General features: G+C 39.2%; 2 protein-coding genes across 2 annotated transcripts; both read left to right on the forward strand.

Moving 5' to 3' along the window:
- Positions 1–38946: 38946 nt before the first annotated feature.
- LOC140241582 (uncharacterized) lies at positions 38947–39705 on the forward strand. The gene has a single exon (XM_072321316.1). The coding sequence runs from the start codon at positions 38947–38949 to the stop codon at positions 39703–39705; it is 759 nt and encodes a 252-aa protein (XP_072177417.1).
- A 23929-nt stretch (positions 39706–63634) lies between these two features.
- Positions 63635–64393, forward strand: LOC140241581 (uncharacterized). The gene has a single exon (XM_072321315.1). It carries the CDS (start codon positions 63635–63637, stop codon positions 64391–64393), a length of 759 nt encoding a protein of 252 aa, XP_072177416.1.
- The last annotated feature ends 7696 nt before the right edge of the window (positions 64394–72089 follow it).

Genomic DNA, 72089 nt, shown 5'->3' on the forward strand with positions numbered 1-72089 from the left:
CAGATGCCGATTAGACAGTCTGATTCAAAATGCCTTGAAAAATCAGTGGTGAAAGCTGAGCCCTCTACCATGTAGAAGATGTCATTTTATTATCTGTCAACAAGCTCGCAAAGAGACGCATGAGACATCAGAAGGCATACATATTACATGGATGCAATATACAAAAGATCATAATGATAATGTTTACATAGAGACATTAAACACTTGATCACTTTTCACTCTTACAATATCTTTATGCAGGTAAGACAAATATAACTCTTGATACAAACAGTAAAGTTTTCACACTGACTGATACATAAGTACAAATTTATATTATACAAAAGAAACAAATTCATGGGAACAAATGAGGTGTTTGTTCGCAAAAACCGATAAGTCCATATTTGCCAAATAGACATATTTGCGATTAAAGGTCAAGAAAAATAAAGAAAATAATAAGAATTTTTTGCTTCTTTTGACCATAACTCTTTTGACCATAACTCTTTTGGTCTGGTACTCAACTATAGTTGTCGAGATTTATACAGTATAAAACAGCTTGCAAAAGCTATCTCGCTTCAGAAACGAGCCTATTAAAGACGTGCGCAGTATTAAATTGGTATGAGATACTGAATCGAACCCTGACGGACATCAGAAAAAATCCATTCTAGCTTCGGGGAAAATGTGCCAAGGGCCTATACGGCAAGCATATCAAATTATTAACACAATTCAAGGGAATCATCATCTTGTTTTGCCGAGAGGTAAATATTCATTCTGAATCATGACCTTATATACTCGACCAAAAGTTGAAAACTAAATTGTCTACGGCAGAGCAGCCGTGGACAATTTGAGAGCTCAGACAACTACTGTCCTAGGCAGAGCAAGCGAACAAGTTTAGATGTTAAACGCATCCTCTTACTAAGCTAGTTCCGTCTCGCCAATCTTCTTCGAGAAGACGACTTGGATAGAATTCGGTTCCAAGTGACAACAATACTGTTCCAGCTATACATCACTAATCAAAATCGGAAAAAAAGATGGACTCTGGCTTCGGAAAACAAGAATGCTATGGAAGCATACTTAATCATATCCACAATTCCAGTCAACCAACGTTTGATAAACTGTCAATTTCCTACGCTACCGAAAAACGATCATCCATACTAAATACTGAACTTAACTCAACTCGACCAAAAGTTGAAAGAATTGTTTACGGCACAGCAGTCGCACAAATGGCAGGAAACGCAAACTGTAAGAGATTCCATACTCTTGTCAAAGACAATCTGTTTCACACAGACGACCGAGGTGTTTTACGGTTTAATACAAAAGACAGCACTAAGAACGGAAGAATGAACGCTGGCTTCGGAGAAAAAAAAATCCTACAAAAGCATAATTATCACCAAACATTCATACTGAATTGTATCAAAAGTCGTCTAGGTCAGAGCGGCCGTACAAACCCACGCACAAATGACAATGAACAAACACCACTGTAGAAGTCGAAATCCCCACACAGACGGTGAAAAGAAAACTCCATGTATACAGGACTGGATGTCGCCCTGGCAGTTGTTGCTGTTCTGGACTCTTGTGTCTACTCGCAATGGTGATTCGGTGTACTTGACAAGCCGTACGAGGGCGTGACACTGGAGGATTGCGGTGTGCCCAGAACTGCAATACACGAAACTTTTCGCGTTGGCCCCGCAGTCTCACAATTAGCGTCATCAGAAAATTTCCGCCCTGTCTTCGTTTGTCGCAATTGGCCAAATATCGCACCAAGAAAACAAAAAAGGACGGAGCCCAGATTACTGTTGCTGATGTTAAGTTTGGGATTGCCCCACTTTACTATTCACGGAAGCAGATCTCGATTTGAAGTGGGACATGGACTCGGCAGCCTTCAGCCGCTCTAAATGTAATACAAACAGATATTTATAGCTCACTCATGGCTAGATATCGCAGCAGTGCCTTTCGACTGCTTTTCGGCTCTTCTTTAACATGTACACTATTTGTCTCATTTGAAATAGGTCATATACGCTTGAGTCAAGAAAACAAGCTATACCTAGGGCCTACATGATCGAACCTGACTACGATTTGGGAAAACTTTGACCCAGTATGCAATAATGTTAAACTATTTCAACGTGAATTATATTTCAAATGAGTATATTGTCATTAACCATTAAAAAGAATTATCTCAGTAACTTCCTTACTTCATGAATAGAAGTCAACTCCAAATTTGATTGAAATTGTTGTATTAATTGAATTAACAGTTTCTGAATGAAACCGCGGGCATGCTGCCGTTGGTTTTGAAACGCCTTTGTACATTGAGCTCTTGAGTTGTGTAATGTCGGTATATTTGCAAATGTTTCATCGTGTAACAATGCTGCATTTGGCGATTAAATTCATGTAAATGTTACAAAAACCTTGAGCATTACTGATTGCGTTTTTGTTCTGTTTGTTCCTCACAATTACTTATTGCTGCATATCGCAGGGTTAGGTATATCCTGTTTGTCAATTACGTGTATACTATTCCTACTCAAGATGTACATGAATCCTACCTCATAGTCAACATTCTGGCATACTAACACTTAAATATGCAAACGCCTTCTGTGTTCATCAGGAGAGCACGAATTGTTATTCAAGAAAACTCAGTGAAAAAAAAAATCACGTTCAAGAGGTTTTCTTATTGGCCCGATTTTCTTGTGAGTCACAAAATGCAATCACTGACATGACTGACGTTAAACTGCCTAAAAGCGTTTCAGTCACTCTCTGATTTATTAGAATGGGGAAGGAAGAAACACACACTGCATTTCAGACACTTTCTACAAGGCATTCATTCAGTAGGGGCACTTTGAGATTATGTTGTCTGTACCTACTACTTTTTCATGTTAATGTTTGTTTAAAGGCATTATTTAATGGTAGATGATGAAACACAACCCTAGCTTTAGTGCTTCAAAATAGCCCTGGAATATTAGTTAAGGATAGAAACAACTAATGTAAATATTTGAATCAGTATAATCAATGTCCAGTATTGTTAAATATACAAAATGTCAATAATATTTATGATGAAAATGTTTCTGGACCAAAGGCATCTGCAGTTATATGGTTTAGTGAGAAAATAATGATATTCCTTATATCTTAGGCTTTATTGCTAAAGTTGTACAGGGTAGGTTGTTTTGTGATACGATTGAAGTACACATAATATGCATCAAATGTGATATTTAGAACATTTATAAATCACTGCACTCATTGAAAATATACCTTTAAAATTTGTACATGGTGTGGTCGAAAATATTTTATTTTTCCTTGTAGGAGAAATGAGGATATCTCGATATAAGCTCTGAGCTACTTGTGACACTCTCGGAAAAGACAGCTGAGGAGGGAGGATAGGGGGTGATAAGGCTACCATGAAAACTACTCTGATCTGGTACTCAGTACTCGACTCGAGTTGTCGAATTTTATTCAGTTCAGAAGCACAGTTCTAAAAGGCATGATATATCAGATACTGAATCGAACACTTGATGAAGTACATCACCATCGGGCCTGGCTCTCACACTAAGCTTGTCACACACCACCGGGTCTGGGATACATACGCGCTTGTCAAACACCACCGGGTCTGCCACTGATGAGAGAGGGTGGCGGATGAGGAGGCTACCACGACAACTACTCTGGTCTGGTACTCAACTATAGTTGTCGAGATTTATACAGTATAAAACAGCTTGCAAAAGCTATCTCGCTTCAGAAACGAGCCTATTAAAGACGTGCGCAGTATTAAATTGGTATGAGATACTGAATCGAACCCTGACGGACATCAGAAAAAATCCTTTCTAGCTTCTGGGAAAATGTGCCAAAGGCCTATACGGCAAGCATATCAAATTATTAACACAATTCAAGGGAATCATCATCTTGTTTTGCCGAGAGGTAAATATTCATTCTGAATCATGACCTTATATACTCGACCAAAAGTTGAAAACTAAATTGTCTACGGCAGAGCAGCCGTGGACAATTTGAGAGCTCAGACAACTACTGTCCTAGGCAGAGCAAGCGAACAAGTTTAGATGTTAAACACATCCTCTTACTAAGGTAGTTCCGTCTCGCCAATCTTCTTCGAGAAGACGACTTGGATAGAATTCGGTTCCAAGTGACAACAATACTGTTCCAGCTATATATCACTAATCAAGATCGGAAAAAAAAGATGGACTCTGGCTTCGGAAAACAAGAATGCTATGGAAGCATACTTAATCATATCCACAATTCCAGTCAACCAACGTTTGATAAACTGTCAATTTCATACGCTACCGAAAAACGATCATCCATACTAAATACTGAACTTAACTCAACTCGACCAAAAGTTGAAAGAATTGTTTACGGCACAGCAGTCGCACAAATGGCAGGAAACGCAAACTGTAAGAGATTCCATACTCTTGTCAAAGACAATCTGTTTCACACAGACGACCGAGGTGTTTTACGGTTTAATACAAAAGACAGCACTAAGAACGGAAGAATGGACGCTCTCTTCGGAGAAAAAAAAATCCTACAAAAAAATAATTATCACCAAACATTCATACTGAATTGTATCAAAAGTCTTCTAGGTCAGAGCGGCCGTACAAACCCACGCACAAATGACAATGAACAAACACCACTGTAGAAGAAGTCGAAATCGCCACACAGACGGTGAAAAGAAAACTCCATGTATACAGGACTGGATGTCGCCCTGGCAGTTGTTGCTGTTCTGGACTCTTGTGTCTACTCGCAATGGTGATTCGGTGTACTTGACAAGCCGTACGAGGGCGTGACACTGGAGGATTGCGGTGTGCCCAGAACTGCAATACACGAAACTTTTCGCGTTGGCCCCGCAGTCTCACAATTAGCGTCATCAGAAAATTTCCGCCCTGTCTTCGTTTGTCGCAATTGGCCAAATATCGCACCAAGAAAACAAAAAAGGACGGAGCCCAGATTACTGTTGCTGATGTTAAGTTTGGGATTGCCCCACTTTACTATTCACGGAAGCAGATCTCGATTTGAAGTGGGACATGGACTCGGCAGCCTTCAGCCGCTCTAAATGTAATACAAACAGAAATTTATAGCTCACTCTCGGCTAGATATCGCAGCAGTACCTTTTGACTGCTTTTCGGCTCTTCTTTAACATGTACACTATTTGTCTCATTTGAAATAGGTCATATACGCTTGAGTCAAGAAAACAAGCTATACATAGGGCCTACATGATCGAACCTGACTACGATTTGGGAAAACTTTGACCCAGTATGCAATAATGTTAAACTATTTCAACGTGAATTATATTTCAAATGAGTATATTGTCATTAACCATTAAAAAGAATTATCTCAGTAACTTCCTGACTTCATGAATAGAAATCAACTCCAAATTTGATTGAAATTGTTGTATTAATTGAAATAACAGTTTCTGAATGAAACCGCGGGCATGCTGCCGTTGGTTTTGAAACGCCTTTGTACATTGAGCTCTTGAGTTGTGTAATGTCGGTATATTTGCAAATGTTTCATCGTGTAACAATGCTGCATTTGGCGATTAAATTCATGTAAATGTTACAAAAACCTTGAGCATTACTGATTGCGTTTTTGTTCTGTTTGTTCCTCACAATTACTTTCTGCTGCATATCGCAGGGTTAGGTAAATCCTGTTTGTCAATTACGTGTATACTATTCCTACTCAAGATGTACATGAATCATACCTCATAGTCAACATTCTGGCATACTAACACTTAAATATGCAAACGCCTTCTGTGTTCATCAGGAGAGCACGAATTCGAGAAAACTCAGTGAAAAAAAAAATCACGTTCAAGAGGTTTTCTTATTGGCCCGATTTTCTTGTGAGTCACAAAATGCAATCACTGACATGACTGACGTTAAACTGCCTAAGAGCGTTTCAGTCACTCTCTGATTTATTAGAATGGGGAAGGAAGAAACACACACTGCATTTCAGACACTTTCTACAAGGTATTCATTCAGTAGGGGCACTTTTGAGATTATGTTGTCTGTACCTACTACTTTTTCATGTTAATGTTTCTGTTTAAAGGCATTATTTAATGGTAGATGATGAAACACAACCCTAGCTTTAGTGCTTCAAAATAGCTCTGGAATATTAGTTAAGGATAGAAACAACTAATTTAAATATTTGAATCAGTATAATCAATGTCCAGTATTGTTAAATATACAAAATGTCAACAACATTTGTGATGAAAATGTTTCTGGACCAAAGCCATCTGCAGTTATATGGTTTAGTGAGAAAATAGTGATATTCCTTATATCTTAGGCTTTATTGCTAAAGTTGTACAGGGTAGGTTGTTTTGTGATACGATTGAAGTACACATAATATGCATCAAATGTGATATTTAGAACATTTATAAATCACTGCACTCATTGAAAATATACCTTTAAAATTTGTACATGGTGTGGTCAAAAATATTTTATTTTTCCTTGTAGGAGAAATGAGGATATCTCGATATAAGCTCTGAGCTACTTGTGACACTCTCTGAAAAGACAGCTGAGGAGGGAGGATAGGGGGTGATAAGGCTACCATGAAAACTACTCTGATCTGGTACTCAGTACTCGACTCGAGTTGTCGAATTTTATTCAGTTCAGAAGCACAGTTCTAAAAGGCATAATATATCAGATACTGAATCGAACACTTGATGAAGTACATCACCATCGGGCCTGGCTCTCACACTAAGCTTGTCACACACCACCGGGTCTGGGATACATACGCGCTTGTCAAACACCACCGGGTCTGCCACTGATGAGAGAGGGTGGCGGATGAGGAGGCTACCACGACAACTACTCTGGTCTGGTACTCAACTATAGTTGTCGAGATTTATACAGTATAAAACAGCTTGCAAAAGCTATCTCGCTTTAGAAACGAGCCTATTAAAGACGTGCGCAGTATTAAATTGGTATGAGATACTGAATCGAACCCTGACGGACATCAGAAAAAATCCGTTCTAGCTTCGGGGAAAATGTGCCAAAGGCCTATACGGCAAGCATATCAAATTATTAACACAATTCAAGGGAATCATCATCTTGTTTTGCCGAGAGGTAAATATTCATTCTGAATCATGACCTTATATACTCGACCAAAAGTTGAAAACTAAATTGTCTACGGCAGAGCAGCCGTGGACAATTTGAGAGCTCAGACAACTACTGTCGTAGGCAGAGCAAGCGAACAAGTTTAGATGTTAAACACATCCTCTTACTAAGGTAGTTCCGTCTCGTCAAACTTCTTCGAGCAGACGACTTGGATAGAATTCGGTTCCAAGTGACAACAATACTGTTCCAGCTATATATCACTAATCAAAATCGGAAAAAAAAAAGATGGACTCTGGCTTCGGAAAACAAGAATGCTATGCAAGCATACTTAATCATATCCACAATTCCAGTCAACCAACGTTTGATAAACTGTCAATTTCCTACGCTACCGAAAAACGATCATCCATACTAAATACTGAACTTAACTCAACTCGACCAAAAGTTGAAAGAATTGTTTACGGCACAGCAGTCGCACAAATGGCAGGAAATGCAAACTGTAAGAGATTCCATACTCTTGTCAAAGACAATCCGTTTCACACAGACGACAGAGGTGTTTTACGGTTTAATACAAAAGACAGCACTAAGAACTGAAGAATGAACGCTGGCTTTGGAGAAAAAAATCCTACAAAAGCATAATAATTATCACCAAACATTCATACTGAATTGTATCAAAAGTCTTCTAGGTCAGAGCGGCCGTACAAACCCACGCACAAATGACAATGAACAAACACCACTGTAGAAGAAGTCGAAATCGCCACACAGACGGTGAAAAGAAAACTCCATGTATACAGGACTGGATGTCGCCCTGGCAGTTGTTGCTGTTCTGGACTCTTGTGTCTACTCGCAATGGTGATTCGGTGTACCTGACAAGCCGTACGAGGGGGTGACAATGGAGGATTGCGGTGTGCCCAGAACTGCAATACACGAAACTTTTCGCGTTGGCCGCGCAGTCTAACAATTAGCGTCATCAGAAAATTTCCGCCCTGTCTTCGTTTGTCGCAATTGGCCAAATATCGCACCAAGAAAACAAAAAAGGACGGAGCCCAGATTACTGTTGCTGATGTTAAGTTTGGGATTGCCCCACTTTACTATTCACGGAAGCAGATCTCGATTTGAAGTGGGACATGGACTCGGCAGCCTTCAGCCGCTCTAAATGTAATACAAACAGAAATTTATAGCTCACTCTCGGCTAGATATCGCAGCAGTACCTTTTGACTGCTTTTCGGCTCTTCTTTAACATGTACACTATTTGTCTCATTTGAAATAGGTCATATACGCTTGAGTCAAGAAAACAAGCTATACCTAGGGCCTACATGATCGAACCTGACTACGATTTGGGAAAACTTTGACCCAGTATGCAATAATGTTAAACTATTTCAACGTGAATTATATTTCAAATGAGTATATTGTCATTAACCATTAAAAAGAATTATCTCAGTAACTTCCTTACTTCATGAATAGAAATCAACTCCAAATTTGATTGAAATTGTTGTATTAATTGAATTAACAGTTTCTGAATGAAACCGCGGGCATGCTGCCGTTGGTTTTGAAACGCCTTTGTACATTGAGCTCTTGAGTTGTGTAATGTCGGTATATTTGCAAATGTTTCATCGTGTAACAATGCTGCATTTGGCGATTAAATTCATGTAAATGTTACAAAAACCTTGAGCATTACTGATTGCGTTTTTGCTCTGTTTGTTCCTCACAATTACTTTCTGCTGCATATCGCAGGGTTAGGTAAATCCTGTTTGTCAATTACGTGTATACTATTCCTACTCAAGATGTACATGAATCATACCTTATAGTCAACATTCTGGCATACTAACACTTAAATATGCATACGCCTTCTGTGTTCATCAGGAGAGCACGAATTCGAGAAAACTCAGTGAAAAAAAAAATCACGTTCAAGAGGTTTTCTTATTGGCCCGATTTTCTTGTGAGTCACAAAATGCAATCACTGACATGACTGACGTTAAACTGCCTAAGAGCGTTTCAGTCACTCTCTGATTTATTAGAATGGGGAAGGAAGAAACACACACTGCATTTCAGACACTTTCTACAAGGTATTCATTCAGTAGGGGCACTTTTGAGATTATGTTGTCTGTACCTACTACTTTTTCATGTTAATGTTTCTGTTTAAAGGCATTATTTAATGGTAGATGATGAAACACAACCCTAGCTTTAGTGCTTCAAAATAGCTCTGGAATATTAGTTAAAGGTCCAGTTTACCTTTGGGAGCAGTGATTTCAAAAATGTTCAAGATATCACATTTGATGCATATGTGTAGGTCTATTGTATCACAAAACGACCTACCATATAAAATTTGTGCAATAAAGCCTAACGTATAAGGAGATATCAGTATTTTTCTCAGTAAACCGTAACTGTAGACGGTTTAATTTGGAAGTATTCTTATTATAACTATTGTTCACATTTTGTGTATTTAACAATACTTAACATCGATTATACGGATTCAGTTTTTTACAGTGGTTGTTTCTATCCCTAACTCGCATTTTAGAACTAGTTTAAACCACTTATGCTGGGTTTCTATTTCATCTGTAAATGGTAAACTATGCCTTTAAGGATAGAAACAACTAATGTAAATATTTGAATCAGTATAATCAATGTCCAGTATTGTTAAATATACAAAATGTCAATAATATTTATGATGAAAATGTTTCCGGACCAAAGCCATCTGCAGTTATATGGTTTAGTGAGAAAATAGTGATATTCCTTATATCTTAGGCTTTATTGCTAAAGTTGTACAGGGTAGGTTGTTTTGTGATACGATTGAAGTACACATAATATGCATCAAATGTGATATTTAGAACATTTATAAATCACTGCACTCAGTGAAAATATACCTTTAAAATTTGTACATGGCGTGGTCGAAAATATTTTATTTTTCCTTGTAGGAGAAATGAGGATATCTCGATGTTATCTCTGAGGTACTTGTGACACTCTCGGAAAAGACAGCTGAGGAGGGAGGATAGGGGGTGATAAGGCTACCATGAAAACTACTCTGATCTGGTACCCGACTCGAGTTGTCGAATTTTATTCAGTTCAGAAGCACAGTTCTAAAAGGCATGATATATCAGATACTGAATCGAACACTTGATGAAGTACATCACCATCGGGCCTGGCTCTCACACTAAGCTTGTCACACACCACCGGGTCTGGGATACATACGCGCTTGTCAAACACCACCGGGTCTGCCACTGATGAGAGAGGGTGGCGGATGAGGAGGCTACCACGACAACTACTCTGGTCTGGTACTCAACTATAGTTGTCGAGATTTATACAGTATAAAACAGCTTGCAAAAGCTATCTCGCTTCAGAAACGAGCCTATTAAAGACGTGCGCAGTATTAAATTGGTATGAGATACTGAATCGAACCCTGACGGACATCAGAAAAAATCCTTTCTAGCTTCTGGGAAAATGTGCCAAAGGCCTATACGGCAAGCATATCAAATTATTAACACAATTCAAGGGAATCATCATCCTGTTTTTGCCGAGAGGTAAATATTCATTCTGAATCATGACCTTATATACTCGACCAAAAGTTGAAAACTAAATTGTCTACGGCAGAGCAGCCGTGGACAATTTGAGAGCTCAGACAACTACTGTCGTAGGCAGAGCAAGCGAACAAGTTTAGATGTTAAACACATCCTCTTACTAAGCTAGTTCCGTCTCGTCAAACTTCTTCGAGAAGACGACTTGGATAGAATTCGGTTCCAAGTGACAACAATACTGTTCCAGCTATATATCACTAATCAAGATCGGAAAAAAAAGATGGACTCTGGCTTCGGAAAACAAGAATGCTATGGAAGCATACTTAATCATATCCACAATTCCAGTCAACCAACGTTTGATAAACTGTCAATTTCCTACGCTACCGAAAAACGATCATCCATACTAAATACTGAACTTAACTCAACTCGACCAAAAGTTGAAAGAATTGTTTACAGCACAGCAGCCGCACAAATGGCAGGAAACGCAAACTGTAAGAGATTCCATACTCTTGTCAAAGACAATCTGTTTCACACAGACGACCGAGGTGTTTTACGGTTTAATACAAAAGACAGCACTAAGAACGGAAGAATGGACGCTGGCTTCGGAGAAAAAAAAAATCCTACAAAAGAATAATTATCACCAAACATTCATACTGAATTGTATCAAAAGTCGTCTAGGTCAGAGCGGCCGTACAAACCCACGCACAAATGACAATGAACAAACACCACTGTAGAAGCAGTCGAAATCGCCACACAGACGGTGAAAAGAAAACTCCATGTATACAGGACTGGATGTCGCCCTGGCAGTTGTTGCTGTTCTGGACTCTTGTGTCTACTCGCAATGGTGATTCGGTGTACTTGACAAGCCGTACGAGGGCGTGACACTGGAGGATTGCGGTGTGCCCAGAACTGCAATACACGAAACTTTTCGCGTTGGCCGCGCAGTCTCACAATTAGCGTCATCAGAAAATTTCCGCCCTGTCTTCGTTTGTCGCAATTGGCCAAATATCGCACCAAGAAAACAAAAAAGGACGGAGCCCAGATTACTGTTGCTGATGTTAAGTTTGGGATTGCCCCACTTTACTATTCACGGAAGCAGATCTCGATTTGAAGTGGGACATGGACTCGGCAGCCTTCAGCCGCTCTAAATGTAATACAAACAGAAATTTATAGCTCACTCTCGGCCAGATATCGCAGCAGTACCTTTTGACTGCTTTTCGGCTCTTCTTTAACATGTACACTATTTGTCTCATTTGAAATAGGTCATATACGCTTGAGTCAAGAAAACAAGCTATACATAGGGCCTACATGATCGAACCTGACTACGATTTGAAAAAACTTTGACCCAGTATGCAATAATGTTAAACTATTTCAACGTGAATTATATTTCAAATGAGTATATTGTCATTAACCATTAAAAAGAATTTTCTCAGTAACTTCCTGACTTCATGAATAGAAATCAACTCCAAATTTGATTGAAATTGTTGTATTAATTGAAATAACAGTTTCTGAATGAAACCGCGGGCATGCTGCCGTTGGTTTTGAAACGCCTTTGTACATTGAGCTCTTGAGTTGTGTAATGTCGGTATATTTGCAAATGTTTCATCGTGTAACAATGCTGCATTTGGCGATTAAATTCATGTAAATGTTACAAAAACCTTGAGCATTACTGATTGCGTTTTTGTTCTGTTTGTTCCTCACAATTACTTTCTGCTGCATATCGCAGGGTTAGGTAAATCCTGTTTGTCAATTACGTGTATACTATTCCTACTCAAGATGTACATGAATCATACCTCATAGTCAACATTCTGGCATACTAACACTTAAATATGCAAACGCCTTCTGTGTTCATCAGGAGAGCACGAATTCGAGAAAACTCAGTGAAAAAAAAAATCACGTTCAAGAGGTTTTCTTATTGGCCCGATTTTCTTGTGAGTCACAAAATGCAATCACTGACATGACTGACGTTAAACTGCCTAAGAGCGTTTCAGTCACTCTCTGATTTATTAGAATGGGGAAGGAAGAAACACACACTGCATTTCAGACACTTTCTACAAGGTATTCATTCAGTAGGGGCACTTTTGAGATTATGTTGTCTGTACCTACTACTTTTTCATGTTAATGTTTCTGTTTAAAGGCATTATTTAATGGTAGATGATGAAACACAACCCTAGCTTTAGTGCTTCAAAATAGCTCTGGAATATTAGTTAAGGATAGAAACAACTAATGTAAATATTTGAATGAGTATAATCAATGTCCAGTATTGTTAAATATACAAAATGTCAATAATATTTATGATGAAAATGTTTCCGGACCAAAGCCATCTGCAGTTATATGGTTTAGTGAGAAAATAGTGATATTCCTTATATCTTAGGCTTTATTGCTAAAGTTGTACAGGGTAGGTTGTTTTGTGATACGATTGAAGTACACATAATATGCATCAAATGTGATATTTAGAACATTTATAAATCACTGCACTCATTGAAAATATACCTTTAAAATTTGTACATGGTGTGGTCGAAAATATTTTATTTTTCCTTGTAGGAGAAATGAGGATATCTCGATATAAGCTCTGAGCTACTTGTGACACTCTCGGAAAAGACAGCTGAGGAGGGAGGATAGGGGGTGATAAGGCTACCATGAAAACTACTCTGATCTGGTACTCAGTACTCGACTCGAGTTGTCGAATTTTATTCAGTTCAGAAGCACAGTTCTAAAAGGCATAATATATCAGATACTGAATCGAACACTTGATGAAGTACATCACCATCGGGCCTGGCTCTCACACTAAGCTTGTCACACACCACCGGGTCTGGGATACATACGCGCTTGTCAAACACCACCGGGTCTGCCACTGATGAGAGAGGGTGGCGGATGAGGAGGCTACCACGACAACTACTCTGGTCTGGTACTCAACTATAGTTGTCGAGATTTATACAGTATAAAACAGCTTGCAAAAGCTATCTCGCTTCAGAAACGAGCCTATTAAAGACGTGCGCAGTATTAAATTGGTATGAGATACTGAATCGAACCCTGACGGACATCAGAAAAAATCCTTTCTAGCTTCTGGGAAAATGTGCCAAAGGCCTATACGGCAAGCATATCAAATTATTAACACAATTCAAGGGAATCATCATCCTGTTTTTGCCGAGAGGTAAATATTCATTCTGAATCATGACCTTATATACTCGACCAAAAGTTGAAAACTAAATTGTCTACGGCAGAGCAGCCGTGGACAATTTGAGAGCTCAGACAACTACTGTCGTAGGCAGAGCAAGCGAACAAGTTTAGATGTTAAACACATCCTCTTACTAAGGTAGTTCCGTCTCGTCAAACTTCTTCGAGCAGACGACTTGGATAGAATTCGGTTCCAAGTGACAACAATACTGTTCCAGCTATATATCACTAATCAAGATCGGAAAAAAAAGATGGACTCTGGCTTCGGAAAACAAGAATGCTATGGAAGCATACTTAATCATATCCACAATTCCAGTCAACCAACGTTTGATAAACTGTCAATTTCCTACGCTACCGAAAAACGATCATCCATACTAAATACTGAACTTAACTCAACTCGACCAAAAGTTGAAAGAATTGTTTACAGCACAGCAGCCGCACAAATGGCAGGAAACGCAAACTGTAAGAGATTCCATACTCTTGTCAAAGACAATCTGTTTCACACAGACGACCGAGGTGTTTTACGGTTTAATACAAAAGACAGCACTAAGAACGGAAGAATGGACGCTGGCTTCGGAGAAAAAAAAAATCCTACAAAAGAATAATTATCACCAAACATTCATACTGAATTGTATCAAAAGTCGTCTAGGTCAGAGCGGCCGTACAAACCCACGCACAAATGACAATGAACAAACACCACTGTAGAAGAAGTCGAAATCGCCACACAGACGGTGAAAAGAAAACTCCATGTATACAGGACTGGATGTCGCCCTGGCAGTTGTTGCTGTTCTGGACTCTTGTGTCTACTCGCAATGGTGATTCGGTGTACTTGACAAGCCGTACGAGGGCGTGACACTGGAGGATTGCGGTGTGCCCAGAACTGCAATACACGAAACTTTTCGCGTTGGCCGCGCAGTCTCACAATTAGCGTCATCAGAAAATTTCCGCCCTGTCTTCGTTTGTCGCAATTGGCCAAATATCGCACCAAGAAAACAAAAAAGGACGGAGCCCAGATTACTGTTGCTGATGTTAAGTTTGGGATTGCCCCACTTTACTATTCACGGAAGCAGATCTCGATTTGAAGTGGGACATGGACTCGGCAGCCTTCAGCCGCTCTAAATGTAATACAAACAGAAATTTATAGCTCACTCTCGGCCAGATATCGCAGCAGTACCTTTTGACTGCTTTTCGGCTCTTCTTTAACATGTACACTATTTGTCTCATTTGAAATAGGTCATATACGCTTGAGTCAAGAAAACAAGCTATACATAGGGCCTACATGATCGAACCTGACTACGATTTGAAAAAACTTTGACCCAGTATGCAATAATGTTAAACTATTTCAACGTGAATTATATTTCAAATGAGTATATTGTCATTAACCATTAAAAAGAATTTTCTCAGTAACTTCCTGACTTCATGAATAGAAATCAACTCCAAATTTGATTGAAATTGTTGTATTAATTGAAATAACAGTTTCTGAATGAAACCGCGGGCATGCTGCCGTTGGTTTTGAAACGCCTTTGTACATTGAGCTCTTGAGTTGTGTAATGTCGGTATATTTGCAAATGTTTCATCGTGTAACAATGCTGCATTTGGCGATTAAATTCATGTAAATGTTACAAAAACCTTGAGCATTACTGATTGCGTTTTTGTTCTGTTTGTTCCTCACAATTACTTTCTGCTGCATATCGCAGGGTTAGGTAAATCCTGTTTGTCAATTACGTGTATACTATTCCTACTCAAGATGTACATGAATCATACCTCATAGTCAACATTCTGGCATACTAACACTTAAATATGCAAACGCCTTCTGTGTTCATCAGGAGAGCACGAATTCGAGAAAACTCAGTGAAAAAAAAAATCACGTTCAAGAGGTTTTCTTATTGGCCCGATTTTCTTGTGAGTCACAAAATGCAATCACTGACATGACTGACGTTAAACTGCCTAAGAGCGTTTCAGTCACTCTCTGATTTATTAGAATGGGGAAGGAAGAAACACACACTGCATTTCAGACACTTTCTACAAGGTATTCATTCAGTAGGGGCACTTTTGAGATTATGTTGTCTGTACCTACTACTTTTTCATGTTAATGTTTCTGTTTAAAGGCATTATTTAATGGTAGATGATGAAACACAACCCTAGCTTTAGTGCTTCAAAATAGCTCTGGAATATTAGTTAAGGATAGAAACAACTAATGTAAATATTTGAATGAGTATAATCAATGTCCAGTATTGTTAAATATACAAAATGTCAATAATATTTATGATGAAAATGTTTCCGGACCAAAGCCATCTGCAGTTATATGGTTTAGTGAGAAAATAGTGATATTCCTTATATCTTAGGCTTTATTGCTAAAGTTGTACAGGGTAGGTTGTTTTGTGATACGATTGAAGTACACATAATATGCATCAAATGTGATATTTAGAACATTTATAAATCACTGCACTCATTGAAAATATACCTTTAAAATTTGTACATGGTGTGGTCGAAAATATTTTATTTTTCCTTGTAGGAGAAATGAGGATATCTCGATATAAGCTCTGAGCTACTTGTGACACTCTCGGAAAAGACAGCTGAGGAGGGAGGATAGGGGGTGATAAGGCTACCATGAAAACTACTCTGATCTGGTACTCAGTACTCGACTCGAGTTGTCGAATTTTATTCAGTTCAGAAGCACAGTTCTAAAAGGCATAATATATCAGATACTGAATCGAACACTTGATGAAGTACATCACCATCGGGCCTGGCTCTCACACTAAGCTTGTCACACACCACCGGGTCTGGGATACATACGCGCTTGTCAAACACCACCGGGTCTGCCACTGATGAGAGAGGGTGGCGGATGAGGAGGCTACCACGACAACTACTCTGGTCTGGTACTCAACTATAGTTGTCGAGATTTATACAGTATAAAACAGCTTGCAAAAGCTATCTCGCTTCAGAAACGAGCCTATTAAAGACGTGCGCAGTATTAAATTGGTATGAGATACTGAATCGAACCCTGACGGACATCAGAAAAAATCCTTTCTAGCTTCTGGGAAAATGTGCCAAAGGCCTATACGGCAAGCATATCAAATTATTAACACAATTCAAGGGAATCATCATCCTGTTTTTGCCGAGAGGTAAATATTCATTCTGAATCATGACCTTATATACTCGACCAAAAGTTGAAAACTAAATTGTCTACGGCAGAGCAGCCGTGGACAATTTGAGAGCTCAGACAACTACTGTCGTAGGCAGAGCAAGCGAACAAGTTTAGATGTTAAACACATCCTCTTACTAAGCTAGTTCCGTCTCGTCAAACTTCTTCGAGCAGACGACTTGGATAGAATTCGGTTCCAAGTGACAACAATACTGTTCCAGCTATATATCACTAATCAAGATCGGAAAAAAAAGATGGACTCTGGCTTCGGAAAACAAGAATGCTATGGAAGCATACTTAATCATATCCACAATTCCAGTCAACCAACGTTTGATAAACTGTCAATTTCCTACGCTACCGAAAAACGATCATCCATACTAAATACTGAACTTAACTCAACTCGACCAAAAGTTGAAAGAATTGTTTACAGCACAGCAGCCGCACAAATGGCAGGAAACACAAACTGTAAGAGATTCCACACTCTTGTCAATGACCTGTTTCACACAGACGACCGAGGTGTTTTACGGTTTAATACAAAAGACAGCACTAAGAACGGAAGAATGGACGCTGGCTTCGGAGAAAAAAAAAATCCTACAAAAGAATAATTATCACCAAACATTCATACTGAATTGTATCAAAAGTCGTCTAGGTCAGAGCGGCCGTACAAACCCACGCACAAATGACAATGAACAAACACCACTGTAGAAGAAGTCGAAATCGCCACACAGACGGTGAAAAGAAAACTCCATGTATACAGGACTGGATGTCGCCCTGGCAGTTGTTGCTGTTCTGGACTCTTGTGTCTACTCGCAATGGTGATTCGGTGTACTTGACAAGCCGTACGAGGGCGTGACACTGGAGGATTGCGGTGTGCCCAGAACTGCAATACACGAAACTTTTCGCGTTGGCCGCGCAGTCTCACAATTAGCGTCATCAGAAAATTTCCGCCCTGTCTTCGTTTGTCGCAATTGGCCAAATATCGCACCAAGAAAACAAAAAAGGACGGAGCCCAGATTACTGTTGCTGATGTTAAGTTTGGGATTGCCCCACTTTACTATTCACGGAAGCAGATCTCGATTTGAAGTGGGACATGGACTCGGCAGCCTTCAGCCGCTCTAAATGTAATACAAACAGAAATTTATAGCTCACTCTCGGCCAGATATCGCAGCAGTACCTTTTGACTGCTTTTCGGCTCTTCTTTAACATGTACAGTATTTGTCTCATTTGAAATAGGTCATATACGCTTGAGTCAAGAAAACAAGCTATACATAGGGCCTACATGATCGAACCTGACTACGATTTGAAAAAACTTTGACCCAGTATGCAATAATGTTAAACTATTTCAACGTGAATTATATTTCAAATGAGTATATTGTCATTAACCATTAAAAAGAATTTTCTCAGTAACTTCCTTACTTCATGAATAGAAATCAACTCCAAATTTGATTGAAATTGTTGTATTATTTGAATTAACAGTTTCTGAATGAAACCGCGGGCATGCTGCCGTTGGTTTTGAAACGCCTTTGTACATTGAGCTCTTGAATTGTGTAATGTCGGTATATTTGCAAATGTTTCATTGTGTAACAATGCTGTATTTGGCGATTAAATTCATGTAAATGTTACAAAAACCTTCAGCATTCCTGATTGCGTTTTTGTTCTGTTTGTTCTTCACAATTACTTTCTGCTGCATATCGCAGGGTTAGGTAAATCCTGTTTGTCAATTACGTGTATACTATTCCTACTCAAGATGTACATGAATCCTACCTTATAGTCAACATTCTGGCATACTAACACTTAAATATGCAAACGCCTTCTGTGTTCATCAGGAGAGCACGAATTGTTATTCAAGAAAACTCAGTGAAAAAAAAAATCACGTTCAAGAGGTTTTCTTATTGGCCCGATTTTCTTGTGAGTCACAAGTTGCAATCACTGACATGACTGACGTTAAACTGCCTAAAAGCGTTTCAGTCACTCTCTGATTTATTAGAATGGGGAAGGAAGAAACACACACTGCATTTCAGACACTTTCTACAAGGCATTCATTCAGTAGGGGCACTTTGAGATTATGTTGTCTGTACCTACTACTTTTTCATGTTAATGTTTCTGTTTAAAGGCATTATTTAATGGTAGATGATGAAACACAACCCTAGCTTTAGTGCTTCAAAATAGCTCTGGAATATTAGTTAAGGATAGAAACAACTAATGTAAATATTTGAATCAGTATAATCAATGTCCAGTATTGTTAAATATACAAAATGTCAACAATATTTATGATGAAAATGTTTCTGGACCAAAGCCATCTGCAGTTATATGGTTTAGTGAGAAAATAGTGATATTCCTTATATCTTAGGCTTTATTGCTAAAGTTGTACAGGGTAGGTTGTTTTGTGATACGATTGAAGTACACATAACATGCATCAAATGTGATATTTAGAACATTTATAAATCACTGCACTCAGTGAAAATATACCTTTAAAATTTGTACATGGTGTGGTCGAAAATATTTTATTTTTCCTTGTAGGAGAAATGAGGATGTCTCGATGTTAGCTCTGAGCTACTTGTGACACTCTCGGAAAAGACAGCTGAGGAGGGAGGATAGGGGGTGATAAGGCTGCCATGAAAACTACTCTGATCTGGTACTCGACTCGAGTTGTCGAATTTTATTCAGTTCAGAAGCACAGTTCTAAAAGGCATAATATATCAGATACTGAATCGAACACTTGATGAAGTACATCACCATCGGGCCTGGCTCTCACACTAAGCTTGTCACACACCACCGGGTCTGGGATACATACGCGCTTGTCAAACACCACCGGGTCTGCCACTGATGAGAGAGGGTGGCGGATGAGGAGGCTACCACGACAACTACTCTGGTCTGGTACTCAACTATAGTTGTCGAGATTTATACAGTATAAAACAGCTTGCAAAAGCTATCTCGCTTCAGAAACGAGCCTATTAAAGACGTGCGCAGTATTAAATTGGTATGAGATACTGAATCGAACCCTGACGGACATCAGGAAAAAATCCTTTCTAGCTTAAGGGAAAATGTGCCAAAGGCCTATACGGCAAGCATATCAAATTATTAACACAATTCAAGGGAATCATCATCGTGTTTTGCCGAGAGGTAAATATTCATTCTGAATCATGACCTTATATACTCGACCAAAAGTTGAAAACTAAATTGTCTACGGCAGAGCAGCCGTGGACAATTTGAGAGCTCAGACAACTACTGTCCTAGGCAGAGCAAGCGAACAAGTTTAGATGTTAAACACATCCTCTTACTAAGCTAGTTCCGTCTTGTCAATCTTCTTCGAGCAGACGACTTGGATAGAATTCGGTTCCAAGTGACAACAATACTGTTCCAGCTATATATCACTAATCAAAATCGGAAAAAAAGATGGACTCTGGCTTCGGAAAACAAGAATGCTATGGAAGCATACTTAATCATATCCACAATTCCAGTCAACCAACGTTTGATAAACTGTCAATTTCCTACGCTATCGAAAAACAATCATCCATACTAAATACTGACCTTAACTCAACTCGACCAAAAGTTGAAAGAATTGTTTACGGCACAGCAGTCGCACAAATGGCAGGAAACGCAAACTGTAAGAGATTCCATACTCTTGTCAAAGACAATCTGTTTCACACAGACAACCGAGGTGTTTTACGGTTTAATACAAAAGACAGCACTAAGAACGGAAGAATGGACGCTGGCTTCGGAGAAAAAACAATCCTACAAAAGAATAATTATCACCAAACATTCATACTGAATTGTATCAAAAGTCGTCTAGGTCAGAGCGGCCGTACAAACCCACGCACAAATGACAATGAACAAACACCACTGTAGAAGAAGTCGAAATCCCCACACAGACGGTGAAAAGAAAACTCCATGTATACAGGACTGGATGTCGCCCTGGCAGTCGTTGCTGTTCTGGACTCTTTTTCAACTCGCAATGGTGATTCGGTGTACTTGACAAGCCGTACGAGGGCGTGACACTGGAGGATTGCGGTGTGCCCAGAACTGCCATACTGACACGAAACTTTTCGCGTTGGCCGCGCAGTCTCACAATTAGCGTCATCAGAAAATTTCCGCCCTGTCTTCGTTTGTCGCAATTGGCCAAATATCGCACCAAGAAAACAAAAAAGGACGGAGACCAGATTACTGTTGCTGATGTTAAGTTTGGGATTGCCCCACTTTACTATTCACGGAAGCAGATCTCGATTTGAAGTGGGACATGGACTCGGCAGCCTTCAGCCGCTCTAAATGTAATACAAACAGAAATTTATAGCTCACTCTCGGCTAGATATCGCAGCAGTACCTTTTGACTGCTTTTCGGCTCTTCTTTAACATGTACACTATTTGTCTCATTTGAAATAGGTCATATACGCTTGAGTCAAGAAAACAAGCTATACATAGGGCCTACATGATCGAACCTGACTACGATTTGGGAAAACTTTGGCCCAGTATGCAATAATGTTAAACTATTTCAACGTGAATTATATTTCAAATGAGTATGTTGTCATTAACCATTAAAAAGAATTATCTCAGTAACTTCCTTACTTCATGAATAGAAATCAACTCCAAATTTGATTGAAATTGTTGTATTAATTGAATTAACAGTTTCTGAATGAAACCGGGAGCATGCTGCCGTTGGTTTTGAAACGCCTTTGTACAATGAGCTCTTGAATTGTGTAATGTCGGTATATTTGCAAATGTTTCATCGTGTAACAATGCTGCATTTGGCGATTAAATTCATGTAAATGTTACAAAAACCTTGAGCATTACTGATTGCGTTTTTGTTCTGTTTGTTCCTCACAATTACTTTCTGCTGCATATCGCAGGGTTAGGTAAATCCTGTTTTGTCAATTACGTGTATACTATTCCTACTCAAGATGTACATGAATCATACCTCATAGTCAACATTCTGGCATACTAACACTTAAATATGCAAACGCCTTCTGTGTTCATCAGGAGAGCACGAATTGTTATTCAAGAAAACTCAGTGAAAAAAAAAATCACGTTCAAGAGGTTTTCTTATTGGCCCGATTTTCTTGTGAGTCACAAGTTGCAATCACTGACATGACTGACGTTAAACTGCCTAAAAGCGTTTCAGTCACTCTCTGATTTATTAGAATGGGGAAGGAAGAAACACACACTGCATTTCAGACACTTTCTACAAGGCATTCATTCAGTAGGGGCACTTTGAGATTATGTTGTCTGTACCTACTACTTTTTCATGTTAATGTTTCTGTTTAAAGGCATTATTTAATGGTAGATGATGAAACACAACCCTAGCTTTAGTGCTTCAAAATAGCTCTGGAATATTAGTTAAGGATAGAAACAACTAATGTAAATATTTGAATCAGTATAATCAATGTCCAGTATTGTTAAATATACAAAATGTCAACAATATTTATGATGAAAATGTTTCTGGCCCAAAGCCATCTGCAGTTATATGGTTTAGTGAGAAAATAGTGATATTCCTTATATCTTAGGCTTTATTGCTAAAGTTGTACAGGGTAGGTTGTTTTGTGATACGATTGAAGTACACATAATATGCATCAAATGTGATATTTAGAACATTTATAAATCACTGCACTCAGTGAAAATATACCTTTAAAATTTGTACATGGTGTGGTCGAAAATATTTTATTTTTCCTTGTAGGAGAAATGAGGATATCTCGATGTTAGTTCTGAGCTACTTGTGACACTCTCGGAAAAGACAGCTGAGGAGGGAGGATAGGGGGTGATAAGGCTACCATGAAAACTACTCTGATCTGGTACTCGACTCGAGTTGTCGAATTTTATTCAGTTCAGAAGCACAGTTCTAAAAGGCATAATATATCAGATACTGAATCGAACACTTGATGAAGTACATCACCATCGGGCCTGGCTCTCACACTAAGCTTGTCACACACCACCGGGTCTGGGATACATACGCGCTTGTCAAACACCACCGGGTCTGCCACTGATGAGAGAGGGTGGCGGATGAGGAGGCTACCACGACAACTACTCTGGTCTGGTACTCAACTATAGTTGTCGAGATTTATACAGTATAAAACAGCTTGCAAAAGCTATCTCGCTTCAGAAACGAGCCTATTAAAGACGTGCGCAGTATTAAATTGGTATGAGATACTGAATCGAACCCTGACGGACATCAGGAAAAAATCCTTTCTAGCTTAAGGGAAAATGTGCCAAAGGCCTATACGGCAAGCATATCAAATTATTAACACAATTCAAGGGAATCATCATCTTGTTTTGCCGAGAGGTAAATATTCATTCTGAATCATGACCTTATATACTCGACCAAAAGTTGAAAACTAAATTGTCTACGGCAGAGCAGCCGTGGACAATTTGAGAGCTAGCAGACAACTACTGTCCTAGGCAGAGCAAGCGAACAAGTTTAGATGTTAAACACATCCTCTTACTAAGCTAGTTCCGTCTCGTCAATCTTCTTCGAGCAGACGACTTGGATAGAATTCGGTTCCAAGTGACAACAATACTGTTCCAGCTATATATCACTAATCAAAATCGGAAAAAAAAGATGGACTCTGGCTTCGGAAAACAAGAATGCTATGGAAGCATACTTAATCATATCCACAATTCCAGTCAACCAACGTTTGATAAACTGTCAATTTCCTACGCTACCGAAAAACAATCATCCATACTAAATACTGAACTTAACTCAACTCGACCAAAAGTTGAAAGAATTGTTTACGGCACAGCAGTCGCACAAATGGCAGGAAACACAAACTGTAAGAGATTCCATACTCTTGTCAAAGACAATCTGTTTCACACAGACATCCGAGGTGTTTTACGGTTTAATACAAAAGACAGCACTACGAACGGAAGAATGGACGCTGGCTTCGGAGAAAAAAAAATCCTACAAAAGAATAATTATCACCAAACATTCATACTGAATTGTATCAAAAGTCGTCTAGGTCAGAGCGGCCGTACAAACCCACGCACAAATGACAATGAACAAACACCACTGTAGAAGAAGTCGAAATCCCCACACAGACGGTGAAAAGAAAACTCCATGTATACAGGACTGGATGTCGCCCTGGCAGTCGTTGCTGTTCTGGACTCTTGTGTCTACTCGCAATGGTGATTCGGTGTACTTGACAAGCCGTACGAGGGCGTGACTCTGGAGGATTGCGGTGTGCCCAGAACTGCGATACACGAAACTTTTCGCGTTGGCCGCGCAGTCTCACAATTAGAGTCATCAGAAAATTTCCGCCCTCTCTTCGTTTGTCGCAATTGGCCAAATATCGCACCAAGAAAACAAAAAAGGACGGAGCCCAGATTACTGTTGCTGATGTTAAGTTTGGGATTGCCCCACTTTACTATTCGCGGAAGCAGATCTCGATTTGAAGTGGGACATGGACTCGGCAGCCTTCAGCCGCTCTAAATGTAATACAAACAGAAATTTATAGCTCACTCTCGGCTAGATATCGCAGCAGTACCTTTTGACTGATTTTAGCTCTTCTTTAACATGTACACTATTTGTCTCATTTGAAATAGGTCATATACGCTTGAGTCAAGAAAACAAGCTATACATAGGGCCTACATGATCGAACCTGACTACGATTTGGGAAAACTTTGACCCAGTATGCAATAATGTTAAACTATTTCAACGTGAATTATATTTCAAATGAGTATGTTGTCATTAATCATTAAAAAGAATTATCTCAGTAACTTCCTTACTTCATGAATAGAAATCAACTCCAAATTTGATTGAAATTGTTGTATTAATTGAATTAACAGTTTCTGAATGAAACCGGGGGCATGCTGCCGTTGGTTTTGAAACGCCTTTGTACAATGAGCTCTTGAATTGTGTAATGTCGGTATATTTGCAAATGTTTCATCGTGTAACAATGCTGCATTTGGCGATTAAATTCATGTAAATGTTACAAAAACCTTGAGCATTACTGATAAGTTTTTGTTCTCTTTGTTCCTCACAATTACTTTCTGCTGCATATCGCAGGGTTAGGTAAATCCTGTTTTGTCAATTACGTGTATACTATTCCTACTCAAGATGTACATGAATCATACCTCATAGTCAACATTCTGGCATACTAACACTTAAATATGCAAACGCCTTCTGTGTTCATCAGGAGAGCACGAATTGTTATTCAAGAAAACTCAGTGAAAAAAAAAAAAATCACGTTCAAGAGGATTTCTTATTGGCCCGATTTTCTTGTGAGTCACAAAATGCAATCACTGACATGACTGACGTTAAACTGCCTAAAAGCGTTTCAGTCACTCTCTGATTTATTAGAATGGGGAAGGAAGAAACACACACTGCATTTCAGACACTTTCTACAAGGCATTCATTCAGTAGGGGCACTTTGAGATTATGTTGTCTGTACCTACTACTTGTTCATGTTAATGTTTCTGTTTAAAGGCATTATTTAATGGTAGATGATGAAACACAACCCTAGCTTTAGTGCTTCAAAATAGCTCTGGAATATTAGTTAAGGATAGAAACAACTAGTGTAAATATTTGAATCAGTATAATCAATGTCCAGTATTGTTAAATATACAAAATGTCAACAATATTTATGATGAAAATGTTTCTGGACCAAAGCCATCTGCAGTTATATGGTTTAGTGAGAAAATGTGATATTCCTTATATCTTAGGCTTTATTGCTAAAGTTGTACAGGGTAGGTTGTTTTGTGATACGATTGAAGTACACATAATATGCATCAAATGTGATATTTAGAACATTTATAAATCACTGCACTCAGTGAAAATATTCCTTTAAAATTTGTACATGGTGTGGTCGAAAATATTTTATTTTTCCTTGTAGGAGAAATGAGGATATCTCGATGTTAGCTCTGAGCTACTTGTGACACTCTCGGAAAAGACAGCTGAGGAGGGAGGATAGGGGGTGATAAGGCTACCATGAAAACTACTCTGATCTGGTACTCGACTCGAGTTGTCGAATTTTATTCAGTTCAGAAGCACAGTTCTAAAAGGCATAATATATCAGATACTGAATCGAACACTTGATGAAGTACATCACCATCGGGCCTGGCTCTCACACTAAGCTTGTCACACACCACCGGGTCTGGGATACATACGCGCTTGTCAAACACCACCGGGTCTGCCACTGATGAGAGAGGGTGGCGGATGAGGAGGCTACCACGACAACTACTCTGGTCTGGTACTCAACTATAGTTGTCGAGATTTATACAATATAAAACAGCTTAGAAAAGCTATCTCGCTTCAGAAACGAGCCTATTAAAGACGTGCGCAGTATCAAATTGGTATGAGATACTAAATCGAACCCTGACGGACATCAGAAAAAATCCTTTCTAGCTTCTGGGAAAATGTGCCAAAGGCCTATACGGCAAGCATATCAAATTATTAACATAATTCAAGGGAATCATCATCTTGTTTTGCCGAGAGGTAAATATTCATTCTGAATCATGACCTTATATACTCGACCAAAAGTTGAAAACTAAATTGTCTACGGCAGAGCAGCCGTGGACAATTTGAGACCTCAGACAACTACTGTCCTAGGCAGAGCAAGCGAACAAGTTTAGATGTTAAACACATCCTCTTACTAAGCTAGTTCCGTCTCGTCAATCTTCTTCGAGCAGACGACTTGGATAGAATTCGGTTCCAAGTGACAACAATACTGTTCCAGCTATATATCACTAATCAAAATCGGAAAAAAGATGGACTCTGGCTTCGGAAAACAAGAATGCTATGGAAGCATACTTAATCATATCCACAATTCCAGTCAACCAACGTTTGATAAACTGTCAATTTCCTACGCTACCGAAAAACAATCATCCATACTAAATACTGAACTTAACTCAACTCGACCAAAAGTTGAAAGAATTGTTTACGGCACAGCAGTCGCACAAATGGCAGGAAACGCAAACTGTAAGAGATTCCATACTCTTGTCAAAGGCAATCTGTTTCACACAGACGACCGAGGTGTTTTACGGTTTAATACAAAAGACAGCACTAAGAACGGAAGAATGGACGCTGGCTTCGGAGAAAAAAAAATCCTACAAAAGAATAATTATCACCAAACATTCATACTGAATTGTATCAAAAGTCGTCTAGGTCAGAGCGGCCGTACAAACCCACGCACAAATGACAATGAACAAACACCACTGTAGAAGAAGTCGAAATCCCCACACAGACGGTGAAAAGAAAACTCCATGTATACAGGACTGGATGTCGCCCTGGCAGTCGTTGCTGTTCTGGACTCTTTTTCAACTCGCAATGGTGATTCGGTGTACTTGACAAGCCGTACGAGGGCGTGACACTGGAGGATTGCGGTGTGCCCAGAACTGCCATACACGAAACTTTTCGCGTTGGCCGCGCAGTCTCACAATTAGCGTCATCAGAAACTTTCCGCCCTGTCTTCGTTTGTCGCAATTGGCCAAATATCGCACCAAGAAAACAAAAAAGAACGGAGACCAGATTACTGTTGCTGATGTTAAGTTTGGGATTGCCCCACTTTACTATTCACGGAAGCAGATCTCGATTTGAAGTGGGACATGGACTCGGCACCCTTCAGCCGCTCTAAATGTAATACAAACAGAAATGTATAGCTCACTCTCGGCTAGATATCGCAGCAGTACCTTTTGACTGCTTTTCGGCTCTTCTTTAATATGTACACTATTTGTCTCATTTGAAATAGGTCATATACGCTTGAGTCAAGAAAACAAGCTATACATAGGGCCTACATGATCGAACCTGACTACGATTTGGGAAAACTTTGACCCAGTATGCAATAATGTTAAACTATTTCAACGTGAATTATATTTCAAATGAGTATGTTGTCATTAACCATTAAAAAGAATTATCTCAGTAACTTCCTTACTTCATGAATAGAAATCAACTCCAAATTTGATTGAAATTGTTGTATTAATTGAATTAACAGTTTCTCAATGAAACCGGGGGCATGAGTAGTATGATCATGTACCGGTAGACACCTTAAATCCTGCCGTTAACACGGGAGTCTATGGCAGGATTCAGGATCGTGACGTCATCAGTCCTGCAGTTAACACGCGAGTCTATGGCAGGATCCATGACGTCATCAAGATGTCGATTGCGCAATACCATCATCGATGGTGCAATAAACGTTTTTGTTCGATATTGTTTATAGAGGTTCTAATCGCGGAGCATGACGGATAAGCCTCATAGACAACAATAGGAGGAGGAAATTTTGAGGATCAGTCGTGGAAATTAATCAATACAAGATTCCATAGAGAACAAAATGAAGAGAAAAAGCAAAAAATATGTAACAGACTCGTAGAACTCTACATAATCAGTAAGCCCCCCCCCCCTTCTGAATTGTCTATGCAGTGGATGGTTGCCGATATTTTCATCGACAAGAGCAGTGTGATTAGGTGCATTGTTGCCATTTTGTGCTACCTTCGTGTTAGTTGGTTGCAGATGTACATAATTATTATTATGTCTATTTTGCCCGTGCTAGGTTCGCTAACTGAATGAGTTAAAAGGGGAATATCTCTCTTTTCCAATATAAACATGTGGGTAGTTTTAGTCTTGGAAATATGGGTTATGAATATTGCTTTATCTTAGGGCTCTACATAGAATTACATGTTGCTTCTTAGGAGTCTTGGCCGGTAATGTGATCTCCGTTGCTTCGTTGTTATTATGACGTTATATCGTTTTAGTTTTTGCCAAATGAATGAGGGAATTATTCTGCTTTCTTCCGTTTATTGCACGTTATTTTTTTTTTTTTGTTTATTGGCCGTATGATAATTTGACGCGATAGTAAAAAACACTTCCATATCGACAGCAAAACTCCCACAGGTACCAAACGATGCGTCATTCAACGAAAATATTGGTCCTAGTGTGGGCTCTTTATTTCTCTGATAAGATTCCTATTGTCGCATGATGCGTTTTTTTTCGCTTAGAGCAATTATGCGCTCTTAATTTGCAAATAGTAAAATGCGCTTTAATCCCCATCCCCCATTGTTGTTTTTCACGTGCTAAGATTTAGCTCTCAAATTACATGCTCTTTCCTATTTCATGAGAGGTTTGTCATTATGTCACTTAGGAATGTTACAAACCTGAACCCCCACCTCGACCAGTACTGTACAGTCCCTTTAAACTCTGTTGAGGCACGCAGGTCTACACAAGCAGCCACCAATTCTCTGTGATTGTCTACAACTTGAGCGTTACGTACGACTGTACTCTGTTGGTATTATATCTCCAGTGACTGTATATCTCGCATATTATAGTTACCTAAATCAAGATTGCTATTGATAGTAACCGCTATACTCATATTCCCAGTTGTACCTGCTGTTGCGTCTTTAGATTGATCATGATTACACAATTTGAATTCATGTTCAAGTGCACAGGTCGTGCTGCGTTTGATGTCCATGGTTTCATGGCAGAAAGATCATTCCATCAGGGATTCACAACTTCTGTGAAAACGGATTTTGCGGATGGCGTTGGTGAACATTAACACCTACACATCAGCTAACTATACTTGTCACGTATTAAAGCCTACTTCTTCAACATTTCCTCTGAAGATAATCTTCTATAGCGGTAGATCAAGTTCTGCGTTAAATAGGGTGGTTCTATGGTGTGTTTTCTTTTTGTCATACGCGAGCGTGCGCCCCTATTGTACACTGTAAACATGGTATTGTTTTCGATGTATATTGCCCAGTGACAAGAATTTTCCCCACAAAGACAGAAACAACGATGAAAGGGGATGTCATTAGCTTCATCAGTCCTAACAAGGCGATCAGAAAACGTCACATTACAGTTGAGTAGTTTTTATACCTCTCAAACTTTGATATTACTTCGTAACTGTGTGAAAAACCATGCTCGCATGACGTAACAACCGACCCCCGTCATTAATGTTGAGTCGTGTTTTTGAGGTGCAGAAGGCAACATGCGTGATTTCGAATAGACATTTCCTTGTGAAAAACAAATTAAATCTCAGGTTTTGTCTTCTTAGACAACAGTTACATAATTGCTTTGTTCTTTTCTATCATAATAAATTCATGTTATGTCCATTAAGAAATATATATATATATATATATATATATATATATATATATAATATATATATATCCTCCATCCACAGAAACCTGCGATTCCAGTAATGTACTGTATGAATATATACTAGTAGTATATTGAATATATAGTATATTTATATAACTGTATGACGCAAGATAAAAAAAAATGATAATGTATTGGAATATCGCATGACATCATTAAAAAGTGTCACGATATTGATGTTCAGAAAAAAGAAACCAACGACAGAAGAAGCGTTGAGTTACCCAGATTAATCAAGTTCATGTTGGAAGTGATATTATCGTTGTAACGCCAGTGTGTCGTTAGTACAAGATGGCGACCTGATTTGTTCAATAATATACATTGACTCAACGCATGGAGCAAGAAAATCTTGTCAGTCACACTCAGGTTATCACGCTAGTTTCATGGTTTGCGTATGATTGTAAATGTTACCAATCCGTGAAGGGGATTGTTATACAGGTATGTTTAATACACCAACTATACTGCTGATGAAGAAAAAAGTCTCCAACTGCACAGTCACCAAGAAGACAATAGACACTCGATCGTAATTTGAGTTAAATTATGTAGTGGGACTGGATTTTGTTTGTTTGTTGTTTTTTAATCATCAATCGCACTTCATTTTTTATTTGTTCGTTTTATCACGTGACCGTCTGACACTTGTCTGTCGTTGAATATTCAAGCTATGTGCGCGAAAATCACACAACCTATAGCTGTCAGATATCATTCTTCGTAAGTTCATTCGATTTTTTGCTTTATCACGTGACCGTTGACACCCACCGTCCTTCGTTGAATATGCTGTATAGGTATTGACCTACAACTGTACACAGGAGATTGGCGAGTACACGTACAAAAAATCAATCTCGATTGTTTTTCTTACAGTACGGTGTCAGTTCTATACATGGTGGAATATCATTAATTAACTCATTCTACTATCTGAAATACAAACAGGTACTTTGTATAAGTTCCTCTTAGACTTTCGGCATATTCGTAACCCTTTGGTTTTCTACTCTTCGAGACGCGGGTCATGTCGGGTCAGGTTGAGACGATGTGAGTCATCTTCCTTGGCCCTCAGTGGACTGCGCAATCGCTCATAGATCTCTCTGCCCCGCCATCAATCGATAAATCCGCACAAGACTTACAATCATTGCTCAAAAGACAGAAGATTTGGCATAACCACGCTCGACTGACTACATCTCCCGTGCAACACACACTTTGCGTGTTTAACCGACATTCTACCACGTTTACTCTGGAGGTCTCCCTCATCTCTTTGTCTCTCTTGCTTTCCTCTTCCACTCAGCCCACACAAAAAAGGAAGTCAATACATTATTACTATGTAATAACTGTTAAAACAGAGTACGGGTACTGACAACATATCACCAAGCATTGCTAGCAAGGAGACATGACAGAAAGAGACTATATACAATGTACTTGATTCATAGGCCTATCGATATGTCATTCAATGTTGCCCGATAGGACCTATTTGGCACGTGAAAATGTGGAGTGTAACCAACTTTCAGGTTTCATAACGGATCATTTTACATTTTCTTTATACACAGTAAATATATTCCCTCACCCTGATTATTCGCGAGCTACACGTCTTTCGTCTACGAATTCTTCTATATTGGTGGATCTCTATAAGCAACCAGCCTGATAAAATGGTGATCCCGAACTATTTGTGATTTTTAGATGCTTGAAGGCCTAGTTCAAAGACAATGAATAGAAACCATCAGGTATAATTATATCCGTCCGTTAGATCATCCCGCAAAGTAAAACTAACCACCCTCTGAAAAGTAATCGCCACTTTTTTGCTTCACGACAGAATCTTCGAAGTAGGTCATGCTATGTATTATGTTGAAATAATTGCTGGTAGATGTCAACCCTTGGTATAGTACACGGGTGGATGCGAGAGTCATCACTAAAGGCTGATCTGTATACAGTGCTGTCTGTGTAGCATTCCTCCAACAAATCAATACCATCTACACTAATCCCTGCATTCGAATTCCCCGCTTGTGTGTTCGCTCTTCGCGACGTTCTATTGTATCAATTTGCTTTGCATCGATCTCTTTAGGAGCCCTTGTGCTTACAGTTTGGTAGCTCCATGGTTACGGGTCTTCACTCTCTCACCCAACCCCTTCACCGGAACGGGGGACAGTTTACTCTCTCTTCTTGTCCGGACAAGTTTTGACAGGTAGTCCGTGATAGAACTCTCTTGGTAGCACTGAGTGAAGGAGATGCATAAATAGGAGTGGGGCTTCTTCGTCATTTTACTTTCAACCACTACACGCTGATACTATATATGTCGAACACCAAGACGTTTATACTGGTAAGTCACATACGTTCGGGAATTTTTACATGCATTCTAACTTGCCTATCATGTACTGTGCTATAATTTTCAACGCTATTACGGCTGCACTCAATCACAGGTCTGGTGGTTGTATGGGCGTAGCTAGATCCTGGTTGTCACGTGCCTAACATAACAGGTGACATGTATACTGATGTGCGCATACTTTCTCACCTTCGGGAGAAACATTTTATGGAATGCTAGAATTTAGTTATCGTTGTGTATGTACGTTTGTTAAGTGGATTAGGAGGCAACACCTCTGCATAATCATATCATTCAACAGAACAAAGTATACTGGAAACCCGGAAATCTCTTTGTCTCATCAAAGTACATGTAGGCCTACATGAAGTAGCATAGAACACAAAATGGAACGTACGTAGAGTATGGTTCATTATGAAAGAGATGTAAATAAGACTGTTAAAAATACGAACGAGCACTAATAGATGGACGAAAATTTTATAAACAATTTGAGTACAGTTCGATGTTGTAGGGTGGGTTACCTTAATGGGTAGCTATATCTCCCCTGTTGTGTTACTGTTTTAACTTTATGTCAGTTTAAAAGTGCATCGTATGGTACGAGTACAACATTCGAACCTGATAGATATGAGCAGTCATTTCGACGATTGTTTTTGGATTTTTTTTTTGTTTTGTCATCCGAAATACAAGGTTTGATAAAAATGTGTACGTCATTTTTCTTAACATGACCAAAGTGACACCTTGCAAAACACTGCAGAGATTTGATGATTTTGATGACGAAAACAAAGTAAATGCTTTGTTTCTAGTTATTGCTTGTTACATGTTGTTCTGACTGTGATGTTTTAGTAACTGTGAGAGGTGCGTGGTCGCCACAATTACTTGATTACACGCTGATATTTGGAGAAGGTATTGTTAGTGATTCTATGAATATTATATCATGGTGTACCACGCATGAGTACATATCACATACCCCGAAATATCGATTACCAACGAGTCTTGTGACGACACGACTTATCCACCATTTCGTTATGTATCGCTTATGATATCACATTTTTTTTTCTCGTTAATAACAGCGGTGGATTTAAGTACGTGGTAGATCCTGATCGGAGCTCATTTGCTGATCAACCGTCGTCCCGTGAACATCGACACAACGAACTCCCCTTCAGTGGCACTTGACGAAGGGTCTATGGTACATCTCTCTTCTCGTAGAAAGCGTACTATTGCGTGGTGACAGCTTGTCTTGGATGTTTGTTGTTGCCATGGAGACTATGAAAACAATGAAATTTCGTTCATAGTTAACGGCGGTGGATTTAAATACGAGGTAGAACTTGATCGGAGCTCATTTGCTGATCAACCGTCATGCCGTGAACATCGACACAACGAACTCTCCTTCAGTGGCACTTGGCGAATCGTCTACAGCACATCCCCCTTCTCGTAGAAAGCGTATTGCTTGGCGACGGTTTGTCTTGGATGTTTGTTGTTGCCATGGAGACTATGAAAACAATGAAATTTCGTTCATAGTTAACGGCGGTGGATTTAAATACGAGGTAGAACTTGATCGGAGCTCATTTGCTGATCAACCGTCATGCCGTGAACATCGACACAACGAACTCTCCTTCAGTGGCACTTGGCGAATCGTCTACAGCACATCCCCCTTCTCGTAGAAAGCGTATTGCTTGGCGACGGTTTGTCTTGGATGTTTGTTGTTGCCATGGAGACTATGAAAACAATGAAATTTCGTTCATAGTTAACGGCGGTGGATTTAAATACGAGGTAGAACTTGATCGGAGCTCATTTGCTGATCAACCGTCGTCCCGTGAACATCAACACAACGAAGTCTTCTTCAGTGGTTCTTCATTTGACCGACGCTCTATACTGTACATTCCCCTAGCTCCCTGTAGAAAGTTTATCAGCGGTAACAGTACATCTTGGATTTCTTCTGTTACCATGGAAAGTATGGAGCCAATGGAGCTGGACACAACGTTTGATTGTGATGTGTGTGAAGCTGTATTCACCACAAAATCAAATATGTTACGTCATAAACGTATGTTCCACGGTCAACGGATATTGTACGTGTGCAACACTTGTGGGACCACTTTCACTCGGATGGATAACCTGAGACATCACGAGAAGAAGATGCATGCCATAACTACTCGAGGAGAGGATGAACAAAGATTCGACTGCTCCCATTGTAAAGCGAGATTCGTGACGAAAAAGCATTTAAACGAACACATCAAGAGGATGCATCGTTCTTCGGATACATACTGTTGCCACATTTGCGGACAAGTGTTCGACCGGAAGAAGCCCTTTATGAGACACATCAAACATCATCGAGTAAACATATCAACATCGACAAAATGTGTCAAGAGAGACGATCCCCTCGAAGAGGGTAAGTACTGGAAATGTGTTATCATTCATGTTAGTTATGAAGGAAAGGAAAAATAATAGGGTAAAGCAATGAAATCATCCGATATATGTACTTTCAGAAACCGAATCGATTGCGTGATTGTGCTATATGTAAGGTGACAGTGAATGAATATAAGAATATCAGTGGTAATACTGAAAATGATAATGACAGATGATATGGTACTCTTGATAATGTCATGAGACGAACAATTTCGTAATTTTTCACCCTGATGATGTCCTCATGCTGCACTAACTATGATACCCTTTCCGTAAAATTAAAAAGAAGAAATATATATCAGCGCCATTTAGGGACTGTAAGAGTGGTCTGTATGTACGTATACATCGTGCGAATTGTACATTGGTTTTATGTGCATTGCCATGCGCATATTATTCTCTTGTTATATCGATATAACAAGAGAATAACATAACAAGAGGACAATATGTAATAATTGTAATAGTATAATTATGATAATATAATGATAAATTCAATTCAATTCAATTTGATATAGGTTTATTGACAAAAGGAACATGCAGCTCAATAGCTGAACTTGTTCATTTTACAATTAAAATACATATACGACATTGTAATATATATATATATATATATATATATATACAAATGTAGTTGAAATAGGGTATCAAAATGGATACTGAGTGAATATAACGGAAACACTGTTCAGGACCTGTACAAACAGACGAAACCTTCATATTTCAACCCGGTCTCAAATCCTTGACCTTGGGCCCCAGACCCAGAGATTACCAAGAAAGTCATCGACAAAAAAGTACATGCATTAAAAAAATGTATAAAAAATATATACATATAAATATATTAAAAATATATAAAAATATGATATATAACAAGAGGACAATATTATGTTATTGTTCTTTCCATATGTATTTTTCAAGTAGTAGTATAATAAGTATGTTTAAGTTAAATTTGTTACTTTACTGCTTTTTGTTTTGCATATAGTATACACAGAGTATGCAATGATTTTGTTTAGCCTATCTAATATTATTGAATGTCAATTATTACGCCACTTTTTATCTCTGGAAACATGTTTTGAGGGAACATTTTAATTATTTATTTTCGATTGTTTTGAAATTGTATACATGTACAGATATTTGAAAGGTCTAATATAATTGTATGATGATAATATTCGTATTATTAATTTCATTATTATTTGTTTTTTGGTATATCTTATTGATTAGGGAATTGCTTAGGGAGTGTTGGACCCTGCGAACTTCCCCAACATATCGATCCAGACGGATGTCTTGGAAGAATCTACAAGGAGCACTGGTGCCACATCAAAGACAGACAGTCTGTTGGAAGAGTCTACCGCTGGTACAATTTTCATCTGCCTGCTCTGAACAATGACGTGCTGAGAGAGAAAGCCGTGGCAGTGTTCAACCTTCAATCTACGGCATTCAAAATCAACGCATCCTATGGATTTGTTTTATTCAATAATGAAACGAACGAATGTAGGCATTATTATGCCAGTAGAAACACAAAATTGTTTGACGCACCTTTCCTCGTTAGAGATACAACCTCGTTTCGGAAATTCACGGATGTTTTCTTGGGTGAAGATGCATTGGAATATGCGCGTTCCCTTCGCCCAGATTCTAAATGGGTGGTTCAGCATATCACCAATGTAACGTTTTACATCTCGCGCCTTACAGATCATCCTATTGGAAAGAGCGTAGATCTCCCCTCGTATATAAGTCAGAACAAAGCCATCGTTTCACTGTCAAAAAATCAAAACAGTGGGCATTCCTACGACGATAACTTGTGTCTTTTTAGATGTATCGCACTGGCAAAAGGTTGTGATAGTAAGTCACTAGAAAAGATGAGCAAGGCATTGTTCGTCCGGTATTGTCAAGATACTCCAGTGCAGGAATTTAAGGGGGTCAAATTGAGCGAGCTCCATAAGATCGAGGAATTATTTCAGGTCAATGTCGTTGTTTATGAATTACACCCTGTACATCCCACTGAAGAATGTGATGAGGATGATGGAGAAATAGATCAGGTCACGGCGACGCTTGTTCGACGTAGTATGGACAAATATGACAATACCATGTTTGTTAATCTCTATGGCAACCATTTCAGCTATATCACAGATATTGAGCGCTACTGTCAGAGTTACCAGTGTCGAAAATGTAGCAAACTGTGGAAAACAAGGAGAAGTTTGCTCCGCCACGAAACAACTTGCAATGCTTCGGGAACTTCGTTCATCTTTCCCAAAGGTATGTCTACGTTTCACAATCCTCCAACCATCTGGGAGGAATTGGCGGATGAGAGAATCGACGCCGATGAAAGTCGGAGATTCTTCCCTTTCTTCGCGACATTCGATATGGAATGTTATCTTGAAAGAGTGGAGAGCAAACCAGACATACCGACGGGTAAACTCCAATACACCAGCAGGCATATCCCCATGAGCGTAAGTGTAAATTCAAACGTGCCCGGGTATGAGGAGCCTTTTTGTCTTGTGTCTGACGGAGATCCACAAAAATTGATCGATGATATGGTCACGTATCTATTAGAAGTAAGTCAAAGCTCACTGTCTCAACTGAAGTCTGATTACGCAGATATCATCGAGATGTTGGAAGAAAAGACGACGAAACTAACAAAACAACTTGAGAGTGAGATGGATGACCAAAAAGCTAAAAAACCTACACATCTCATCAAACTGAAAGATAAATTTGAAAACTATTTGTCCGAACTACCCGTGGTTGGCTTCAATTCCGGTAGATACGATATCAACGCGATTAAACAGTATCTCTACCCCGCTCTCTTGCAAAAAGACCCGGTCAATTATGTCATCAAAAGGAATCATAACCACATGGCTCTTAAGACTGGCAATCTCCAATTTCTTGATATTACAAATTTTCTCGCTCCGGGCTTCTCGTACGCCGCATTTCTCAAAGCCTATGACTGTGAGGAGAGTAAGGGTTACTTTCCTCACGGTTGGGTTGATTCACTCGACAAACTAGAAGAACGTCAGCTACCACCAATAGAGGCCTTCCAAGATAATCTTAACGGTAAACAGTTTTCCTATGAACAGTACTTGCACTGCCAGAGTGTTTGGAAGAACAATAACATGACGTGTCTCAAGGACTACCTTATATGGTATAATAATTTAGATGTTACACCTTTCATCGAAGCGATCGAGAAAATGCGTGCCTTCTATCGAGGTCTGACAGTCGACCTATTTAAAGATGGCATTTCGGTTCCTGGTCTTACCATGAAATATCTTATGAAGTGTAGCCCAGACGCCCACTTCAGTCTCATTTCTGACAAAGACAAAGACCTCTACTATACCTTTCGAGATAATCTAGTTGGAGGACCCTCCATCATCTTCCACCGTTACCACGAACGTGGTGTAACCCAAATTCGTGGAGGTAAGTTTTGTCAAAAAGTGATTGGTTTCGATGCCAATGCCCTCTATCTTTGGGCGATAATGCAACATATGCCGACGGGACAATATTCTAGACGAAAACTGGAGAACAATTTTAAGTCAGAATCCAAACATCCCATTGCCCAAGAGTGGTTGCAGTACGAAGCGCATCGCCGAGGCATTCACATACGCCATGCCGGGAACAACACAGAGAAAAGACTAGGCCCCCTTCAATTGCCAGTAGATGGATTCTGCTCCAAAACTAAACAAGTCTTCGAATTTAACGGATGTTACTTTCACGGTCATCCCTGTCATCTGACAAAGGGTCAAACACAAAACCAGAAACTGGGGAAATCAATGAATGATTTGTTAAAGAAAACCGAAGAAAAGCGGAGATATATCGAAAGTCTAGGTTATGAATGCGTCTCCATCTGGGAGTGTGAGTATCGAGATAGGCGCAAAATTGATCCTGAACTCAGTGCGTTCCTCTCCGAAAACTTCCCCTCTCCCAAGTTCCGTCGTGGAATGACTCAAGATCAAATTTTAACCGCCATTACAAACGGAACACTCTTTGGCTTTGTACAGTGCGATATCCATGTCCCTGAAAAGCTTAAGCAGTCCTTTTCAGAGATGTGTCCTATCTTCAAGAATGTCAATATTTGCAGAGAGGACATTGGAGACCTCATGCAATCGTACGCTAACGAGCACGGAATCATGAATACTCCTCGTCGCAGTCTGATCGGGAGTATGTTTGGTGAAAACATACTGTTGTACACCCCTCTGCTGCGATGGTATCTCAGTCATGGTTTGGTGGTTACGAAAATCTATCAGTTTGTCGAGTTTGAATCCAAGGCGTGTTTTAGAGATTTTGGTGAGAAAGTGTCTGACGCACGGCGAGCTGGAGACCTAGATCCTTCAAAGAAAATCATCGCGGATACGATGAAATTGATCGGAAACTCATCGTATGGCAAGACAATTACAAACAAACTGAAGCATCGAAACGTCAAAATCTGCGATGAAAACAAAGCTGAGAGGTACATTAACAACATTCTTTATCGAGACTTGAATCCGATAGGGGAAGACTGTTACGAAGTCGACTTAGCAAAACAGAAAATAAAACTAGATCTTCCCGTGCAAATTGGCCACGCTGTGTACCAGTTGGCAAAACTACGCATGCTCCAATTCTATTATGACTTTCTTCTAAAATATATTGACCCATCGGACTTCCAGCTGTGTGAGATGGATACCGATTCAGCTTATATGGCTATTTCTGGCGACTCCATAGACAACATTGTCAAACCACACATGCGACAGGAATATGAAGCTGACAAATGCAATTGGTTCCCGAGAAACGACACACCAGAAGTAGCCAGGCATGATAAGCGTACTCCTGGGTTATTCAAAGTTGAGTGGGAGGGTGATGGAATCGTGGCACTTTGTAGTAAGACCTACTACTGCTTCGGTGCAACTGATAAATTCAGCTGCAAGGGAGTCAGTAAGAAACAGAATGTTATTACCAAAGATGTGTACCTGGAGGTTCTGAGATCTAGAACAGCATCTGGTGGTGTGAATACCGGTTTTCGTGTCGTTGACAATGGTATCTCCACCTACTCCCAGGCCAGAAATTCCTTCTCCTATTTCTACCCGAAACGAAAGGTGCTCGAAGATAATGTTTCTACGACCTACCTGGATATCTAAGTGTGTCGGAAAGATAGTTATAACTTTCACGAATCAAACTGCGTGGAGTTAAGTGTGTCATGCCTAATACATATTATACATGGGATTAATAAATGATCAACGTGACCAAGTTATCCTCAACCACTGTCCATCTTCTTAGTACTACTTTCTGTGAACAAAGGAAATAATTTGACAGTGGGAGTTATTTAAGATGATAAGCGCGCGATATCCATTCATTTTCCTCATGATTTCATCCGTGAATTACTTGTCATATAATTATTATGATTTTCATTTTTTTTAATGTACATACATGTAAATAAATATGTGAAGAATGACACCTTACGGTATGTCATTCATTATACAAACTTTGCTTATTGCAGGTATCAAAATCCTGCAAGAAAATTGAACGAAGCAAAGTAAATCAATACAGTCTATAACGACTTCTGTCAAGACTGAGAATTTATGTTGCATATGTGATTATAAAATCGTTATTGATGTGATCATATCTGATTCACTGAGGATATGTGAAGGTTACTAACGATATAACCAAACATATCCAATGAGTTATTTCTATCAAAGTCCGACCAAGGAGGTACAAGCAACCACCTCCCTGACTGATTGAAAATCAAATCTAGTATACATATACGTGCACCACATTTCCGAACGAGTTGTAAGCTCTAACCTGTTTTCTTCCAATATTTATGGTTATTTATACAAGTATATTTGTCGCATTTTATGTCAATGCCTGAAAGTTGAATTAAGTACAAACAGAGAAACAAACAAATAAACTTTGTGTGAATTTCGTCATTTCGAGGGTGTCGTCCACATGATCATGCTGCTGTCGTGGTGGGGGTGTTTGTGTGTGTGCTTGAACTGTAACGGTAAAGCGTTGAAGAAAGTCGAAGTAGAAAGTGAACGCGACAAATAGATGTGGGAGAGTTCCAGAGTACACTAAACGTGACAGAATGTCGGTAAAACAGCGGCTATCACAAAGTGTGTGTAGTTGGGAGAAACGAGGATTGGTATCGTGAATACCATGCATACATTTATATGTACAGATAGTTCATACAATCATTTCTCGTATACACAAACCATGAAATTAGCGTGATAACCCGAGTGTGACTGACAAGATTTTCTTGCTCCATGCGTTGAGTCAATGTATATTATTGAACAAATCAGGTCGCCATCTTGTACTAACGACACACTGGCGTTACAACGATAATGTCACTTCCAACATGAACTTGATTAATCTGGGTAACTCAACGCTTCTTCTGTCGTTGGTTTCTTTTTTCTGAACATCAATATCGTGACACTTTTTAATGATGTCATGCGATATTCCAATACATTATCAGTTTTTTTTTTATCTTGCGTCATACAGTTATATAAATATACTATATATTCAATATACTACTAGTATATATTCATACAGTACATTACTGGAATCGCAGGTTTCTGTGGATGGAGGATATATATATATATATATATATATATATATATATATTATATATATATAGATATATATATATATATATATATATATATATATATATATTCTTAATGGACATAACATGAACTTAATTATGATAGAAAAGAACAAAGCAATTATGTAACTGTTGTCTAAGAAGACAAAACCTGACATTTAATTTGTTTTTCACAAGGAAATGTCTATTCGAAATCACGCATGTTGCCTTCTGCACCTCAAATACACGACTCAACATTAATGACGGGGGTCGGTTGTTACGTCATGCGAGCATGGTTTTTCACACAGTTACGAAGTAATATCAAAGTTTGAGAGGTATAAAAACTACTCAACTGTAATGTGACGTTTTCTGATCGCCTTGTTAGGACTGATGAAGCTAATGACATCCCCTTTCATCGTTGTTTCTGTCTTTGTGGGGAAAATTCTTGTCACTGGGCAATATACATCGAAAACAATACCATGTTTACAGTGTACAATAGGGGCGCACGCTCGCGTATGACAAAAAGAAAACACACCATAGAACCACCCTATTTAACGCAGAACTTGATCTACCGCTATAGAAGATTATCTTCAGAGGAAATGTTGAAGAAGTAGGCTTTAATACGTGACAAGTATAGTTAGCTGATGTGTAGGTGTTAATGTTCACCAACGCCATCCGCAAAATCCGTTTTCACAGAAGTTGTGAATCCCTTATGGAATGATCTTTCTGCCATGAAACCATGGACATCAAACGCAGCACGACCTGTGCACTTGAACATGAATTCAAATTGTGTAATCATGATCAATCTAAAGACGCAACAGCAGGTACAACTGGGAATATGAGTATAGCGGTTACTATCAATAGCAATCTTGATTTAGGTAACTATAATATGCGAGATATACAGTCACTGGAGATATAATACCAACAGAGTACAGTCGTACGTAACGCTCAAGTTGTAGACAATCACAGAGAATTGGTGGCTGCTTGTGTAGACCTGCGTGCCTCAACAGAGTTTAAAGGGACTGTACAGTACTGGTCGAGGTGGGGGTTCAGGTTTGTAACATTCCTAAGTGACATAATGACAAACCTCTCATGAAATAGGAAAGAGCATGTAATTTGAGAGCTAAATCTTAGCACGTGAAAAACAACAATGGGGGATGGGGATTAAAGCGCATTTTACTATTTGCAAATTAAGAGCGCATAATTGCTCTAAGCGAAAAAAAACGCATCATGCGACAATAGCAATCTCATCACAGAAATAAAGAGCCCACACTAGGACCAATATTTTCGTTGAATGACACATCGTTTGGTACCTGTGGGAGTTTTGCTGTCGATATGGAAGTGTTTTTTACTATCGCGTCAAATTATCATACGGCCAATAAACAACAACAACAAAAAAAAATAACGTGCAATAAACGGAAGAAAGCAGAATAATTCCCTCATTCATTTGGCAAAAACTAAAACGATATAACGTCATAATAACAACGAAGCAACAGAGATCACATTACCGGCCAAGACTCCTAAGAAGCAACATGTAATTCTATGTAGAGCCCTGAGATAAAGCAATATTCATAACCCATATTTCCAAGACTAAAACTACCCACATGTTTATATTGGAAAAGAGAGATATTCCCCTTTTAACTCATTCAGTTAGCGAACCTAGCACGGGCAAAATAGACATAATAATAATTATGTACATCTGCAACCAACTAACACGAAGGTAGCACAAAATGGCAACAATGCACCTAATCACACTGCTCTTGTCGATGAAAATATCGGCAACCATCCACTGCATAGACAATGCAGAAGGGGGCTTACTGATTATGTAGAGTTCTACGAGTCTGCTACATATTTTTGGCTTTTTCTCTTCATTTTGTTCTCTATGGAATCTTGTATTGATTAATTTCCACGACTGATCCTCAAAATTTCCTCCTCCTATTGTTGTCTATGAGGCTTATCCGTCATGCTCCGCGATTAGAACCTCTATAAACAATATCGAACAACTACAACAATTGATTATTGCACCATCGATGATGGTATTGCGCAATCGACATCTTGATGACGTCATGGATCCTGCCATAGACTCGCGTGTTAACTGCAGGACTGATGACGTCACGATCCTGAATCCTGCCATAGACTCCCGTGTTAACGGCAGGATTTAAGGTGTCTACCGGTACATGATCATACTACTGGCATGCTGCCGTTCGTTTTGAAACGCCTTTGTACAATGAGCTCTTGAATTGTGTAATGTCGGTATATTTGCAAATGTTTCATCGTGTAACAATGCTGCATTTGGCGATTAAATTCATGTAAATGTTACAAAATCCTTGAGCATGACTGATTGCGTTTTTGTTCTGTTTGTTCCTCACAATTACTTTCTGCTGCATATCGCAGGGTTAGGTAAATCCTGTTTGTCAATTACGTGTATACTATTCCTTCTCAAGATGTACATGAATCATACCTCATAGTCAACATTCTGGCATACTAACACTTAAATATGCAAACGCCTTCTGTGTTCATCAGGAGAGCACGAATTGTTATTCAAGAAAACTCAGTGAAAAAAAAAATGACTTTCAAGAGGTTTTCTTATTTGCCCGATTTTCTTGTGAGTCACAAAATGCAATCACTGACATGACTGACGTTAAACTGCCTAAAAGCGTTTCAGTCACTCTCTGATTTATTAGAATGGGGAAGGAAGAAACACACACTGCATTTCAGACACTTTCTACAAGGCATTCATTCAGTAGGGGCACTTTGAGATTATGTTGTCTGTACCTACTACTTTTTCATGTTAATGTTTCTGTTTAAAGGCATTATTTAATGGTAGATGATGAAACACAACCCTAGCTTTAGTGCTTCAAAATAGCTCTGGAATATTAGTTAAGGATAGAAACAACTAATGTAAATATTTGAATCAGTATAATCAATGTCCAGTATTGTTAAATATACAAAATGTCAACAATATTTATGATGAAAATGTTTCTGGACCAAAGCCATTTGCAGTTATATGGTTTAGTAAGAAAATAGTGATATTCCTTATATCTTAGGCTTTATTGCTAAAGTTGTACAGGGTAGGTTGTTTTGTGATACGATTGAAGTACACATAATATGCATCAAATGTGATATTTAGAACATTTATAAATCACTGCACTCAGTGAAAATATACCTTTAAAATTTGTACATGGTGTGGTCGAAAATATTTTATTTTTCCTTGTAGGAGAAATGAGGATATCTCGATGTTAGCTCTGAGCTACTTGTGACACTCTCGGAAAAGACAGCTGAGGAGGGAGGATAGGGGGTGATAAGGCTACCATGAAAACTACTCTGATCTGGTACTCGACTCGAGTTGTCGAATTTTATTCAGTTCAGAAGCACAGTTCTAAAAGGCATAATATATCAGATACTGAATCGAACACTTGATGAAGTACATCACCATCGGGCCTGGCTCTCACACTAAGCTTGTCACACACCACCGGGTCTGGGATACATACGCGCTTGTCAAACACCACCGGGTCTGCCACTGATGAGAGAGGGTGGCGGATGAGGAGGCTACCACGACAACTACTCTGGTCTGGTACTCAACTATAGTTGTCGAGATTTACACAGTATAAAACAGCTTGCAAAAGCTATCTCGCTTCAGAAACGAGCCTATTAAAGACGTGCGCAGTATTAAATTGGTATGAGATACTGAATCGAACCCTGACGGACATCAGGAAAAAATCCTTTCTAGCTTAAGGGAAAATGTGCCAAAGGCCTATACGGCAAGCATATCAAATTATTAACACAATTCAAGGGAATCATCATCTTGTTTTGCCGAGAGGTAAATATTCATTCTGAATCATGACCTTATATACTCGACCAAAAGTTGAAAACTAAATTGTCTACGGCAGAGCAGCCGTGGACAATTTGAGAGCTCAGACAACTACTGTCCTAGGCAGAGCAAGCGAACAAGTTTAGATGTTAAACACATCCTCTTACTAAGCTAGTTCCGTCTCGTCAATCTTCTTCGAGCAGACGACTTGGATAGAATTCGGTTCCAAGTGACAACAATACTGTTCCAGCTATATATCACTAATCAAAATCGGAAAAAAAGATGGACTCTGGCTTCGGAAAACAAGAATGCTATGGAAGCATACTTAATCATATCCACAATTCCAGTCAACCAACGTTTGATAAACTGTCAATTTCCTACGCTACCGAAAAACAATCATCCATACTAAATACTGAACTTAACTCAACTCGACCAAAAGTTGAAAGAATTGTTTACGGCACAGCAGTCGCACAAATGGCAGGAAACACAAACTGTAAGAGATTCCATACTCTTGTCAAAGACAATCTGTTTCACACAGACATCCGAGGTGTTTTACGGTTTAATACAAAAGACAGCACTACGAACGGAAGAATGGACGCTGGCTTCGGAGAAAAAAAAATCCTACAAAAGAATAATTATCACCAAACATTCATACTGAATTGTATCAAAAGTCGTCTAGGTCAGAGCGGCCGTACAAACCCACGCACAAATGACAATGAACAAACACCACTGTAGAAGAAGTCGAAATCCCCACACAGACGGTGAAAAGAAAACTCCATGTATACAGGACTGGATGTCGCCCTGGCAGTTGTTGCTGTTCTGGACTCCTTTGTCTACTCGCAATGGTGATTCGGTGTACTTGACAAGCCGTACGAGGGCGTGACACTGGAGGATTGCGGTGTGCCCAGAACTGCCATACACGAAACTTTTCGCGTTGGCCGCGCAGTCTCACAATTAGAGTCATCAGAAAATTTCCGCCCTGTCTTCGTTTGTCGCAATTGGCCAAATATCGCACCAAGAAAACAAAAAAGGACGGAGACCAGATTACTGTTGCTGATGTTAAGTTTGGGATTGCCCCACTTTACTATTCGCGGAAGCAGATCTCGATTTGAAGTGGGACATGGACTCGGCAGCCTTCAGCCGCTCTAAATGTAATACAAACAGAAATTTATAGCTCACTCTCGGCTAGATATCGCAGCAGTACCTTTTGACTGATTTTAGCTCTTCTTTAACATGTACACTATTTGTCTCATTTGAAATAGGTCATATACGCTTGAGTCAAAAAAACAAGCTATACATAGGGCCTACATGATCGAACCTGACTACGATTTGGGAAAACTTTGACCCAGTATACAATAATGTTAAACTATTTCAACGTGAATTATGTTTCAAATCAGTATATTGTCATTAACCATTAAAAAGAATTATCTCAGTAACTTAACTACTTCATAAATAAAAATCAACTCCAAATTTGATTGAAATTGTTGTATTAATTGAAATAGCAGTTTCTGAATGAAACCGGGGAATGCTGCCGTTGGTTTTGAAACGCCTTTGTACATTGAGCTCTTGAATTGTGTAATGTCGGTATATTTGCAAATGTTTTATCGTGTAACAATGCTGCATTTGACGATTAAATTCATGTAAATGTTACAAAAACCTTGAGCATTACTGATTGCGTTTTTGTTCTGTTTGTTCCTCACAATTACTTTCTGCTGCATATCGCAGGGTTAGGTAAATCCTGTTTGTCAATTACGTGTATACTATTCCTACTCAAGATGTACATGAATCATACCTCATAGTCAACATTCTGGCATACTAACACTTAAATATGTAAACGCCTTCTGTGTTCATCAGGAGAGCACGAATTGTTATTCAAGAAAACTCAGTGAAAAAAAATCACGTTCAAGAGGTTTTCTTATTGGCCCGATTTTCTTGTGAGTCACAAGTTGCAATCACTGACATGACTGACGTTAAACTGCCTAAAAGCGTTTCAGTCACTCTCTGATTTATTAAAATGAGGAAGGAAGAATCACACAATGCATTTCAGACACTTTCTACAAGGCATTCATTCAGTAGGGGCACTTTGAGATTATGTTGTCTGTACCTACTACTTTTTCATGTTAATGTTTCTGTTTAAAGGCATTATTTAATGGTAGATGATGAAACACAACCCTAGCTTTAGTGCTTCAAAATAGCTCTTGAATATTAGTTAGGGATGGAAACAACTAATGTAAGTATTTGAATCAGTATAATCAATGTCCAGTTTTGTTAAATGTACAACATGTAAACAATATTTGTGATAAAAGTGTTTCTGGACCAAAACCATCTGCGGTTATGGTATAGTGAGAAAATTATGATATTTCCTTATATCTTAGGCCTTATTTCAAGAATTTTACAGTTTAGGTTGTTTTGTGATACGATTGAAGTACACATATGCATCAAATGTGATATTTCGAACATCTTTTAAATCACTGCATTCAGTGAAAATGTACCTTTAAAATTTGTACACGGTGTCTTCGAAATATTTCATTTTCCCTTGTGGAAGAAATTAGGATATCTCGATGTTAGCTCTGAGCTACTTGTGACACTCTCGGAAAAGACAGCTGAGGAGGGAGGATAGGGGGTGATAAGGCTACCATGAAAACTACTCTGATCTGGTACTCGACTCGAGTTGTCGAAATTTATTCAGTTCAGAAGCACAGTTCTAAAAGGCATAATATATCAGATACTGAATCGAACACTTGATGAAGTACATCACCATCGGGCCTGGTTCACACACTAAGCTTGTCAAACACCACCGGGTCTGGGATACATACGCGCTTGTCAAACACCACCGGGTCTGCCACTGATGAGAGAGGGTGGCGGATGAGAAGGCTACCACGACAACTACTCTGGTCTGGTAGTCAACTATAGTTGTCGAGATTTATACAGTATAAAACAGCTTGCAAAAGCTATCTCGCTTCAGAAACGAGCCTATTAAAGACGTGCGCAGTATTAAATTGGTATGAGATACTGAATCGAACCCTGACGGACATCAGAAAAAATCAATTCTAGCTTCGTGGAAAATGTGCCAAAGGCCTATACGGCAAGCATATCTAATTATTAACACAATTCAAGGGAATCATCATCCTGTTTTGCCGAGAGGTAAATATTCATTCTGAATCATGACCTTATATACTCGACCAAAAGTTGAAAACTAAATTGTCTACGGCAGAGCAGCCGTGGACAATTTGAGAGCTCAGACAACTACTGTCCTAGGCAGAGCAAGCGAACAAGTTTAGATGTTAAACACATTCTCTTACTAAGCTAGTTCCGTCTCGTCAATCTTCTTCGAGAAGACGACTTGAATAGAATTCGGTTCCAAGTGACAACAATACTGTTCCAGCTATATATCACTAATCAAAATCGGAAAAAAAGATGGACTCTGGCTTCGGAAAACAAGAATGCTATGGAAGCATACCTAATCATATCCACAATTCCAGTCAACCAACGTTTGATAAACTGTCAATTTCCTACGCTACCGAAAAACAATCATCCATACTAAATACTGAACTTAACTCAACTCGACCAAAAGTTGAAAGAATTGTTTACGGCACAGCAGTCGCACAAATGGCAGGAAACGCAAACTGTAAGAGATTCCATACTCTTGTCAAAGACAATCTGTTTCACACAGACGACCGAGGTGTTTTACGGTTTAATACAAAAGACAGCACTAAGAACGGAAGAATGGACGCTGGCTTCGGAGAAAAAAAAAATCCTACAAAAGAATAATTATCACCAAACATTCATACTGAATTGTATCAAAAGTCGTCTAGGTCAGAGCGGCCGTACAAACCCACGCACAAATGACAATGAACAAACACCACTGTAGAAGAAGTCGAAATCCCCACACAGACGGTGAAAAGAAAACTCCATGTATACAGGACTGGATGTCGCCCTGGCAGTTGTTGCTGTTCTGGACTCTTTTTCAACTCGCAATGGTGATTCGGTGTACTTGACAAGCCGTACGAGGGCGTGACACTGGAGGATTGCGGTGTGCCCAGAACTGCCATACACGAAACTTTTCGCGTTGGCCGCGCAGTCTCACAATTAGCGTCATCAGAAAATTTTCCGCCCTGTCTTCGTTTGTCGCAATTGGCCAAATATCGCACCAAGAAAATAAAAAAGGACGGAGACCAGATTACTGTTGGTGATGTTAAGTTTGGGATTGCCCCACTTTACTATTCACGGAAGCAGATCTCGATTTGAAGTGGGACGTGGACTCGGCAGCCTTCAGCCGCTCTAAATGTAATACAAACAGAAATTTATAGCTCACTCTCGGCTAGATATCGCAGCAGTACCTTTTGACTGCTTTTCGGCTCTTCTTTAACATGTACACTATTTGTCTCATTTGAAATAGGTCATATACGCTTGAGTCAAGAAAACAAGCTATACATAGGGCCTACATGATCGAACCTGACTACGATTTGGGAAAACTTTGACCCAGGATATGCAATAATGTTAAACTATTTCAACGTGAATTATATTTCAAATGAGTATGTTGTCATTAACCATTAAAAAGAATTATCTCAGTAACTTCCTTACTTCATGAATAGAAATCAACTCCAAATTTGATTGAAATTGTTGTATTAATTGAATTAACAGTTTCTGAATGAAACCGGGGGCATGTTGCCGTTGGTTTTGAAACGCCTTTGTACAATGAGCTCTTGAATTGTGTAATGTCGGTATATTTGCAAATGTTTCATCGTGTAACAATGCTGCATTTGGCGATTAAATTCATGTAAATGTTACAAAAACCTTGAGCATTACTGATTGCGTTTTTGTTCTGTTTGTTCCTCACAATTACTTTCTGCTGCATATCGCAGGGTTAGGTAAATCCTGTTTTGTCAATTACGTGTATACTATTCCTACTCAAGATGTACATGAATCATACCTCATAGTCAACATTCTGGCATACTAACACTTAAATATGCAAACGCCTTCTGTGTTCATCAGGAGAGCACGAATTGTTATTCAAGAAAACTCAGTGAAAAAAAAAATCACGTTCAAGAGGTTTTCTTATTGGCCCGATTTTCTTGTGAGTCACGAAATGCAATCACTGACATGACTGACGTTAAACTGCCTAAAAGCGTTTTAGTCACTCTCTGATTTATTAGAATGGGGAAGGAAGAAACACACACTGCATTTCAGACACTTTCTACAAGGCATTCATTCAGTAGGGGCACTTTGAGATTATGTTGTCTGTACCTACTACTTTTTCATGTTAATGTTTCTGTTTAAAGGCATTATTTAATGGTAGATGATGAAACACAACCCTAGCTTTAGTGCTTCAAAATAGCTCTGGAATATTAGTTAAGGATAGAAACAACTAATGTAAATATTTGAATCAGTATAATCAATGTCCAGTATTGTTAAATATACAAAATGTCAACAATATTTATGATGAAAATGTTTCTGGACCAAAGCCATCTGCAGTTATATGGTTTAGTGAGAAAATAGTGATATTCCTTATATCTTAGGCTTTATTGCTAAAGTTGTACAGGGTAGGTTGTTTTGTGATACGATTGAAGTACACATAATATGCATCAAATGTGATATTTAGAACATTTATAAATCACTGCACTCAGTGAAAATATACCTTTAAAATTTGTACATGGTGTGGTCGAAAATATTTCATTTTTCCTTGTAGGAGAAATGAGGATATCTCGATGTTAGCTCTGAGCTACTTGTGACACTCTCGGAAAAGACAGCCGAGGAGGGAGGATAGGGGGCGATAAGGCTACCATGAAAACTACTCTGATCTGGTACTCGACTCGAGTTGTCGAATTTTATTCAGTTCAGAAGCACAGTTCTAAAAGGCATAATATATCAGATACTGAATCGAACACTTGATGAAGTACATCACCATCGGGCCTGGCTCTCACACTAAGCTTGTCACACACCACCGGGTCTGGGATACATACGCGCTTGTCAAACACCACCGGGTCTGCCACTGATGAGAGAGGGTGGCGGATGAGGAGGCTACCACGACAACTACTCTGGTCTGGTACTCAACTATAGTTGTCGAGATTTACACAGTATAAAACAGCTTGCAAAAGCTATCTCGCTTCAGAAACGAGCCTATTAAAGACGTGCGCAGTATTAAATTGATATGAGATACTGAATCGAACCCTGACGGACATCAGGAAAAAATCCTTTCTAGCTTAAGGGAAAATGTGCCAAAGGCCTATACGGCAAGCATATCAAATTATTAACACAATTCAAGGGAATCATCATCTTGTTTTGCCGAGAGGTAAATATTCATTCTGAATCATGACCTTATATACTCGACCAAAAGTTGAAAACTAAATTGTCTACGGCAGAGCAGCCGTGGACAATTTGAGAGCTCAGACAACTACTGTCCTAGGCAGAGCAAGCGAACAAGTTTAGATGTTAAACACATCCTCTTACTAAGCTAGTTCCGTCTTGTCAATCTTCTTCGAGCAGACGACTTGGATAGAATTCGGTTCCAAGTGACAACAATACTGTTCCAGCTATATATCACTAATCAAGATCGGAAAAAAAAGATGGACTCTGGCTTCGGAAAACAAGAATGCTATGGAAGCATACTTAATCATATCCACAATTCCAGTCAACCAACGTTTGATAAACTGTAAATTTCCTACGCTACCGAAAAACAATCATCCATACTAAATACTGAACTTAACTCAACTCGACCAAAAGTTGAAAGAATTGTTTACGGCACAGCAGTCGCACAAATGGCAGGAAACGCAAACTGTAGGAGATTCCATACTCTTGTCAAAGACAATCTGTTTCACACAGACAACCGAGGTGTTTTACGGTTTAATACAAAAGACAGCACTAAGAACGGAAGAATGGACGCTGGCTTCGGAGAAAAAAAAATCCTACAAAAGAATAATTATCACCAAACATTCATACTGAATTGTATCAAAAGTCGTCTAGGTCAGAGCGGCCGTACAAACCCACGCACAAATGACAATGAACAAACACCACTGTAGAAGAAGTCGAAATCCCCACACAGACGGTGAAAAGAAAACTCCATGTATACAGGACTGGATGTCGCCCTGGCAGTCGTTGCTGTTCTGGACTCTTTTTCAACTCGCAATGGTGATTCGGTGTACTTGACAAGCCGTACGAGGGCGTGACACTGGAGGATTGCGGTGTGCCCAGAACTGCCATACACGAAACTTTTCGCGTTGGCCGCGCAGTCTCACAATTAGCGTCATCAGAAAATTTCCGCCCTGTCTTCGTTTGTCGCAATTGGCCAAATATCGCACCAAGAAAACAAAAAAGGACGGAGACCAGATTACTGTTGGTGATGTTAAGTTTGGGATTGCCCCACTTTACTATTCACGGAAGCAGATCTCGATTTGAAGTGGGACATGGACTCGGCAGCCTTCAGCCGCTCTAAATGTAATACAAACAGAAATTTATAGCTCACTCTCGGCTAGATATCGCAGCAGTACCTTTTGACTGCTTTTCGGCTCTTCTTTAATATGTACACTATTTGTCTCATTTGAAATAGGTCATATACGCTTGAGTCAAGAAAACAAGCTATACATAGGGCCTACATGATCGAACCTGACTACGATTTGGGAAAACTTTGACCCAGTATGCAATAATGTTAAACTATTTCAACGTGAATTATATTTCAAATGAGTATGTTGTCATTAACCATTAAAAAGAATTATCTCAGTAACTTCCTTACTTCATGAATAGAAATCAACTCCAAATTTGATTGAAATTGTTGTATTAATTGAATTAACAGTTTCTGAATGAAACCGGGGGCATGAGTAGTATGATCATGTACCGGTAGACACCTTAAATCCTGTCGTTAACACGGGAGTCTATGGCAGGATTCAGGATCGTGACGTCATCAGTCCTGCAGTTAACACGCGAGTCTATGGCAGGATCCATGACGTCATCAAGATGTCGATTGCGCAATACCATCATCGATGGTGCAATAAACGTTTTTGTTCGATATTGTTTATAGAGGTTCTAATCGCGGAGCATGACGGATAAGCCTCATAGACAACAATAGGAGGAGGAAATTTTGAGGATCAGTCGTGGAAATTAATCAATACAAGATTCCATAGAGAACAAAATGAAGAGAAAAAGCAAAAAATATGTAGCAGACTCGTAGAACTCTACATAATCAGTAAGCCCCCCCCCCCCCTTCTGAATTGTCTATGCAGTGGGTGGTTAATTATTATTATGTCTATTTTGCCCGTGCTAGGTTCGCTAACTGAATGAGTTAAAAGGGGAATATCTCTCTTTTCCAATATAAACATGTGGGTAGTTTTAGTCTTGGAAATATGGGTTATGAATATTGCTTTATCTTAGGGCTCTACATAGAATTACATGTTGCTTCTTAGGAGTCTTGGCCGGTAATGTGATCTCTGTTGCTGCGTTGTTATTATGACGTTATATCGTTTTAGTTTTTGCCAAATGAATGAGGGAATTATTCTGCTTTCTTCCGTTTATTGCACGTTATTTTTTTTTTTTGTTTATTGGCCGTTTGATAATTTGACGCGATAGTAAAAAACACTTCCATATCGACAGCAAAACTCCCACAGGTACCAAACGATGCGTCATTCAACGAAAATATTGGTCCTAGTGTGGGCTCTTTATTTCTCTGATAAGATTCCTATTGTCGCATGATGCGTTTTTTTCGCTTAGAGCAATTATGCGCTCTTAATTTGAAATAGTAAAATGCGCTTTAATCCCCATCCCCCATTGTTGTTTTTCACGTGCTAAGATTTAGCTCTCAAATTACATGCTCTTTCCTATTTAATGAGAGGTTTGTCATTATGTCACTTAGGAATGTTACAAACATGAACCCCCACCTCGACCAGTACTGTACAGTCCCTTTAAACTCTGTTGAGGCACGCAGGTCTACACAAGCAGCCACCAATTCTCTGTGATTGTCTACAACTTGAGCGTTACGTACGACTGTACTCTGTTGGTATTATATCTCCAGTGACTGTATATCTCGCATATTATAGTTAACTAAATCAAGATTGCTATTGATAGTAACCGCTATACTCATATTCCCAGTTGTACCTGCTGTTGCGTCTTTAGATTGATCATGATTACACAATTTGAATTCATGTTCAAGTGCACAGGTCGTGCTGCGTTTGATGTCCATGGTTTCATGGCAGAAAGATCATTCCATAAGGGATTCACAACTTCTGTGAAAACGGATTTTGCGGATGGCGTTGGTGAACATTAACACCTACACATCAGCTAACTATACTTGTCACGTATTAAAGCCTACTTCTTCAACATTTCCTCTGAAGATAATCTTCTATAGCGGTAGATCAAGTTCTGCGTTAAATAGGGTGGTTCTATGGTGTGTTTTCTTTTTGTCATACGCGAGCGTGCGCCCCTATTGTACACTGTAAACATGGTATTGTTTTCGATGTATATTGCCCAGTGACAAGAATTTTCCCCACAAAGACAGAAACAACGATGAAAGGGGATGTCATTAGCTTCATCAGTCCTAACAAGGCGATCAGAAAACGTCACATTACAGTTGAGTAGTTTTTATACCTCTCAAACTTTGATATTACTTCGTAACTGTGTGAAAAACCTTGCTCGCATGACGTAACAACCGACCCCCGTCATTAATGTTGAGTCGTGTTTTTGAGGTGCAGAAGGCAACATGCGTGATTTCGAATAGACATTTCCTTGTGAAAAACAAATTAAATCTCAGGTTTTGTTTTCTTAGACAACAGTTACATAATTGCTTTGTTCTTTTCTATCATAATAAATTCATGTTATGTCCATTAAGAAATATATATACATATATATATATATATATATATATATATATATATATATATGATATATATATATATCCTCCATCCACAGAAACCTGCGATTCCAGTAATGTACTGTATGAATATATACTAGTAGTATATTGAATATATAGTATATTTATATAACTGTATGACGCAAGATAAAAAAAAATGATAATGTATTGGAATATCGCATGACATCATTAAAAAGTGTCACGATATTGATGTTCAGAAAAAAGAAACCAACGACAGAAGAAGCGTTGAGTTACCCAGATTAATCAAGTTCATGTTGGAAGTGATATTATCGTTGTAACGCCAGTGTGTCGTTAGTACAAGATGGCGACCTGATTTGTTCAATAATATACATTGACTCAACGCATGGAGCAAGAAAATCTTGTCAGTCACACTCAGGTTATCACGCTAGTTTCATGGTTTGCGTATGATTGTAAATGTTACCAATCCGTGAAGGGGATTGTTATACAGGTATGTTTAATACACCAACTATACTGCTGATGAAGAAAAAAGTCTCCAACTGCACAGTCACCAAGAAGACAATAGACACTCGATCGTAATTTGAGTTAAATTATGTAGTGGGACTGGATTTTGTTTGTTTGTTGTTTTTTAATCATCAATCGCACTTCATTTTTTATTTGTTCGTTTTATCACGTGACCGTCTGACACTTGTCTGTCGTTGAATATTCAAGCTATGTGCGCGAAAATCACACAACCTATAGCTGTCAGATATCATTCTTCGTAAGGTCATTCGATTTTTTGCTTTATCACGTGACCGTTGACACCCACCGTCCTTCGTTGAATATGCTGTATAGGTATTGACCTACAACTGTACACAGGAGATTGGCGAGTACACGTACAAAAAATCAATCTCGATTGTTTTTCTTACAGTACGGTGTCAGTTCTATACATGGTGGAATATCATTAATTAACTCATTCTACTATCTGAAATACAAACAGGTACTTTGTATAAGTTCCTCTTAGACTTTCGGCATATTCGTAACCCTTTGGTTTTCTACTCTTCGAGACGCGGGTCATGTCGGGTCAGGTTGAGACGATGTGAGTCATCTTCCTTGGCCCTCAGTGGACTGCGCAATCGCTCATAGATCTCTCTGCCCCGCCATCAATCGATAAATCCGCACAAGACTTACAATCATTGCTCAAAAGACAGAAGATTTGGCATAACCACGCTCGACTGACTACATCTCCCGTGCAACACACACTTTGCGTGTTTAACCGACATTCTACCACGTTTACTCTGGAGGTCTCCCTCATCTCTTTGTCTCTCTTGCTTTCCTCTTCCACTCAGCCCACACAAAAAAGGAAGTCAATACATTATTACTATGTAATAACTGTTAAAACAGAGTACGGGTACTGACAACATATCACCAAGCATTGCTAGCAAGGAGACATGACAGAAAGAGACTATATACAATGTACTTGATTCATAGGCCTATCGATATGTCATTCAATGTTGCCCGATAGGACCTATTTGGCACGTGAAAATGTGGGGTGTAACCAACTTTCAGGTTTCATAACGGATCATTTTACATTTTCTTTATACACAGTAAATATATTCCCTCACCCTGATTATTCGCGAGCTACACGTCTTTCGTCTACGAATTCTTCTATATTGGTGGATCTCTATAAGCAACCAGCCTGATAAAATGGTGATCCCGAACTATTTGTGATTTTTAGATGCTTGAAGGCTTAGTTCAAAGACAATGAATAGAAACCATCAGGTATAATTATATCCGTCCGTTAGATCATCCCGCAAAGTAAAACTAACCACCCTCTGAAAAGTAATCGCCACTTTTTTGCTTCACGACAGAATCTTCGAAGTAGGTCATGCTATGTATTATGTTGAAATAATTGCTGGTAGATGTCAACCCTTGGTATAGTACACGGGTGGATGCGAGAGTCATCACTAAAGGCTGATCTGTATACAGTGCTGTCTGTGTAGCATTCCTCCAACAAATCAATACCATCTACACTAATCCCTGCATTCGAATTCCCCGCTTGTGTGTTCGCTCTTCGCGACGTTCTATTGTATCAATTTGCTTTGCATCGATCTCTTTAGGAGCCCTTGTGCTTACAGTTTGGTAGCTCCATGGTTACGGGTCTTCACTCTCTCACCCAACCCCTTCACCGGAACGGGGGACAGTTTACTCTCTCTTCTTGTCCGGACAAGTTTTGACAGGTAGTCCGTGATAGAACTCTCTTGGTAGCACTGAGTGAAGGAGATGCATAAATAGGAGTGGGGCTTCTTCGTCATTTTACTTTCAACCACTACACGCTGATACTATATATGTCGAACACCAAGACGTTTATACTGGTAAGTCACATACGTTCGGGAATTTTTACATGCATTCTAACTTGCCTATCATGTACTGTGCTATAATTTTCAACGCTATTACGGCTGCACTCAATCACAGGTCTGGTGGTTGTATGGGCGTAGCTAGATCCTGGTTGTCACGTGCCTAACATAACAGGTGACATGTATACTGATGTGCGCATACTTTCTCACCTTCGGGAGAAACATTTTATGGAATGCTAGAATTTAGTTATCGTTGTGTATGTACGTTTGTTAAGTGGATTAGGAGGCAACACCTCTGCATAATCATATCATTCAACAGAACAAAGTATACTGGAAACCCGGAAATCTCTTTGTCTCATCAAAGTACATGTAGGCCTACATGAAGTAGCATAGAACACAAAATGGAACGTACGTAGAGTATGGTTCATTATGAAAGAGATGTAAATAAGACTGTTAAAAATACGAACGAGCACTAATAGATGGACGAAAATTTTATAAACAATTTGAGTACAGTTCGATGTTGTAGGGTGGGTTACCTTAATGGGTAGCTATATCTCCCCTGTTGTGTTACTGTTTTAACTTTATGTCAGTTTAAAAGTGCATCGTATGGTACGAGTACAACATTCGGACCTGATAGATATGAGCAGTCATTTCGACGATTGTTTTTGGATTTTTTTTTTGTTTTGTCATCCGAAATACAAGGTTTGATAAAAATGTGTACGTCATTTTTCTTAACATGACCAAAGTGACACCTTGCAAAACACTGCAGAGATTTGATGATTTTGATGACGAAAACAAAGTAAATGCTTTGTTTCTAGTTATTGCTTGTTACATGTTGTTCTGACTGTGATGTTTTAGTAACTGTGAGAGGTGCGTGGTCGCCACAATTACTTGATTACACGCTGATATTTGGAGAAGGTATTGTCAGTGATTCTATGAATATTATATCATGGTGTACCACGCATGAGTACATATCACATACCCCGAAATATCGATTACCAACGAGTCTTGTGACGACACGACTTATCCACCATTTCGTTATGTATCGCTTATGATATCACATTTTTTTTTCTCGTTAATAACAGCGGTGGATTTAAGTACGTGGTAGATCCTGATCGGAGCTCATTTGCTGATCAACCGTCGTCCCGTGAACATCGACACAACGAACTCCCCTTCAGTGGCACTTGACGAAGGGTCTATGGTACATCTCTCTTCTCGTAGAAAGCGTACTATTGCGTGGTGACAGCTTGTCTTGGATGTTTGTTGTTGCCATGGAGACTATGAAAACAATGAAATTTCGTTCATAGTTAACGGCGGTGGATTTAAATACGAGGTAGAACTTGATCGGAGCTCATTTGCTGATCAACCGTCATGCCGTGAACATCGACACAACGAACTCTCCTTCAGTGGCACTTGGCGAATCGTCTACAGCACATCCCCCTTCTCGTAGAAAGCGTATTGCTTGGCGACGGTTTGTCTTGGATGTTTGTTGTTGCCATGGAGACTATGAAAACAATGAAATTTCGTTCATAGTTAACGGCGGTGGATTTAAATACGAGGTAGAACTTGATCGGAGCTCATTTGCTGATCAACCGTCGTCCCGTGAACATCAACACAACGAAGTCTTCTTCAGTGGTTCTTCATTTGACCGACGCTCTATACTGTACATTCCCCTAGCTCCCTGTAGAAAGTTTATCAGCGGTAACAGTACATCTTGGATTTCTTCTGTTACCATGGAAAGTATGGAGCCAATGGAGCTGGACACAACGTTTGATTGTGATGTGTGTGAAGCTGTATTCACCACAAAATCAAATATGTTACGTCATAAACGTATGTTCCACGGTCAACGGATATTGTACGTGTGCAACACTTGTGGGACCACTTTCACTCGGATGGATAACCTGAGACATCACGAGAAGAAGATGCATGCCATAACTACTCGAGGAGAGGATGAACAAAGATTCGACTGCTCCCATTGTAAAGCGAGATTCGTGACGAAAAAGCATTTAAACGAACACATCAAGAGGATGCATCGTTCTTCGGATACATACTGTTGCCACATTTGCGGACAAGTGTTCGACCGGAAGAAGCCCTTTATGAGACACATCAAACATCATCGAGTAAACATATCAACATCGACAAAATGTGTCAAGAGAGACGATCCCCTCGAAGAGGGTAAGTACTGGAAATGTGTTATCATTCATGTTAGTTATGAAGGAAAGGAAAAATAATAGGGTAAAGCAATGAAATCATCCGATATATGTACTTTCAGAAACCGAATCGATTGCGTGATTGTGCTATATGTAAGGTGACAGTGAATGAATATAAGAATATCAGTGGTAATACTGAAAATGATAATGACAGATGATATGGTACTCTTGATAATGTCATGAGACGAACAATTTCGTAATTTTTCACCCTGATGATGTCCTCATGCTGCACTAACTATGATACCCTTTCCGTAAAATTAAAAAGAAGAAATATATATCAGCGCCATTTAGGGACTGTAAGAGTGGTCTGTATGTACGTATACATCGTGCGAATTGTACATTGGTTTTATGTGCATTGCCATGCGCATATTATTCTCTTGTTATATCGATATAACAAGAGAATAACATAACAAGAGGACAATATGTAATAATTGTAATAGTATAATTATGATAATATAATGATAAATTCAATTCAATTCAATTTGATATAGGTTTATTGACAAAAAGAACATGCAGCTCAATAGCTGAACTTGTTCATTTTACAATTAAAATACATATACGACATTGTAATATATATATATATATATATATATATATATATATACAAATGTAGTTGAAATAGGGTATCAAAATGGATACTGAGTGAATATAACGGAAACACTGTTCAGGACCTGTACAAACAGACGAAACCTTCATATTTCAACCCGGTCTCAAATCCTTGACCTTGGGCCCCAGACCCAGAGATTACCAAGAAAGTCATCGACAAAAAAGTACATGCATTAAAAAAATGTATAAAAAATATATACATATAAATATATTAAAAATATATAAAAATATGATATATAACAAGAGGACAATATTATGTTATTGTTCTTTCCATATGTATTTTTCAAGTAGTAGTATAATAAGTATGTTTAAGTTAAATTTGTTACTTTACTGCTTTTTGTTTTGCATATAGTATACACAGAGTATGCAATGATTTTGTTTAGCCTATCTAATATTATTGAATGTCAATTATTACGCCACTTTTTATCTCTGGAAACATGTTTTGAGGGAACATTTTAATTATTTATTTTCGATTGTTTTGAAATTGTATACATGTACAGATATTTGAAAGGTCTAATATAATTGTATGATGATAATATTCGTATTATTAATTTCATTATTATTTGTTTTTTGGTATATCTTATTGATTAGGGAATTGCTTAGGGAGTGTTGGACCCTGCGAACTTCCCCAACATATCGATCCAGACGGATGTCTTGGAAGAATCTACAAGGAGCACTGGTGCCACATCAAAGACAGACAGTCTGTTGGAAGAGTCTACCGCTGGTACAATTTTCATCTGCCTGCTCTGAACAATGACGTGCTGAGAGAGAAAGCCGTGGCAGTGTTCAACCTTCAATCTACAGCATTCAAAATCAACGCATCCTATGGATTTGTTTTATTCAATAATGAAACGAACGAATGTAGGCATTATTATGCCAGTAGAAACACAAAATTGTTTGACGCACCTTTCCTCGTTAGAGATACAACCTCGTTTCGGAAATTCACGGATGTTTTCTTGGGTGAAGATGCATTGGAATATGCGCGTTCCCTTCGCCCAGATTCTAAATGGGTGGTTCAGCATATCACCAATGTAACGTTTTACATCTCGCGCCTTACAGATCATCCTATTGGAAAGAGCGTAGATCTCCCCTCGTATATAAGTCAGAACAAAGCCATCGTTTCACTGTCAAAAAATCAAAACAGTGGGCATTCCTACGACGATAACTTGTGTCTTTTTAGATGTATCGCACTGGCAAAAGGTTGTGATAGTAAGTCACTAGAAAAGATGAGCAAGGCATTGTTCGTCCGGTATTGTCAAGATACTCCAGTGCAGGAATTTAAGGGGGTCAAATTGAGCGAGCTCCATAAGATCGAGGAATTATTTCAGGTCAATGTCGTTGTTTATGAATTACACCCTGTACATCCCACTGAAGAATGTGATGAGGATGATGGAGAAATAGATCAGGTCACGGCGACGCTTGTTCGACGTAGTATGGACAAATATGACAATACCATGTTTGTTAATCTCTATGGCAACCATTTCAGCTATATCACAGATATTGAGCGCTACTGTCAGAGTTACCAGTGTCGAAAATGTAGCAAACTGTGGAAAACAAGGAGAAGTTTGCTCCGCCACGAAACAACTTGCAATGCTTCGGGAACTTCGTTCAGCTTTCCCAAAGGTATGTCTACGTTTCACAATCCTCCAACCATCTGGGAGGAATTGGCGGATGAGAGAATCGACGCCGATGAAAGTCGGAGATTCTTCCCTTTCTTCGCGACATTCGATATGGAATGTTATCTTGAAAGAGTGGAGAGCAAACCAGACATACCGACGGGTAAACTCCAATACACCAGCAGGCATATCCCCATGAGCGTAAGTGTAAATTCAAACGTGCCCGGGTATGAGGAGCCTTTTTGTCTTGTGTCTGACGGAGATCCACAAAAATTGATCGATGATATGGTCACGTATCTATTAGAAGTAAGTCAAAGCTCACTGTCTCAACTGAAGTCTGATTACGCAGATATCATCGAGATGTTGGAAGAAAAGACGACGAAACTAACAAAACAACTTGAGAGTGAGATGGATGACCAAAAAGCTAAAAAACCTACACATCTCATCAAACTGAAAGATAAATTTGAAAACTATTTGTCCGAACTACCCGTGGTTGGCTTCAATTCCGGTAGATACGATATCAACGCGATTAAACAGTATCTCTACCCCGCTCTCTTGCAAAAAGACCCGGTCAATTATGTCATCAAAAGGAATCATAACCACATGGCTCTTAAGACTGGCAATCTCCAATTTCTTGATATTACAAATTTTCTCGCTCCGGGCTTCTCGTACGCCGCATTTCTCAAAGCCTATGACTGTGAGGAGAGTAAGGGTTACTTTCCTCACGGTTGGGTTGATTCACTCGACAAACTAGAAGAACGTCAGCTACCACCAATAGAGGCCTTCCAAGATAATCTTAACGGTAAACAGTTTTCCTATGAACAGTACTTGCACTGCCAGAGTGTTTGGAAGAACAATAACATGACGTGTCTCAAGGACTACCTTATATGGTATAATAATTTAGATGTTACACCTTTCATCGAAGCGATCGAGAAAATGCGTGCCTTCTATCGAGGTCTGACAATCGACCTATTTAAAGATGGCATTTCGGTTCCTGGTCTTACCATGAAATATCTTATGAAGTGTAGCCCAGACGCCCACTTCAGTCTCATTTCTGACAAAGACAAAGACCTCTACTATACCTTTCGAGATAATCTAGTTGGAGGACCCTCCATCATCTTCCACCGTTACCACGAACGTGGTGTAACCCAAATTCGTGGAGGTAAGTTTTGTCAAAAAGTGATTGGTTTCGATGCCAATGCCCTCTATCTTTGGGCGATAATGCAACATATGCCGACGGGACAATATTCTAGACGAAAACTGGAGAACAATTTTAAGTCAGAATCCAAACATCCCATTGCCCAAGAGTGGTTGCAGTACGAAGCGCATCGCCGAGGCATTCACATACGCCATGCCGGGAACAACACAGAGAAAAGACTAGGCCCCCTTCAATTGCCAGTAGATGGATTCTGCTCCAAAACTAAACAAATCTTCGAATTTAACGGATGTTACTTTCACGGTCATCCCTGTCATCTGACAAAGGGTCAAACACAAAACCAGAAACTGGGGAAATCAATGAATGATTTGTTAAAGAAAACCGAAGAAAAGCGGAGATATATCGAAAGTCTAGGTTATGAATGCGTCTCCATCTGGGAGTGTGAGTATCGAGATAGGCGCAAAATTGATCCTGAACTCAGTGCGTTCCTCTCCGAAAACTTCCCCTCTCCCAAGTTCCGTCGTGGAATGACTCAAGATCAAATTTTAACCGCCATTACAAACGGAACACTCTTTGGCTTTGTACAGTGCGATATCCATGTCCCTGAAAAGCTTAAGCAGTCCTTTTCAGAGATGTGTCCTATCTTCAAGAATGTCAATATTTGCAGAGAGGACATTGGAGACCTCATGCAATCGTACGCTAACGAGCACGGAATCATGAATACTCCTCGTCGCAGTCTGATCGGGAGTATGTTTGGTGAAAACATACTGTTGTATACCCCTCTGCTGCGATGGTATCTCAGTCATGGTTTGGTGGTTACGAAAATCTATCAGTTTGTCGAGTTTGAATCCAAGGCGTGTTTTAGAGATTTTGGTGAGAAAGTGTCTGACGCACGGCGAGCTGGAGACCTAGATCCTTCAAAGAAAATCATCGCGGATACGATGAAATTGATCGGAAACTCATCGTATGGCAAGACAATTACAAACAAACTGAAGCATCGAAACGTCAAAATCTGCGATGAAAACAAAGCTGAGAGGTACATTAACAACATTCTTTATCGAGACTTGAATCCGATAGGGGAAGACTGTTACGAAGTCGACTTAGCAAAACAGAAAATAAAACTAGATCTTCCCGTGCAAATTGGCCACGCTGTGTACCAGTTGGCAAAACTACGCATGCTCCAATTCTATTATGACTTTCTTCTAAAATATATTGACCCATCGGACTTCCAGCTGTGTGAGATGGATACCGATTCAGCTTATATGGCTATTTCTGGCGACTCCATAGACAACATTGTCAAACCACACATGCGACAGGAATATGAAGCTGACAAATGCAATTGGTTCCCGAGAAACGACACACCAGAAGTAGCCAGGCATGATAAGCGTACTCCTGGGTTATTCAAAGTTGAGTGGGAGGGTGATGGAATCGTGGCACTTTGTAGTAAGACCTACTACTGCTTCGGTGCAACTGATAAATTCAGCTGCAAGGGAGTCAGTAAGAAACAGAATGTTATTACCAAAGATGTGTACCTGGAGGTTCTGAGATCTAGAAGAGCATCTGGTGGTGTGAATACCGGTTTTCGTGTCGTTGACAATGGTATCTCCACCTACTCCCAGGCCAGAAATTCCTTCTCCTATTTCTACCCGAAACGAAAGGTGCTCGAAGATAATGTTTCTACGACCTACCTGGATATCTAAGTGTGTCGGAAAGATAGTTATAACTTTCACGAATCAAACTGCGTGGAGTTAAGTGTGTCAAGCCTAATACATATTATACATGGGATTAATAAATGATCAACGTGACCAAGTTATCCTCAACCACTGTCCATCTTCTTAGTACTACTTTCTGTGAACAAAGGAAATAATTTGACAGTGGGAGTTATTTAAGATGATAAGCGCGCGATATCCATTCATTTTCCTCATGATTTCATCCGTGAATTACTTGTCATATAATTATTATGATTTTCATTTTTTTTTAATGTACATACATGTAAATAAATATGTGAAGAATGACACCTTACGGTATGTCATTCATTATACAAACTTTGCTTATTGCAGGTATCAAAATCCTGCAAGAAAATTGAACGAAGCAAAGTAAATCAATACAGTCTATAACGACTTCTGTCAAGACTGAGAATTTATGTTGCATATGTGATTATAAAATCGTTATTGATGTGATCATATCTGATTCACTGAGGATATGTGAAGGTTACTAACGATATAACCAAACATATCCAATGAGTTATTTCTATCAAAGTCCGACCAAGGAGGTACAAGCAACCACCTCCCTGACTGATTGAAAATCAAATCTAGTATACATATACGTGCACCACATTTCCGAACGAGTTGTAAGCTCTAACCTGTTTTCTTCCAATATTTATGGTTATTTATACAAGTATATTTGTCGCATTTTATGTCAATGCCTGAAAGTTGAATAAAGTACAAACAGAGAAACAAACAAATAAACTTTGTGTGAATTTCGTCATTTCGAGGGTGTCGTCCACATGATCATGCTGCTGTCGTGGTGGGGGTGTTTGTGTGTGTGCTTGAACTGTAACGGTAAAGCGTTGAAGAAAGTCGAAGTAGAAAGTGAACGCGACAAATAGATGTGGGAGAGTTCCAGAGTACACTAAACGTGACAGAATGTCGGTAAAACAGCGGCTATCACAAAGTGTGTGTAGTTGGGAGAAACGAGGATTGGTATCGTGAATACCATGCATACATTTATATGTACAGATAGTTCATACAATCATTTCTCGTATACACAAACCATGAAATTAGCGTGATAACCCGAGTGTGACTGACAAGATTTTCTTGCTCCATGCGTTGAGTCAATGTATATTATTGAACAAATCAGGTCGCCATCTTGTACTAACGACACACTGGCGTTACAACGATAATGTCACTTCCAACATGAACTTGATTAATATGGGTAACTCAACGCTTCTTCTGTCGTTGGTTTCTTTTTTCTGAACATCAATATCGTGACACTTTTTAATGATGTCATGCGAAATTCCAATACATTATCAGTTTTTTTTTTATCTTGCGTCATACAGTTATATAAATATACTATATATTCAATATACTACTAGTATATATTCATACAGTACATTACTGGAATCGCAGGTTTCTGTGGATGGAGGATATATATATATATATATATATATATTATATATATATATATATATATATATATATATATATATATTTCTTAATGGACATAACATGAACTTAATTATGATAGAAAAGAACAAAGCAATTATGTAACTGTTGTCTAAGAAGACAAAACCTGAGATTTAATTTGTTTTTCACAAGGAAATGTCTATTCGAAATCACGCATGTTGCCTTCTGCACCTCAAATACACGACTCAACATTAATGACGGGGGTCGGTTGTTACGTCATGCGAGCATGGTTTTTCACACAGTTACGAAGTAATATCAAAGTTTGAGAGGTATAAAAACTACTCAACTGTAATGTGACGTTTTCTGATCGCCTTGTTAGGACTGATGAAGCTAATGACATCCCCTTTCATCGTTGTTTCTGTCTTTGTGGGGAAAATTCTTGTCACTGGGCAATATACATCGAAAACAATACCATGTTTACAGTGTACAATAGGGGCGCACGCTCGCGTATGACAAAAAGAAAACACACCATAGAACCACACTATTTAACGCAGAACCGCTATAGAAGATTATCTTCAGAGGAAATGTTTAAGAAGTAGGCTTTAATACGTGACGAGTTGTTAGCTGATATGTGTCAATGTTCACCAACGCCATCCGCAAAATCCTTTTTTTTCACAGAAGTTATGAATCCCTGATGGAATGATCTTTCTGCCATGAAACCATGGACATCAAACGCAGCACGACCTGTGCACTTGAACATGAATTCAAATTGTGTAATCATGATCAATCTAAAGACGCAACAGCAGGTACAACTGGGAATATGAGTATAGCGGTTACTATCAATAGCAATCTTGATTTAGGTAACTATAATATGCGAGATATACAGTCACTGGAGATATAATACCAACAGAGTACAGTCGTACGTAACGCTCAAGTTGTAGACAATCACAGAGAATTGGTGGCTGCTTGTGTAGACCTGCGTGCCTCAACAGAGTTTAAAGGGACTGTACAGTACTGGTCGAGGTGGGGGTTCAGGTTTGTAACATTCCTAAGTGACATAATGACAAACCTCTCATGAAATAGGAAAGAGCATGTAATTTGAGAGCTAAATCTTAGCACGTGAAAAACAACAATGGGGGATGGGGATTAAAGCGCATTTTACTATTTGCAAATTAAGAGCGCATAATTGCTCTAAGCGAAAAAAAAAACGCATCATGCGACAATAGGAATCTTATCACAGAAATAAAGAGCCCACACTAGGACCAATATTTTCGTTGAATGACACATCGTTTGGTACCTGTGGGAGTTTTGCTGTCGATATGGAAGTGTTTTTTACTATCGCGTCAAATTATCATACGGCCAATAAACAACAACAACAACAAAAAATAACGTGCAATAAACGGAAGAAAGCAGAATAATTCCCTCATTCATTTGGCAAAAACTAAAACGATATAACGTCATAATAACAACGAAGCAACAGAGATCACATTACCGGCCAAGACTCCTAAGAAGCAACATGTAATTCTATGTAGAGCCCTGAGATAAAGCAATATTCATAACCCATATTTCCAAGACTAAAACTACCCACATGTTTATATTGGAAAAGAGAGATATTCCCCTTTTAACTCATTCAGTTAGCGAACCTAGCACGGGCAAAATAGACATAATAATAATTATGTACATCTGCAACCAACTAACACGAAGGTAGCACAAAATGGCAACAATGCACCTAATCACACTGCTCTTGTCGATGAAAATATCGGCAACCATCCACTGCATAGACAATGCAGAAGGGGGCTTACTGATTATGTAGAGTTCTACGAGTCTGCTACATATTTTTGGCTTTTTCTCTTCATTTTGTTCTCTATGGAATCTTGTATTGATTAATTTCCACGACTGATCCTCAAAATTTCCTCCTCCTATTGTTGTCTATGAGGCTTATCCGTCGTGCTCCGCGATTAGAACCTCTATAAACAATATCGAACAACTACAACAATTGATTATTGCACCATCGATGATGGTATTGCGCAATCGACATCTTGATGACGTCATGGATCCTGCCATAGACTCGCGTGTTAACTGCAGGACTGATGACGTCACGATCCTGAATCCTGCCATAGACTCCCGTGTTAACGGCAGGATTTAAGGTGTCTACCGGTACATGATCATACTACTGGCATGCTGCCGTTCGTTTTGAAACGCCTTTGTACAATGAGCTCTTGAATTGTGTAATGTCGGTATATTTGCAAATGTTTCATCGTGTAACAATGCTGCATTTGGCGATTAAATTCATGTAAATGTTACAAAATCCTTGAGCATTACTGATTGCGTTTTTGTTCTGTTTGTTCCTCACAATTACTTTCTGCTGCATATCGCAGGGTTAGGTAAATCCTGTTTGTCAATTACGTGTATACTATTCCTTCTCAAGATGTACATGAATCATACCTCATAGTCAACATTCTGGCATACTAACACTTAAATATGCAAACGCCTTCTGTGTTCATCAGGAGAGCACGAATTGTTATTCAAGAAAACTCAGTGAAAAAAAAAATCACTTTCAAGAGGTTTTCTTATTGGCCCGATTTTCTTGTGAGTCACAAAATGCAATCACTGACATGACTGACGTTAAACTGCCTAAAAGCGTTTCAGTCACTCTCTGATTTATTAGAATGGGGAAGGAAGAAACACACACTGCATTTCAGACACTTTCTACAAGGCATTCATTCAGTAGGGGCACTTTGAGATTATGTTGTCTGTACCTACTACTTTTTCATGTTAATGTTTCTGTTTAAAGGCATTATTTAATGGTAGATGATGAAACACAACCCTAGCTTTAGTGCTTCAAAATAGCTCTGGAATATTAGTTAAGGATAGAAACAACTAATGTAAATATTTGAATCAGTATAATCAATGTCCAGTATTGTTAAATATACAAAATGTCAACAATATTTATGATGAAAATGTTTCTGGACCAAAGCCATTTGCAGTTATATGGTTTAGTAAGAAAATAGTGATATTCCTTATATCTTAGGCTTTATTGCTAAAGTTGTACAGGGTAGGTTGTTTTGTGATACGATTGAAGTACACATAATATGCATCAAATGTGATATTTAGAACATTTATAAATCACTGCACTCAGTGAAAATATACCTTTAAAATTTGTACATGGTGTGGTCGAAAATATTTTATTTTTCCTTGTAGGAGAAATGAGGATATCTCGATGTTAGCTCTGAGCTACTTGTGACACTCTCGGAAAAGACAGCTGAGGAGGGAGGATAGGGGGTGATAAGGCTACCATGAAAACTACTCTGATCTGGTACTCGACTCGAGTTGTCGAATTTTATTCAGTTCAGAAGCACAGTTCTAAAAGGCATAATATATCAGATACTGAATCGAACACTTGATGAAGTACATCACCATCGGGCCTGGCTCTCACACTAAGCTTGTCACACACCACCGGGTCTGGGATACATACGCGCTTGTCAAACACCACCGGGTCTGCCACTGATGAGAGAGGGTGGCGGATGAGGAGGCTACCACGACAACTACTCTGGTCTGGTACTCAACTATAGTTGTCGAGATTTACACAGTATAAAACAGCTTGCAAAAGCTATCTCGCTTCAGAAACGAGCCTATTAAAGACGTGCGCAGTATTAAATTGGTATGAGATACTGAATCGAACCCTGACGGACATCAGGAAAAAATCCTTTCTAGCTTAAGGGAAAATGTGCCAAAGGCCTATACGGCAAGCATATCAAATTATTAACACAATTCAAGGGAATCATCATCTTGTTTTGCCGAGAGGTAAATATTCATTCTGAATCATGACCTTATATACTCGACCAAAAGTTGAAAACTAAATTGTCTACGGCAGAGCAGCCGTGGACAATTTGAGAGCTCAGACAACTACTGTCCTAGGCAGAGCAAGCGAACAAGTTTAGATGTTAAACACATCCTCTTACTAAGCTAGTTCCGTCTCGTCAATCTTCTTCGAGCAGACGACTTGGATAGAATTCGGTTCCAAGTGACAACAATACTGTTCCAGCTATATATCACTAATCAAAATCGGAAAAAAAGATGGACTCTGGCTTCGGAAAACAAGAATGCTATGGAAGCATAGGTAGTATATCTATGTACCCGTTCGACCCACGGTGGAGCCGGTGGAGCCGGTGGAGCCGGTGGAGCTCCACCTTGACGTCATAATTGAATATGCATAAGATGGCATCATACATGAATATGTATGATGTCATTATTTGCTGGTAGGATTAGATAGCGTTAATAAGGGGGAAATGAGCCCATCCTTTAGATAAGATTATGAATGGTTGATGGTGTTGTGGAGCTGACAGGGCCTGTCTTTGTGAATATGTACGAGGTTAGTGATGTTGTGATAATTATGAAAGCTTGACGGCGTTGTGGAGCTGTCAGAATCTTTTCTTTTTTGTGTGTGAATATGTACGAGTTCGATGATGTCGTATGTTGATTAATTCTCGACTATGTAAATCAGCTTGCCAATAATGTGAATCTAAGCGTGGAGCCTTGCATATGGCGAACGATGTGACATTTGTTTGTTTTTTTTTTCTTTTTTTTCTTTTTTTTTGAGGAAAGGCGTTGTGTGGAGCCTAAAGAATATGCATGAGGTTAAAAGTCTCGTTCATGATTTATTCGCAAATATGTAAATCAGCGTACCATGAACGCGAATGTTGGTTGCGTGGAGCCTGGCCAAGCGATGCGACCACGAGATGTGGAGCGCTACTTTTGTTGTTGTTGTTGACTTTTTTAAAGGAAAATGACTGTGGAGCTTTCAGGGCTGTGACTATAATGTGGAGCGCTACATTTGCTTTTTTTTGTTTTGTTTGTTCGCTTCTTTTAGGAAGGTAAGTGTGGAGCCTTCAGGGCTGTGACGTGGAACGCTACATTTGCTTTTGTTTTGTTTAAAGTTTGTTTTAGGAAGGTAAGTGTGGAGCCTTGAGTGCTGTGACCATGACGTGTGGAGCGTTGGGGCATTTATTTCGTTTCTTAGAGGAAGGATGGGAGTTCAAGCTGTGGAGCCTGATGCATATGCATGAGGCCATAAGATTGCCGATGATTTACCAGTGAATATGTAAATTAACTTATCATGAATGCAAACCCATCGTTCGTGGAGCCTTTACAAGCAGTGTGACTAGTGTGATGTGGAGCGCTACATTTGCTTTTTGTTTGTTTGCTTGCTTGCTTGTTTAGGAAGGTGAGCGTGGAGCCTTGAGTGCTGTGACCATGACGTGTGGAGCGTTGGGGCATTTATTTCGTTTCTTAGAGGAAGGATGGGAGTTCAAGCTGTGGAGCCTGATTCACATGCATGAGGCCATAATATTGCCGATGATTTGCCAGTGAATATGTAAATTAACTTATCATGAATGCAAACCCATCGTTCGTGGAGCCTTTACAAGCAGTGTGACTAGTGTGATGTGGAGCGCTACATTTGCTTTTTGTTTGCTTGCTTGCTTGCTTGTTTAGGAAGGTGAGCGTGGAGCCGTAAGAGTTGTGACTGTGACATGTGGAGCGTTACATTTATTTTGTTTCTAAGAGGGAGGGTGGGAGTTCTAGTTGCGGAGCCTGATAAATTGTATTTAATGTATCGTAGCAATAGTTTTGTCGATGATTTATCGTTGAATATGCAAATTAACCTGCGATGAATGCAAATCCATCGTTCGTGGAGCCCTTACAAGAGCTCTATCACATGTGGAGCGCTACCTTTGTGGTTGTTGTCTTTGTTTTGTAAAGGTGAGCACTATGTGGAGCCTTACGAGAATGCATGAAGCCGTATTATAAAATGGGTTCAAGAATGTAGCCAATTGGAAGCGCTGAAATGAGTCACGTGTGCGTGCATTATTTTCTTCAGGTATGCACTAAGAAGAGTCTCTCTTCCACCTCCCTGGCCTGACGTACGTCACAATGTTCACACTAGCAGTGCGCACTCAATCAGTTGTTACAAGTGCTTCACGCGCTACTATACGCGCTGTCAATCCTGTAAACAACTTCTAGTTCGGGCCGCGGGCTGCCACAACAGCCGGCGGCCTTTCTTGTGCATAACAGTACGTGGCGTACGTATACTCTTATACGTACGTACAGTACTTATGTGCGGGATTTCCGAGTGCGACGTGCGTAAATGTTTGGGACGAACATCTTCGGATATCTTGACTTTTGAGCGAGTGCTACATGTAGCTGACTGGTATTGACCCACAAAGGTACGTGAATAATGCTGTTAGTTTTCGACCCATTTTATAAAACAAAT

This window comes from Diadema setosum, chromosome 18, assembly GCF_964275005.1.
Source record: "Diadema setosum chromosome 18, eeDiaSeto1, whole genome shotgun sequence".
Classification (NCBI taxonomy): Eukaryota; Metazoa; Echinodermata; class Echinoidea; order Diadematoida; family Diadematidae; genus Diadema; species Diadema setosum.

Coding starts and splice junctions, on each gene's coding strand:
- LOC140241582 (XM_072321316.1), top strand. CDS start 38,947: ATGAAATTGATCGGAAACTCATCGTATGGCAAGACAATTACAAACAAA.
- LOC140241581 (XM_072321315.1), top strand. CDS start 63,635: ATGAAATTGATCGGAAACTCATCGTATGGCAAGACAATTACAAACAAA.